Below are 53,602 nucleotides of genomic sequence, written 5' to 3'. Positions count from 1 at the left end.
TCTGTGGCTATATTTGTACTATCTTGTTCTCAGGAGGAATTTGTGGAGGATCCGTGGATGCGAAGTAACCCTTGGTTGGATGTGTGGAGGCGAAGTAACCCTTGATTGCCTTCACAGTTTGCAAGGACCTTGTCAGCTTACAAACCGCTCCCCACAGAGGTGATATCTCACTGTGCTTTTGATGGGCACTTCCCCAATCGTTAGTAATGTTGAGCATCTTTTCCTACGCCCATTCATCATCGTACACCTTCTTTGGAGAAATGTCTATTGAGGTCCTTTGCCCATTTTTGTGATTTCTATTTCTTGATTTTGTTCCTGCATTGTTTTCTTGATTCATTTCTAGATCTGCCTCTTTTGGGATGATAATTTTAAATTATTTGTCAGGCACATTATAGGTATCCCTTTCTTCGAGTTAGTCACTGGACCCTTACTTTCCCCTTGTTGGTGTCATGTCCGCCCAGTTGTCTGTGGTCCTCACAGCCTTGTGTGTCTATGCAGTTGAAAGAGCAAACACCCTCGTCATCTTTCATTTCGGCAGGTAAATACCTTCCTTCAATGTATCCCGGGCACTGGGGTTGCCTCTGGGATCCCTGAGTCAGAAACAGAGTCGGAGCTGGGGTGCATGGCTGTGGGAGGTCCACAGCAGCACTTGTTGATGTCAGACCTGTTCCTAAGGGCTGAAATGGGCACGGGTCCTGTCTACTCCTGGGTGGACAAGTCTGGCTTTAGGACGCTGTTCAGTAGGGCTGGGGCTGAGATGAAGGTCTGTTTCAGTGTCTGCATCTGAGTCTATATCTCTGGGGCCTGTCACCAGGTGTGTGGACAAGTACAGTTCCACTGAGAATCTGAGAGGGCTCGCGCTCGTCACTCTGAATCGTCAGGTGGGCAGGCTTGGCTACAAAGCATGGCTGCTAGGTTGAAACTGAATCACAGGTCTGCTTGAGGGGCACAAATACGTGTGCTTGCCACTAGGTTTCTGGGCCCGAGAGACCATGTCTACACAGAGGTGGAGCCTGGGTGTGCCGTCAGGTGGGGGTCAGCAGGCCTGCGCTGGGGCTTAGAGAAGAGCGTGTCCACCGGGTGGCTGGGTGGGCATGGCAGCAGGACCGCTGCCGAGTTCTGGAGCTGAGGCAGAGGCATTCTTCTGGGTGCTGAGCAGCATCCTGGGCCACTACCCACTGGAGGCCAGTAGTAGCCAGCCCCCGATTTGTGACAACCAACACGTCTCCTGAAATGGTCAAAGACCCCTGGGGGTAGAATGACCTCAGTGAAGGTGATGGAGTAGTTTCTCTATGAAGGAGGGAACGGTGGTGGCAACCTGAGGAGCTTCGGGCTGACCTGGCAGATGGAGGGTCACCGTGCTGCGAACAGCAGTGCCCGGGGCCACGTCCCTCCCTAGACATGGACCAGAGCCCCTGGGCTCCAGCACCCACAATGTCCCACCCCTCATGTGAGGCCAAAGACAGCATGCGGCCAAGAAGTAGAGACTGGCTGCCCAGGGTGGCACCCCCATCCCTCCCCCAGCACAGCCCCACCCCCACACACCCGCTTCCAATTGGGGCTCCCTGTTGTACAGAGTGGGGCCTCTGGGGCTTCAAGCAGAAGCAGCCAGCCTTGACCCCTGCCTAAGGCCAAGATAGTCTAGTCTTCAGTAAATACACAGATGGGCCCTGGGCTGAGCCGGCCCTCGGGTGAATATGTGGGAATGTGTAAGTGTGGGGGGGGGACAGGAAGGTGTGGGGGGCTTCAGAAGCTCAGAGGGCAGGTGTGAGGGAGGAGTCATTTCCAGGGGTGGAGCCGGAGGCAGGGTTTTCCCTGGATCCCTAGATCGTTCAGGTAGCAGGATGCTCGGCAAACATTTTTTCGATCCTTTTTTCCATATTCACATAGCCCCTTAGAATGATTTGGCCATATTTAGGGCTTTTCATCTTTTGCCCACTTTTCATCTTCCTAACTTCTTTCAAAAATGGCATCATTGGACATAATTCCCTATAACTTTCTTCACTGGGATGGTTGATAGGCATTTTGCTCTGTTTTAAGATTTTTTTTGTGGGGGGAGTAGAGGGAGGTGGTGAGGGGACTCGGCCATATATTCACCTATAAGGAAACTTCAGTGGTACCAAGTCTGTAAAATAGTCTCACTCCCACTGTGTCTCCCAGTCTTTTTGCCCAGGGACAAACATAATCATTTTCTTAATCTCTCCTTCCAGATACTGTGTGTGTATGTGCACGTGCCTCAGCTTTAATGTCAATAAAATAGCGACAAGGCCCTCCTGTGGCTTCCTTTTGGGTGTCGTGGGTATGAAAGCACGACAGACAAAGTCCCCTGCTCTCAGAGCATGGCAGGAATTTGGGCATCTTCCCTTCGGACACCTCCTCTATTCTGAGAAACCCGAAGCCTCCCATTTTAGTTTCTCCCCTGCCCTGGTCCACCAGGCACTGGCCGTAGCCTGTCCTCCTTCCAGGACACACTGTTTTTATCTGGAATCTGGGTGCCCGGGATGACCCAGGGGGCAGCCATGGCCCTGAGGCAGGAACCGGGGAGCCCCGACAGGTGGACGTGTGAGCGGCCGCTGGTTCTCACAGGGCGGCTCCCGGCTGGGACCGCGTCCTTGGCAGCAACGGCCGCTCCTGTGAGTGCTGGACATGCAGGTCACAGAAGGTGTGCCGTCGCCAGGTGTGACTGCAAGGACGCAGAGACTCCAGTTGGGAGAACTGGCGCCTTTGCGCGTTAATTCTGCCGTGAGGGCATTTGCCTTCCCCCATCCATCTGCTTTTCTGTTACTGGTTTCAGTATGGATTCGGGACCTTTTTTTTTTTGATACAAAGGGTTGAAACCCACTACTGTCTTTATTTAATGTGGCACTCACACCAGCCCAGACATGGCTAGGAGTCTCTGCGTCCTGCTTCGATGTCCCATGGATCTGTGTCTTTATTCTTGTGAGTGTCTTCCCGTTTTCTGGCACAGGCAAGTGTTCCAGATTCATCTCTCACCCTCCTTACCTCAGCCCTGGGGCATCAACCTTCTCTTCTGAGAACTGTGGCTCACTTTTCCATGGTCCGTATAAACCATGCCTCAGTGGTAGGTGTAAATATCAATACTGGGAGTCGTTTTTTTCTAGGTTTTATCCTAATAAAGTAGAAAATATATGTACGTGTGTGTATGTATGTACAGACACATGTATACTTAGCAATTTACATAAATAACGTATACAGAAGTATGTATATTCATATGTACACTACATGTGAAGACATGTCTACAGGTGCACAGATTTAAACATCTATATCTATCTATGCTTGACACGCATTTATATACACATATTTATGCTAAAACCATCCCTCGGTGCCTTCAGTTCCAATCTGACGCCATGGGCCACTCTCATCTCTCTGCTTTCCTTATATTCCATCCTCTTCTCCAACAGGGAGGTTCCTGGCCCATGTTCTCAATGTATTTATGATGCGTCTCATTTCCATAATCCAGAGAAAGTATTTTCCCGGAGGCACGGTGACTATCGACTTGCTGGTGCCGTCATACAGCTCAGCACGTCGGCTTCGGGTCTTTCTGGGATCACGTTATAGATGCAGAAGATGTTCTGAATTTCGCCAACCCTTTGAGAAGTTTGAGACTAGCTTTTTGTCGTAGTCCAAAGACAGATTTTAATACTATTCCACGTGGAAATTAAGAAATCTCCACAGGTTAGCTACAAGGTCTGTGTTATTGCTTTATGGGTCTATCTTTCTCTCCCCAACGCTCTCATCTCTAAGTCTCTTCCCGCTGAGTCACGTCTTTGGATTCTCTGCTAGTGAGTCAACTATGTCTGGGTCTCCTCTCCGCCAGTCTCTATATCTCTGAGTCTCTCCCTCTTGAATCTCATTTCTGTCTCTCCTCCCCAAGTCTATTTCTCTGAGTCTCTTAATTTCTGAGTATCTTCCCCCCAAATCTCTATAACTCTAAGTATATATCTGAGTCTCCCCTGTATCTCTGAGTCACCCTCACCAGAGTCTCTATACTTCTGAGCTCTCCCCACTCATCTTCCTTTGTCCCCCGGAGGTAGAGACTTGGAGAGAGACTCGCAGATACAGACACTCAAAGGAGGAGACTCAGATATAGAGATTGGGGGGAAGACTCAGAGATATAGACTCGGAGGGGGAGATTCAAAAGATGTAGAGACTCAGGAGGACCCACCCCCAGCCATTCTGATTTAATGGATCTGGATATGGGGCTAAGAGTGGTACAGCCCTCCGCCCACCGCCCCAGCTCCAGACCTGAGCAGAGAACTACCCCCTCACAGAGCACATTCTGGCGTCGGATCCTGCCCAGCTCTAAGCTCTCTATCTCTCTCTACCCTGCCTCCTCCCCCCGCTCCCCATCACAAGCAGAAGCCATATGCAAAGTGTCTCCAACTCCCCGGCTGGGTTCCCATCCCAGCCCTGGAACCCTCCCCAGCTGCCACCAGCCCTCTCCCTTGTTATCCCCTCCCCTAGTGGGTGGCCACCTCTCTGTCCTCAAGCTTCCATCCCTGGGTCCCATGCCCCCTCTGGGATGACGTCTCATCAGGTCTCTTTGCCCTGATTGGTCACCGAGAAGATGTGGGATGGGGACCAGGAAGAGGTGGGAGCTGCCGTGGATTGAAGTGTCCCCCGAAATTATGGGTGTCCACCTGGAACCTCGGAATGTGACCTTATTTAGCAATAGCATCTTTACAGATATAGTAGTTAAGATGATGTCATACTGTATGGGGGTGTGGCTGAGTCCAACGATTGGTGTCTTTATAAAAAGGAAATTTGGACACAGACACACGGGAAGAGGGCCTAGTGGAGATGAAGTGAGGCCATGACAAGTCAAGGAGCTCCCAGGAACAGTGCCAGCCGGAAGCCAGAAGAGGGTCCCCAAAGGGAACCGACCCTGTGGACACCTCCATCTTCCGAGAACTGTGAGAGAATAAATTCCTGTTGTTTTAGGCCACCCAGTTTGTGGTCTTTTGTCACAGCAGTTCTGAGAAATGGACACAAAGCGCAAGAGTAGGGTGTGACAAGAACACCCCAAACAGGCCACGAACAGAGCCGACCTCAGATTTCTGATGACTAAGGAGTTAGGGAACAGCTGGAGAAACTGGTCTGTGTGAGACCTAGTGAGAGATACCAAGGACCATCCGCCCCCCCAGTACACACACACACACACACACACACACAAAATTCACAGGAGTCCGGGTGTCCAAAAGTGGGGTGCCCCAGAAGCACGTGGGAGCTGGGAGGTTTGCATTGGGGATCCAGAGGCACACTCACTCGACCTCAGTTTCTTCATTCTGAAACGAGGAGTGACGTGTGTGGATGGAAGGCGTACCAGTACACACCTGATGCCAACCCCGAAAGAATATCAGAATATCGTGAGGCACAGTCCTGGGAGAGGGGAGGGTGGGGGAGGGAGGCGCTGGGAGGACTGAGTCAAGATTCATCCAGTGTTACTCCAGGACAGAGCTAAAATGAGCCTGCCGCTTCCTCAGCACCGCCCCCAGCCCATCTCTAAATGCCTGGCTGTTCCATTACTGCCTGTAGCATGTGGACGCTTCGTCGGTGGCATTTACTTTAAGGATTTTAATAAAAAGGGGATCTTAAAATGAGCTCCAACCGATATCCCAAAACAGAAGGCTCAGAGCAACGTGAGTTCATTTCTAAATTCCATAGGAAACAGTATCGAGTACGATCGTTGAAAATTCCATATTCCTGTCCTCCTGGAGGAGGCTTTCACGGGGAACACAATGGTTTATGCTTAAAACGAGGGCCACGAGATTAGAAAATTCCTACACAAGTGGTAGACAGCCCGTCTGTGTTTCTACAGATTTCATTGGCCCGTATTGATCACAGCAGAGGCATCAGTTATGAAGTGAATGCACAGGGACCGTATATGCACAGGGACCACTATGCACAGGGACCGTGCAGTGTGCTTCCTGCACATGACTAGTAATCCTCAATCTACAGCCCTGGGGGCGGGGGGAAGGCCCACCTGGGGCAGGCAGAATGGGGCCACCTCTGGTAGGCAGAACTTAAAACAAGAATAAATTCGATCACAAGTTGGACAGCTCTTTGTTATCGCCATGGGAACCATGCAAAATCCTCTTCCCCAAAATATCTTGCAGCTGTTCTAAGTTCTAAACAGTTGCCGTAGTGACTATGGAGTTTTCATAATATATACATTTGTATTACTTATCCTTTAATAAGCATTGTATTCAACACAGAAGTTCATCTGGAGAATGCTCAGCTACAGGTCCAGACCCAGCCACCCCTGTTGCTTTCGAAAGTAAATTCTTAGATGCTGAGCACCTTTGGCACTCCCTCTGGGTACAGTTTGAGCATCCGATGCTCCTTGGGTGCTTAGTGTCCCCAAGTGCAGACAGCAGAGTCAACATAGACAAGGAGGGACCGTGACGAAGACACAGAGCTGTCATTCTGTAGGCACACAAATCTCGGAATTCTAAATCATGTTTACAGGTTAGGGCAGTGACACAGCGGGACCTGCGAAGTGCATTATTTTTGTTTCGTAAGTGCAAATTCTAGTTCACACGTGAAACACTTTACTGATTTCAAATAACATCCTTAAAATTGAAACGTATGCTTCTCTTTTTAGTCATTAATCATTTGTTTTAACATGAAAGAACAAATCAAGAAGATAATGACGGTTCACAAACATCGAAGATCATTTCGTGGTAAAGGAGGCGCTAATGCAATTAGCGCCACTGATTTGTACACTTAAAAATGGTCAAAATGGTGTATTTTATGTGATATATATTTTCCCACAAAATTTTTAATAACGTAATATGCAAAAAAAAATATCGAATTGTACTTTCAGTGGGTGAAGTATATGGCATGTGAATTATATTTACAATAAAGCTCTTAAAAAATGATTCACTGTGGGTGTCATAGAAGCTCGATGTGTCACGGGGTGGTGTTATAGACAAGGAAACATAGGCTCAGAGAAGTGAAGTGACTTGCCGAAGGTCAACAGCTGCGAAGAGGCAGAATCTGGATTCCAGGGCAGGTCCGTGGATCCACGTTCACATGAGGTCCCCCTCTGCTCCGCCGTTCCGCAGCCTTCAGCACTTGCTGTGACCTTCTGCAGTGTTTGCTGTTTGGGGAAAGGAGGGGACAGACAGGAGACCTTCACAGCTGGGAGCTGATCAGAGCATCACTTCACAGTTTGCCTGGGGAAGAGAGTCAAACGTGTTGACTTAACGGAGAGGGAGGTCACCGTGCTGTCGACAGGGAGAGGGTGCGCACGTCCCGCCTGGACAAGGGGCCGGGCTCCCCAGTAGCTTAGAACTCAGAGGTGACTGACCCCAGCTACATCAGCCCCCTGGGGAGGACACAGCCAGAGCCCAAGGCATGGGGAACTCGGGAGACTCTTCGCACTTATGGACTCTTCGCACTATTCACGAATTCGGGTTCCAGTGAGGGACGGGAAGGCCATGGTAAACAGCAGTGATGCTGTGCTGATGCCGCCTTTGGAGTGCTAGCCACAGACCACTCTCGCTTCAGAGCCCAGTGTGATGCAGCCTGGCTTCCCAGCCCTGGGGAGAGTCCAGCCCTCATGACTGGCTCGGGCTGGCCAGAGTTAGAAATGGAGTTAATGAGAGACAGATAGACAGACGAAGAAGGGGACACACCACTGAGTCCAAAAATACTGTGCGCCCCCAGGGGACATTTGGCAACCTCTGGAGACATTTTGCGTCATCACGACTGGGGAGTGGGTGCTACTGGCATCTAATGGGTGGAGGCCAGGAATGCTGTTAAATATCCTACAATGTACGGGATGGTCCCCCACAGCAAAGAAGCATCCAGCCCAAATGTCAATATTGCTGAAGTCGAGACAGAGATAAGACAGTGCAGAAACAAAGTGACAGAGAGGCAAGGGCACAGGAACTGACATCATCTGGAGCAAACACAACCCGGAACTCTCGGGGTTGGGGGAGGAGGGAAGGAGGGGTGGGGAGGAGGGAGGAAAAGAACACAGTCAAAAGGCCCTATCTGATTCAAGTTCCAAATTCAACAGACTAACATTGTAAACATTTGAGTAATGATACAAATACCTGTGCTTCAAAAGACTATATTATCTGTATCCATCCCAAAGCCTGGCTGGCAGAGCTCTGCCTGGAGCCTGCAGGAGAAAGCAAGTGAACCAAATTCAGCCCCCGAGGTGGGACAGAGAAAAAATGACCCAGCAAGGGGTGGGTTTCAATCGCCCTTAGGAAAAAAATTTTTTAAATCATTTCTAATAAAGAAGCCGCTGGGTGTTGGAAGGGTGTATTCTGCTTCCAAAGGCTTTTGGAGCACGTTTCTGGACCCAGACTCAGTCCCAAGGCCTCCCCAGGAATCCATCTGCGTACCCCAACAGTCCTAGGGGCAGGGCCGAGCTCTTCGAGGCCCGAACTATCCCCAACGCCCTGCATAATTCCTGAGACAAAAGCAGTGCCCAAAAAAACAAGTGTGGAAAGCATCTATTGGCTAAACTTGGCCTCTTGATAAGGCCCAGGTCCTTCCAGCAGCCTCTGTCCCTCTCTGCCTTCACCTCTTCTGTCCACTCCCCTGCTCTGCTCCAGCCACACTGGCTTCCGCGCTGTCCTTCAAACCTCCCGAGCATGCTCCTGCCCCAGGGCCTTTGCACTGCTCATGCAGTCATGGCTCCCTCCCTCCTCCCCTTCAGGTCTCGTGCAAATGTCCTTTTGTAAAACTGCCACTTCCTCTCTTTCCCATTCTCTATTTTGTTTTTCCCTCTAGCACTTACATCCTTCCCACTTGCTAAATAATTCTCTTATTAATTTGTTTAATGTTTATCTCTAGATAGACTGCTGGCATAAAGGACCAGAATAAATATTTGCCGAATGAATGGTCTTTAAGCCTCGCAATGATCCTCTATAATTAGTCATGTCACTCACCCCATTTAAAGATGGGGAAACTGAGACACGCAGACCTGAAGCAGGTTAGTCACTCAAGATCGCACATCCGGCAAGTGGGGATGCCAGGATTTTAACTAGGTGCACCGATGACAAGCCCAAGCCCACCCATGCCCAGGCTGGGCAGGAATTGCAGGACAAGGGTCACCACAGGCCCTCGGAGGAAGGACCCCGGCATGGACAGCTGCCAGCCAACCCTTAGTGGACGCTCGCCGAAGTGGCAGGCACAGCGCTCAGCACCCTATACCCAGTCCCTCTTCTGATCCTGTGGAAGCTGGGGCACAGAGAGGTCATGTGCCTTGCTCAAGGTTGCACAGCTAGCGAGTTCCAGAATTCGATTCCAGTTCAGGCGGGCGGCTCCAAGTTCTTCCTTCTCAACCACGTGTCTGCGTAGCCTCCCAGGCAAAGCTTCTCCCCAGAGTCCTGCTCTGTACCCGGGTCCAGGGCATCTGGAGCAGGCTCCTTGTCCTCGGCCCGCTCCCCTCAAAAGGGGACCATCTGGACTCCTTCAAAGACCTTTCAAAGATTCTCACACTAAACATTCCATAAGATTCGTGTGCAGTTGGCAGCTCTCCCTTCACAATAGTAAATACTGAGCTCTAGAGAGACACGATGTGGAATATGAAAGTCAGTGACCCCGCTGGCCACACCGTTGCTGTGGGACCTCCTTTGACGAAGGTGGATGCTATGGCTTGAATTGGGGTCCGCTCCAAAACAGACGTTGAGCCCTAACTTCCAGGACCTCAGAATAAGACTGTATTTGGAAAAAGGGCCTTTATAGAGGTAGTCACGTTAAAATGAGGCCATTAGGGTGGGCCCCTAATCCAACATGATTGGTGTCCCTATAAAAAGGGGAAATCTGGACATTAAGACATGCACACCAGGGAAGCTCATGTAAAGACACAGGGAGAAGACGCCCCTCTATGGACAAGCCAAGGAATGCCCGAGGCTGCCAGAAGCTGGGCCAGAGGCATGGAACAGCTTCTCCCTCATGACCCTCAGAGGGAACTAGCCCTGCCAACAGCTTGATTTTGACCTTCTATCTATCCTCCAGCACTACGGGAAGAAATCTGTCTGTTTCGGCCATCCGATTTGTGGCACTTTGTTGCAGCAGCCTTAGCCAACGAGCACAGTGAATAACCAAATAAGTTTGGTTTCTGTGAAAAGTTGAGAAGGAGAGACGCGGCCACCAGGAGGGCTCACTGAATGCATCTGAGATCGTATCAGTGCCAACAGCCAACTCGACTCTTGATCCTTGAGGCAGGGTCCTTTTTCTTTCTGAACTTCAATTTTATTCTTGAATCCTGATCTGGATAAACATCTGTTCTCAGAAATGCTCTTGATTTTCATTCCTTGATTCATTCGTCTCCTCCCGAATCCCCATATTCCCCCAACAAGGCCCGGGACAAGGTGTCTAGTCACATGTGCCTTGTGGATCGTAACTTTCAGATTTATTTTTCATGCTTTAATAACCACAAAAACACTCTTCACAAATAGGGGTAGGTGCCTTATTCAGCAGAAGAAAAAGAATTCGGTACTTGTCTTTCAGGGAAGGGCAGCTAAAACTCTGATATGGATGACCGTAAAAAATAATAATCTTAAGACGTAAATCAAGAATAAGAGCAAGAATTAATACAAATGTCACTCCACACAGCTTAAATGTAAGAAAAACATGGTCATCTCAATAAATGAAGCTCGAGGTTCTCCTGGACCTCGGAACTCAAACTATATTTATAAATGTGTAATTCAGCTACTATTTGGCTTAAATGGGCCTGGTGGGCTAGCTTTGGGACATGTTATATTTTACTATTTTCTACAGAGATAATACTGTCCAATTTTCATATCAAACCACTCAATGGGCTTTTAAAATACAACCCAATTTTGTCAGATGGGTACAAGATTTATCGGAGTGATCACTTTCTAAGTTATATAAATGTCTAATCACTATGTCGTACACCTGAAACTAACATAACATTGTATGTCAACTGTAATTGAAATTTTGTTTTAATTTTTAAAAAAGAAAATAAAATATGACCCATTTTTAAGTTGGAGCTATCTGTACAGCAGTATTTCTGTGGTTCCACATAAATATTTTCCCTTTCCTGTAAAATGGAGTCAACATGTAAAATACTACTTGACGTCATCATAAAAATATTAGTACTTAGTTTTTTTTAATCGTATCAACGTAGAGTAGGATGGAGTGTTACCTTTCAAATGCTATATCTAACATTTTTTAACATTTTTGTGTTTTTAAACATTAAAGACTGACCATCTTGTTCTTCGTCTTCTCTTTTCTTTCATTCATCGATAATAAACCTTGTAACAATTTTCTTTCTTCAGGTTTACTGTCCTTGTTCTTTTTCTCTTAGGATTCCTTAGGAAAAAAGGTTTCTGTTCTTTAAACTGTCAATATTTTGCAGAATCAGAGAACTTGAGAGCTAAACAGGATCTTAGAAAATATTGAGTCAACACACATTAATTGGACACAGCAGATATCACTGAATAAATAGACCATCTATCCGTCACAAAGCACAAAGTTGGCCTTGGGCCACTGACTTCTGGTAAACATTCCAACATGTTTTTTTTCAAACAAAGAAAGCCAAGGAGAAGAATGCACCTAAAGTGTTTTGAAAGGCTGGATTTCAAGTGTGGAACAATTGAGCTATGTGTTTGTAAACATAGTTATTTAAAAGAATGTATGACTTATCTTCCAGTTAAAATACCACACAAATTTGTAAGGCTGAGCTCTGTCAGCTAAAACTAATAAACAGAACAATAGAGCTCAAATGAAATCATTCCTGGTTGAATTAGTTGTTTATAATGATACTATTTTCTGTTTTATAATTGTTTGGAACCAAAAAATAGCTAACAACACAATCTCAATAACTTTTCTTCGCAGGAAGACTGCCCCCTGGAATTCTCACTGGGGATGAGGGACAGTTATTATATTTAGATGCTAGAGAAGCTACTAAGAAAAAGCTGACATTTACTGAGTGTTTTTAACGTGCCAGTTATTGTAACATGGAAGTTGCACCCAATATCTCATTTAATCTTCCCAAGAAATCTATGAGGTTATGAATTTATTAGGACTAAATTCAATAACAAGTAACAGAGACCTAAAACGACAGTGGCCTATATAAGGTAGAAGTTTTCTTTTCTGCGACATGCAAATCTGACATAAAATGGCCCAGGGCTAGTGTGGCAACTCCCCGGTATCAGGGAAATGACTTCGTTCTGTCTCGTTTGTCTGTTATGCATGCCCCCGACTCTCCATTTCTAAAACAACCTCGTGTTCCAGATGGCTGCTCCATCTCCAGCCATTATGCCTGCAGTTCAGCCCAGGGACAGAAAGAGAGGGGAGGAGAAGGGAAACCCTCCAGAAGTTTCCCATACCACTTGTACCTATGCCCCCCTGGCCAGAACTTGGTCACGTGGCTACACATAGCTGCAAGGGAGGCTGAGAAATACCGTCATTATTTGGTATGGCCATATTGGCCCAGTTTTAAATCAGGAGAGAAAGTATTTGGGGAGGAATAATGAGCAGGCTTTGCCCAGGTAAGATACTATTGCCAATCTTCTTTTATAGATGAGAAAACTTAGAAGACGGTCATTCAACAAAAGTCACAGCATTCGTAAGTGATGAGCTAGGATTTACAAAATCTTATTTTGTGACTTTTTTTTTCTCATGCACCTTGCATCAGTAAGGTCTTCATTATTAACTTCTCTATGTTGCTCAGAAGAGAGAAATTATACAAAACTGGTGCAAAATTATACAAAATTTTACTCTCTTACACTCACATCACTGCTTATTTTATCAAACAGAAACTTTAAAAGAGCAGCTATCTCTGGGGCAGAGAATAGTGTGCAAACTAAGAATAAATGGGATTTCTTCCTTCTCCAGGGAATGTGGGCAAATGGGCCAGCCCTATTCATGCCCCAGAGGGTTTGTGAGCAGTAGATCTCCTTCCAACCAAGGTTCCCTGTGGCTATGGCTGTAGCATGTCACCCTATTGACAGACATTAACTCAAAATGGATCACAGACCTAAATGTAAAATATAAAATTATAAAACTCCTAGAATGTAGGAGAAACCTAGATAGTTAAATTTGGGCATAGTAATGACTTTGTAGGTACAACACCAAAGACACAATCCGTGAAAGAAATCACTGACAAGCTGGACTTCATTAAAATTAAACTTCTGCTCTATGAAAGACAATGTCAAGAGAATTAGAAGACAACCCACAGACTGTGAGAAAATATTTGTGAAAGACACACGCAGTGAAGGACTGTTATCTGAAATATACGAAGAACTCTTAAAAATTGACAATAAAGAAACAAACAACCTGACTAAAAATGGGCCAAAGACTTCTCACCGAAGATATACAGATGATAAATAAGCATATGAAATAGATGCTCCACATCACGTCATCAGAGAAATGCAAATTAAAACAACAGTGAGATACCAGTACACACCTGTCAGAATGGCCAAAATCTGGAACACTGACAACACTAAATGCTGATGAGGATGCAGAGCACCAAGAACTCACATTCGTTGCTGGTGGGAATGTAAAATGGAACAGCCTCTTTGGAAGACAATCTGGCAGTTTCTTACCAAACTAAACATACTCCTACCATACAATCCAGCAATCTCCCTCCTTGGTATTTACCCTTGGTATTTACTCTTGGTATTTACCTGAACACTATGTCCCCGCAAACACCTGCACATGGATGATTATAACTGCTTTAGTCATAAACTGCGGTACATTTAGACAATGGAGTATTGTTCGGCATTAAAACAAAAAAAATGAGCTATCGAGCCATGAAAAGACATGCAGGAATCTTAAAGGCATATTACTAAGTGAAAGAAGCCAGTCCGAAAGGCTGCATACATACTGTATGACTCCAGCTACGTGGCATTTTGAAAAAAAGCAGAAATTCGAAGACAGTAAAAACATCAATGGTCTCCAGGGATTGTGGCAGGGGTGGGAGAATGAATAGGCAGAACAGAGGATTTTCAGGACAGTGAAAATATTCTGTATGACACCATAGTGATGGATACATGTCATTATACATTTATCCAGACCCATAAAATAAACCCTGATGTAAACTATAGACTTCGAGTAACAATGATGTGTCAGTATAGGTTCATGAGTTGCAACAAATGTACAGCTATAATAAGGAATGTTGATAACAGGGGAGGCTGTGCATGTGGGCACGGGGCGGGGGAGCAGGAATATGAGAAATCTCTGTACCTCCTGCAATTTTGCCGTGAACTAAAGCTTCTCAAAAAAAAAACAGTTGTTAGCTGAAGATTCATTTGATGAATCCGATTTATGTATACATTTTTGTTACATCAGGATTAGAGACAAGTTCTGTTTAGAAATAACTCCAAGAACAGTTTTTATATTTTATTTTCACATTGAAAACCAGTCAGATTTGCTCCAGTCTCAAAGTATGTGTTACGTAAAAATTAAATTAACATTGGCAGCGAGCTGCACTTTTTTCTCCTAAATGGGAAATGGGTTAAAGTATAAAATATCACTGGTCTGGGTTGATAGCTCTCAAACGTCAACATGCACCAGAATCACCTGGGAAGTGTGGTAAAATTCTAGATGTTTAGCACTCCTGCTCCCCCAAGCAATATCTGATTCAGAGGAAGGGGGGAAATGGGTCCTGGATCTTTATTATTAAGTCTCCTGCCAGCTGTCACTGACTCAGGTTCAAGGACCACAATTTAAGAAACACTGCCCATAGGCTTCCTTGATCCACGCGAGAATCTTAATAAGGAATCTCGAAAGATATTTCTAGCACTGATGTTTTCGGAGGCGTCCAGGAAACAAACAGCCTCCCAGGGTACTCATGAGCAGTGATGAGAGGGTCCTGTCTGCCATGGGGCTGGAGCCCAATGTCAGGAGCTGCAAGGGACAGCTGCTCTGTGGGCCAGGAGCCTCTAGGTGGCAGTGCCCAGCCAGAAACAGAGCCAGCTAAAGGCCCAGGGAGGAAGAGGAGACAAGCCTGCAACCTTCCTCAACCCGCTCATACACCCTTGGGAAAACAGTCAACTGAGTGATGAATGAAGAAATGAACGAACGAATGATCATTTGAGGGTCTGAAATTCTCAATAATGATAGTAGTTGACATTGTTTGAAAACTTGCTGCCTGGCACTGTTCTAGCCAAATTAAGATCAGGTTGTTTATATTTCTCGTTATATTATGAATGCTTCTTCATTTCTTCAAATAGTCTTCAAGAGCATGCCTCATGAAGTCTTCATAGTTTTCTACCTAATTAAATTGATATATTTGATCAGTCCCTTATCGTAGGTTTTTATGTTACTTCTGTCTTCTACTCCCATTAATACTACATGGCATATTGTTGCATAAGAATATTTTCCACAACTCTGATTATTTTTTATTTTTAACTAGATTCAAATATCTTTATTGCTATCATTTACTTATGATAGATAATTGCATCCATAAATTACTCCTTTTTTTACATCTTTTTTTAAATTTCCATTATTAGCTTCAAGTATACAGTGCATTGGTTAGACATTTACGTAGTTTATAAAATGATACCAGTAATTGCTCTTTCTCTCCTCTGGCTCTCCACCTAGCCATTACATTACTGCTGACTGCATTCCCTATGCCGTGCTCCCCATCCCCGTGACCATCTATCAGCTACTAATTTGTACTTCTTTAGCCCTTCACCCCATTCTCCCAGCTCTGGCCATCACTAGATTGTCCCCTATATTTGCAAGTCTGTTTTTGATTAGTTTGTTCTTTTTGCTCCTTAGATTCCACACATATTTGAAATTATATGATATTTATCTTTCTCTATCTGACTTATTTCACTCAGCATAATAACCTCTAGGTCCATCCGCGTCTTTATGAATGGTAGATTTTTTTTTTTTAATGGCTGAGTAATACCCCATTGTATAAATGAACCATAACTTCTTTAGCCAATCAATCATCTGTTGATGGGCATTTAGGTTGCTTCCATATCTTGGCTATTGTAAATCGTGCTGCCATGAACATAGGGGTGCACAGATCTTTACAAATTATTGTTTTGGTTTTCTTTGGATAAATATCCAGAAGTGCAAGTGCTAGGTCAAAAGGTATGTCCATTTTTAATTTTTTGAGAAACCTCCAGACTGTTTTCCATAGTGGCTGTACCAATTTGCCATCCCATCAACAGAGCATGAGAGTTCCCTTTTATTCACATCCTCACCAACACTTGTTCTTCGATTTATCGATGACAACCATTCTGACAGGTATGAGGTGATATCTCATGTGGTTTTAATCTGCATTTCTCTGACCACTCAAATTATTCAATACCCTCTTGGTATTAACGTTTAGAAGTGAAAATACGGAATCAAAAGATAAGACCTTGATTTTTAAAGATCTTGGCATGTATGGATAACTTATTTTTCAAAATGTTCAACAGTTTACCCTCTCAGGAGCATCATCCCAGACTTCCCAAAGAAACACAATATCCACTTATCTTTTCAAAACTGCATTCGAAACACAGTATCGCTTTCTAAAATCTGAATTTTACAAAGGTTAAATTTTTTATTCATGCATTGATTGGTCATTTGTTTTTCTGCTTCTAAAATCTCCTTGTTCATCTCTTTTATTTTTTCTTTTTGGCATATTACTTTATTTACATATGTATCCTGTGTGTGTGAGTAGTAGATATTAAATTTGTTATACTCGTCATACTCCCTTTTTCAATTTTGTTTGATTTGAAGTTTAAATTTATACTCATAATCAAGCTTTTTTAAAAAAAAATTGTCTATTACCTTTATGCTTATAGAGATTCACGTATTATTTTCTTCCAGTTTTTAATTGTTTGTGTTTTACATTTAACTCTTTAATCTGTCAATATATCTGGGGACATGAAGTAATGCTCTAGCAATTTTTTTTTCCCCAAAGAGTCAGTTTTCCTGATACCACTTGTTGACTGAGCCATATAATTCCCCATCACACTGTGCTATTTCCTAGTGGAATACCAAGTTCCTGAAAGAAAAAACAAAAGAAAAAAACGGTACTTCCTGAAGAGTCCCTCCTGTTTTACTATTGGTGCTACTCCCTAACTTAAGTATTACTGTTTAAATTATTACTGTTTAATTAAGTTTTAATTTCTATCTTTTATTTTCAAAATTTCCTTTGCTATTCTCAGCCATGAATCCTTTCCGTTCCACTTAAATATTTCTGATCCGTTTCCAAAAATCCCTTTCAACTTTTATTAGAACTATAAATTCAACTTGAAGTTAACTTGGAAAGAATCGACACTCAAGTGTGGAGACGCAAAAACGGGTACTTGCAGACATTGTTGAAGGCTGTATCACCTTGGGGGAAATAACTGGATAGCGTCTATCAAACTTTTAAATGTATGTAAACTTTGACCCAGAATTTCTACTTCTTGGTATCCAGAAATCTCATACATACACACAAAAGATGTCCACTGCATCACTTTTTACAACGGATGACACAGAAATAAACTAAATGACATCGCGGAGACTGGCTAATAAATTATGATAGCCAAATTTGAAATCCTAGCAGCAGGCTGGTTGACTCGTAGCGAAGGAAGGAGGTTCTCAATTTAGTGTTAAATGAAGAAAACTAAATTGTTAAACAAATGCCTACAGCATGATTCTTTTTTTTTTTTTTTTTTTTAATTATATAAAATGGTCTCTAGAGCAAGGATGAGCAAATGCTTTCTGTTAAGGACCAGACAGTAAATATTTGGGGCTTTGTGAACCATAAGGTCTCTATCACTGTCAATACGTGAACAAAAGAGTGTAAATAAAACTTTATTCACAAAACCAGGCTGTAGTTTGCTGACTCCTGGTCCAGAAAGAAAATTCCCAAAATTATATCGGAGGTTGCTTCTGTGAAAGAACCAGAATTGAGGTTGGGGGAACAAAGGGGGCTTTTAGCTCTATCAGTTATGGATGAGGACCCTTCCATATTGTATTTATCTATCTTATCATTAAATAAACACTTTCATCGTGCTTACCATATGGCAAATGCTGTTCTAACTTTATAAATGTTCATTAAATTCATTTAAGCTGAAAATAGAAACTATCATTATCCACATATTACAAATGAAGAAACTAAGGCACAGAAAGGTTAAGTAGGTTTGCTCAAGGCCACACGACTCATCAGTGGTAGAGCTGGGATTCAAATCCAGCCGTCTACTCCTAAAGACTCTGTATCGGCATTACTTTTTTTAGTCCTGCTGTTTTTCTAATTCCTTTAAATAGTGTTTTAATATTCTAAACCAGCCACTTTAATAAAGAATACCGTTTTTATAGCAAAGAAAGCATGAGTGGAAAATGAAGTTATTTTCTCTCTTAATGCTGAGACCACGAACCACCACCATTTAACTGGAGTGAATAAAAAGCCAAGTTAAATACATAAATGATACCAAATGTCACACTTCCCACTGGGTCACAAGTTCCAGGAAAACAAGTATTGAGCCTTTATCAGGTAAGGGAAGTTATACACGAGAGTCCAGACTTTAAAAAAGCAAAATCCCAAGTTTGAGTCCCAGCTGGGCATCCCCAGACAAGTCACTCAACCTCTCTGAGCATCAGCCTCTCCACTGGCAAAACAGGCACATACACACGTCTTAGGGGTTGCCAGGGGTTGCCATAACCATGCAATGGGATTTGCATATAAAGCACCCAAGACAGTTGAGAAGTGGGGTTCTCAGGATGACTGTCCTCTGGTCTCCCTGTGGCATTACATAAATTCCTGCACTACTGGCAGACTTCCTGTTTGTCTCATGCAGAGAAACCAGAGCCTGCTTTGGCCACAGCCATGGTTTTGCCTTCTGCCAAAGGCTATGATTATTGCCACAACGGGGACCTAGGATGGGACTTCTGAGGCAAAACTCTGAAGGGTAGGCCTCAGACACCACCAGAACACCATCTGACACAGACCGGGAATGGAGGTCTGTGGGGCGGGGGTACAGGATCTAAACCCAAGTATCCATCAGCTACAGTTTACTGATTCCGGAGCATCCCAACCAAGGACCCCAAATCCAGGACTGGCAAGTGCCCATTTTAGAGGTGGGCAAGGTGAGGCCCAGAAAGCTGGCTGGCTGTTCCTGAAGGAGCCTGGAAAGGCCTGCACCCATTCTTCCAGGCGTTCTGACCCAAAGGATGCCAAAGCCAGCCCCATCCACAGTGTGCCTGATTGGGTCAAGAGGGTCTGTCTTTAACACACGTGAATTTAAGTATCCGTAAATAGATGTGTACTCTGCGATTCACTGTCATTTCAGGACTGCCCGCTTCAATCATGTATCTGACACCATCAGTATCCGACGAATAGATCTCAAGAGTTTTCACAGCCGGCCTGGGGTGTGACTGGGGTGTTACCCAGATTGATAAGAGAAACAAGTAAGGCCCCAGACCAGGCAACCTAAAAGTGCAGGTCCCTCCAAAATGGCCTGGGCTTGGGGGCTGGGGTGTCCCTTAGAGGAAAATAAGAGGGTTGCAGGGTCTAGCAGCAGAGTCCTTGAGTTCAAATCCTGACTCTGGATTTCTGGGTCCATTCATCAGCACCCCACTGGTTACCAGGGATCCCCCAGGACAAACCCTGTCCTGGGAGGACTGTCCCTTTAAGACCTCGGTGGGCAGGTCCAACCGTTTCCATGGAGCCCGGCTCTGACACATTTCTGTCTTCCAAATTCAGGCCCAAGCAGGAAGTGAGTCACCACAGGAGAATGCATGCCTCCCAACCTCAAGGGGATGCTCAAGGCCAACCATGGGGCCCCCTGCAGGGGTCAGGCCTTTGTGGGGTGCAGACTCTGTGGGTAAAAGAACAAGATTTCAGCATCTACTGGCATCACTGACTAGTGTGCAATTAGAAATCTCAAACTCACTCCAGATTCACCCCAGTTGACCAGGACAAGCAGGTCACATGGGTATCTTTCAGTCGCGGGCCAGGCCAGGCCCCCAAACAAGAGGTTGTTGAACACACTATGATCCAGCTAAATAATTGATGTGTTCACAACCCTATGAAGCTGTTACTCTACTTGACAGATGAGCAAACTGAGGCTGAGATTAAGGTAACCTGCCCAAGGTCCTACCGCCCCACGCTCCCCAATCCTCTTCAACTTGAAGCTAGACAGATCTGGGTTCAGAGCCCGGTTTGGCCAACCCAGTGCCTTTTCAGTGCCTCTGTCTTCTCATCTGTAAAATGGAGTTCCCACAACCCTTCAACGACTATTTGCTGGATGTTTACTCAGGGACAGGCACAGAGTAAACAAATACCACACCGGGCCTCCAGGAAAGGTCGACCAAAACAAAAGTAAACAAAATCACCACAAGACATAACGAAAAACAAGGGCAGAGAGAAGAATGCAGGAGGGGAGGGTCTAAGAGGACGACAAGGAAGACAAACCAAAAAGAGTAAGGAAGGGGACAGCTTTTTTAAAAAGTGGGCAGAAGGGGATCCCGGGGGGGGGGGGGCAGACATAAATCAAAAGAATTCCAATATCTGTAAAACTTGCAGGTGGAGTAAATGTTAATAAACAGCCTCTGGAGAACGTTCCAGTGGGGTAGACCCTGCTGGGTCATGCCTGGAAGGGAAATCCTCATTGCTGGCACGCACTGAGAATGCTAGCTGGGGTGACAGCAGACATGCCCCAGGCCCTGGTCCTCCTCAGCCTCAGACAGGGCCAGCTCCACACTCCGGGGCTGGAAATAACTGACCTTAAAAGGACCCTTCCATATTGTATTTATCTATCTTATCATTAAATAAACACTTTCATCGTGCTTACCATATGGCAAATGCTGTTCTAACTTTATAAATGTTCATTAAATTCATTTAAGCTGAAAATAGAAACTATCATTATCCACATATTACAAATGAAGAAACTAAGGCACAGAAAGGTTAAGTAGGTTTGCTCAAGGCCACACGACTCATCAGTGGTAGAGCTGGGATTCAAATCCAGCCGTCTACTCCTAAAGACTCTGTATCGGCATTACTTTTTTTAGTCCTGCTGTTTTTCTAATTCCTTTAAATAGTGTTTTAATATTCTAAACCAGCCACTTTAATAAAGAATACCGTTTTTATAGCAAAGAAAGCATGAGTGGAAAATGAAGTTATTTTCTCTCTTAATGCTGAGACCACGAACCACCACCATTTAACTGGAGTGAATAAAAAGCCAAGTTAAATACATAAATGATACCAAATGTCACACTTCCCACTGGGTCACAAGTTCCAGGAAAACAAGTATTGAGCCTTTATCAGGTAAAGGAAGTTATACACGAGAGTCCAGACTTTAAAAAAGCAAAATCCCAAGTTTGAGTCCCAGCTGGGCATCCCCAGACAAGTCACTCAACCTCTCTGAGCATCAGCCTCTCCACTGGCAAAACAGGCACATACACACGTCTTAGGGGTTGCCAGGGGTTGCCATAACCATGCAATGGGATTTGCATATAAAGCACCCAAGACAGTTGAGAAGTGGGGTTCTCAGGATGACTGTCCTCTGGTCTCCCTGTGGCATTACATAAATTCCTGCACTACTGGCAGACTTCCTGTTTGTCTCATGCAGAGAAACCAGAGCCTGCTTTGGCCACAGCCATGGTTTTGCCTTCTGCCAAAGGCTATGATTATTGCCACAACGGGGACCTAGGATGGGACTTCTGAGGCAAAACTCTGAAGGGTAGGCCTCAGACACCACCAGAACACCATCTGACACAGACCGGGAATGGAGGTCTGTGGGGCGGGGGTACAGGATCTAAACCCAAGTATCCATCAGCTACAGTTTACTGATTCCGGAGCATCCCAACCAAGGACCCCAAATCCAGGACTGGCAAGTGCCCATTTTAGAGGTGGGCAAGGTGAGGCCCAGAAAGCTGGCTGGCTGTTCCTGAAGGAGCCCGGAAAGGCCTGCACCCATTCTTCCAGGCGTTCTGACCCCAAGGAGGCCAAAGCCAGCCCCATCCACAGTGTGCCTGATTGGGTCAAGAGGGTCTGTCTTTAACACACGTGAATTTAAGTGTCCGTAAATAGATGTGTACTCTGCGATTCACTGTCATTTCAGGACTGCCCGCTTCAATCATGTATCTGACACCATCAGAATCTGACGAATAGATCTCAAGAGTTTTCACAGCCGGCCTGGGGTGTGACTGGGGTGTTACCCAGATTGATAAGAGAAACAAGTAAGGCCCCAGACCAGGCAACCTAAAAGTGCAGGTCCCTCCAAAATGGCCTGGGCTTGGGGGCTGGGGTGTCCCTTAGAGGAAAATAAGAGGGTTGCAGGGTCTAGCAGCAGAGTCCTTGAGTTCAAATCCTGACTCTGGATTTCTGGGTCCATTCATCAGCACCCCACTGGTTACCAGGGATCCCCCAGGACAAACCCTGTCCTGGGAGGACTGTCCCTTTAAGACCTCGGTGGGCAGGTCCAACCGTTTCCATGGAGCCCGGCTCTGACACATTTCTGTCTTCCAAATTCAGGCCCAAGCAGGAAGTGAGTCACCACAGGAGAATGCATGCCTCCCAACCTCAAGGGGATGCTCAAGGCCAACCATGGGGCCCCCTGCAGGGGTCAGGCCTTTGTGGGGTGCAGACTCTGTGGGTAAAAGAACAAGATTTCAGCATCTACTGGCATCACTGACTAGTGTGCAATTAGAAATCTCAAACTCACTCCAGATTCACCCCAGTTGACCAGGACAAGCAGGTCACATGGGTATCTTTCAGTCGTGGGCCAGGCCAGGCCCCCAAACAAGAGGTTGTTGAACACACTATGAGCCAGCTAAATAATTGATGTGTTCACAACCCTATGAAGCTGTTACTCTATTTGACAGATGAGCAAACTGAGGCTGAGATTAAGGTAACCTGCCCAAGGTCCTACCGCCCCACGCTCCCCAATCCTCTTCAACTTGAAGCTAGACAGATCTAGGTTCAGAGCCCGGTTTGGCCAACCCAGTGCCTTTTCAGTGCCTCTGTCTTCTCATCTGTAAAATGGAGTTCCCACAACCCTTCAACGACTATTTGCTGGATGTTTACTCAGGGACAGGCACAGAGTAAACAAATACCACACTGGGCCTCCAGGAAAGGTCGACCAAAACAAAAGTAAACAAAATCACCACAAGACATAACGAAAAACAAGGGCAGAGAGAAGAATGCAGGAGGGGAGGGTCTAAGAGGACGACAAGGAAGACAAACCAAAAAGAGTAAGGAAGGGGACAGCTTTTTTAAAAAGTGGGCAGAAGGGGATCCCGGTGGGGGGGGGGCAGACATAAATCAAAAGAATTCCAATATCTGTAAAACTTTGCAGGTGGAGTAAATGTTAATAAACAGCCTCTGGAGAACGTTCCAGTGGGGTAGACCCTGCTGGGTCATGCCTGGAAGGGAAATCCTCATTGCTGGCACGCACTGAGAATGCTAGCTGGGGTGACAGCAGACATGCCCCAGGCCCTGGTCCTCCTCAGCCTCAGACAGGGCCAGCTCCACACTCCGGGGCTGGAAATAACTGACCTTAAAGGGGCCTCGCCTGCTGCTGGGCTGTGAGCCTGTACAGGGGTATAAACAACTGCCTGGCCAGTGACTCAACCAGCCAGCTACCCATGCCTGGGGACATCTGTCACTGCTCTGGCTTCCACAGCCAGCAGGAAGTCCACGGCATGGTGGACGCAAGCAGAGCTGAGGCAGGAGCCAATTTAACACAGGATTTGACTGGGCTGCTTTCGTCTCGCCAATGGCAGGTCCTAGGCAGGTCCGCAAGGGCCCACCTCTTGCCCTTGTGCTGCACGTGGCCATGAACTGCCAGGAACAGACCACCGCTTCCCTTGGAGGTGGGTCCCTGCCAAACCCCGAAGTGAGCATCACGTAAGCCATTCTTGGTGACGTTCCCTGCACTAAACTGTCTGCTGACCTCAGCACACTCCTCCCCCAGAGCAACCTCTTCTCTCCCTCAGCCTGAGACAACTTGCCGACCACTTCAATTTCTCCTGTGGGAAGATGGAGTGCTGCTACCTTGTAGCCACGGTACCAGCTCACAGGGAGCCAGGCGCCCTCAGGTGTTAGCTCATTTCATCCTCATAAACCACCCTCTTTACAGAGAAACTGAGGCAGGGTGGCTAAAGAACTTGCCACAGTGGGGTTAGTGACCCTGCAACCACGAGGCCCTACGCCCTCTGGGCACTGCGGCCAGCACGGCCCGCGAGAGCCACAAGAGCCACCAGCGTGCCCGGCCCCGCACCGGTCCGCAGCCGCCAAGCCAGGCACCGAAGCCACAGTCTGGTCATCCGGTCAATGGAGACAACAGTGCCTGCCCGAAAGGGTGGATGCAGGACGAGCACTCAACTGTCAGCCCTTGCTCGTTACAATGTTCGTTACATAACACAAGATGCAAGTCTTTACAGGCCAGTAAGAGGAAGAGCTCCAACCTATTTTTCCCAAAAACAACAGTGCAGTTTGGCGTGTATGTGGCCCCTTTGTTCCTGTAAGTAGTTTAAGTGCACCCAATAACTCTGTACGAGGTAGGCAGACTTGGGGTCTGTAGGGACGTGGGTGGAACATGGAACTGCTCCTTCAACAGGATTCCAAGTTGAGTCTATGCAGCAGCCGCCACTCTCGAAGACCAAGGTTCTTCCCATTTTCTGTTGTGTCCATCAGCCTCAATGCTGCCCTCCCACCTTCCCAAGGAGCGACAGGCCACACAACTTTAGGCTCACATGCACCCAGGATGACATCCAGGAGGAGGCTCCTCAGAATACTTTTCACCTTGAAACTTTCTGTGCAATTCCCAAGTGCATGTGTTATCAAGGTAATTTTTAAAATGTGAACAGAACTGGTGATAGGACTTAGGATCCATTTTTTTATTCTTTAATTGGCCTTTTTAAAAAAGATACCCTGTGCCCACTTGGGTTCAGTGTATGTAGATGGGGAGTCCGGGAATCTGTATGTGAAACCTCCACCCTCCACCAGGGGAAGCAGGAGCCAGGATTTGCCACACCCTGGGGCCTTGTGGGTGTGAACTTCCTCCAGTGGAGCCCAGTAAAACACCCAGCCCAGGACCGCCTGGTCACACCCAGACTTCCTCAAAGCCTGGGGGCCTAAGATGGCCAAGCAGGCAGCTCGAGGGAAGCAACACAGGCCTCTGACTGTACCAACTGCCCTCTGCCTCAGGGCCGGCCCTGAGGAAGGCCAGGGCCACTGGTCCGTCACCTGCCCAGTAAACAATCTGGGCCCTCCTGTCGGCAGTCTGCAGAACACGCAGGAGGTCCACGGACAGTTCTCCGCCCGGAGGTGCTGAGAAGATGTTGGTGCCTGGTCCCACCCCAGAGTCCCTCCTAGTCTGCCTGGGCACAGCCTGACCACCACTGATTCTGTGCAGGCAGGTTGAGAACGACAGGCCCGGAGGGAATAGGAAAAGGGGAAAAGTGGCTAGTGTGGAAGCCTGGCAAGCTCCTCCCTCGCACTGAGAAGGGCGCTTATTCCAGCCAGATGGCCGATGGTGGTGACTGCATTTAAGGGCCGACATGTGTGTCTCACGTACCAGCTGTCATCCCAGGCAACTCCATCTCAGCGCAGACCTGAGGTAAGGCTCACCTACCCCTCACTAACCCCAAAGCTCTGCTCTTTACAACCTGCTTCTTGACAGACTGAGAAGGCCCGGGAAAAAAAATAGAAACTTTTCATGAAAACCTGGAAAATGTCTTCAAGCCACCTTTTATCTACTTACTCACTCCAGGTACGTCCAAGTACCTACCCTGCGCCAGGTGTTGACATCCAGAGAGCCGGGTTTTCAAACTAGTTGTACCACCAGTGCAACAGTTCCCATACAGGCTTTTGGCACCAGGGACTCCGTGTCCTATGAGAATCTATCTAATGCCTGATGATCTCAGGTGGAGCTGAGGCGGTGATGCTAGCACTGGGGAGCGGCTGCAGATACAGATGAGCTTTGCTTGCTTGCCCGCCCTCACCTCATACTGTGCAGCTGGTTCCTAACAGACCACGGACCAGTACCAGCCCTCAGCTCGGGAGTTGAGGACCCCTGCCATACAGCATATCATTCACTGCAATGGCAAGAAACTGTCAAGGGCAGTGCGCCAGACAGGTAGGTTAAGAACTGCTCTCTCAACTTGTCTTAGTCATGGCGGACGCGCTGTGTCTCCACTCCCGGTCTTGATAGAAGAGCTTACTTACTGTGGATCGGTCCATAATGTCTGAGAAGCACTGAGAGGGGCAAGAGACAAGCCTTACTATACAGAATGTAATCGTGTGAGCAAACACACTTTTGTATGTTTGTTAACCTAAGAAGCCTCAAACGAAAATAATCGAAACTACTTGGCAGTTACTAATTTCTTGACGCACCTTGAAAATCAGCACTGCCATTGTGGTTATGAGTCTTCTGGGGAGAAGAAATGGGGAAAAGCCACCAACCTCCTCCCACACCACTCAAGGACAGTTTGGGAGGTGTTCCTTCTCTCCCAAGGGATTCCAGTCCTGGCGCCACCATCCTTGAGGAATATCAGTCGTCCAAAAATCTTCCCCAATCTCGAAGTTGCAATGGCACGTACCTCGGTGGATTTATGGAAAAGATATCTGGATTATGAACCCACTGGGCCCCTAGGTGCTGAAAGCGGCCCAGGGAAACCAGGCTCCCTGAGTACCCCCAAACTCTTAGGCTGTAAAACTGTTCTCAGCCTCCTAAACCCTCCTCATCACTAAAGGTGGATGAAACCTAAGACTCCTGAAGCTCTCAAAGGCAGCTCCACAAACGAATGGAGCCCTGAACACTTCTGGCAGCTCAGAGAACATGCCCACCAGGCCTAAACGAAGGAATGCCACAGCCCTATCCAGGGCAGCTGTTATGACCGGGGGAGGCGGGGGTCTGCTCCAGATGCCCTTGCTGCACACAGCAAACGCGCCTCGAATTGGGTTCAAAAGGCGTGGCTCCCTGACCTGAAGATTAAGATTAAGTACTAATGAAGTGAGGCCAACTCTACTTGCCTGCCTGTGGCATCTCTTCGGCAGGCATTCAACCTGAGAAATAGATCTCACTCATATGCGAATAAGCCTTCACAGCAAGCACGTGTCACTGTGTTCGCTACCTACCCCCTCTGGTTTCAAACTGCTCCACGACAGGGTGAAATCAGCCCACTTTCAAGACTGGAGCTTCTAAGTTCCTGCCTCCCATAATGCCTTACATCACTGAAATGTATTATCCAGCACTAACTCCTAATTAAACCACCACCAATCAACCAGCATTTTTTAATGGCTATGCACATGAGACTTAAAAACGTATACAAAATTGTTTGGAAGGTTACTCTCCAAACTATTCCGTTTTTACCTTTGAGGAGGGTGGAGGAGAACAAGTTAAAAGGGTCTTTATACTAATGTCTGACATTTTAATTCACAGAAATGCATGTATGTTCATTTATTCAGTGGCATATTAAAAAAAAAAAAAAAACTACCAGCCATTCCAGAGTTGTCAGCGGTCCCACTAATAGCAGATTATAAATGTCGACTGAATTATCCAAGGAATTGAAGTCACTAAATTTCGTGTCATTTTTTTCTACTATATGTATTGCACGGATGATGAAACTGAGCAGAGGCAAACTTACTCAGGTTCCCACACATAGTAAGTGAAGTCAGCATTCAAATCCACTTGATTTCAAGCAAAGATTCTTCCTTCATGTGAGGGGCAAAAAGCAAATGAAAATGAGATCACTTCTGCCTGCCAGTAGTAGGTGCCCAACAGTGGCTAAGAGATAGGGGAAAAGGCACTCTTGTTACCACATTGATGGATTAACCGGTACCTTGCAGAAGGTACTTTGGTAGGACGTACCAATATTTTAAATGTGTGTTTCTTTGAACCACCAATTCCGCCTACAGAAATTTATCCTACAGAAACCTAAAGAAACTAGAATATTCACTCTTATGCTACTACTAATGAAAAACTGGGACCCCCCATAAAGGCTCACCCATACGATGGCATGCTATTTAGTCACGAGACATCACCACATTATGATCTGATGTAGAAAGACCAGCATTCATTATAAGCTGTTGTGCGGCTGGACTTTTGCAGTTACATGTTCTTTAAAGCATTAACAACACAAATAAAATGAGGGGCCATCAGAAACTTTCATAATTGATAAATTATGAAACTTCCGAGTTTTGCCAAGGGCCACAAAATGTGTGTTGGACCGTCAAAACTCTCTCCTGTCACAGGCTGCTGTCTGCTAAACTTGACAGAGAACGTGCAGGTCACATCAGGAAGTAAAACCCTGCAGGTCACCACGTCAAACGCATTATTACAACACAGGGAGTGATATCCAAAATACTGTCCCCCACCAAAACCTCACACACTTTAGAAACATTCATTCCCGTGTGGAGTCTGGAAGCTGGCCTTAGGAGGTGATATTATCTGAACTGATCGAATTTATAGCAGCTCTCAAGGTGGGGAGCAGGCACTATAAACCTAATCTGATCGGCACAACCTTCTTTAGTGAATCCTAAGTTTAACTTTATAAAATAAAGGTTTTTTTTCCCCCAAGTCACTCCATTCCAAGAGGACAGAATATATTTCTGAAGACTCCCAACCTCATAACTAGACACTTAAGTAACCAATCGAATGGACAAAGTGACAGTTGTATGAAGTAAAATGCAATGAAATTTACTAACATGATCACTAGACTTCTCAAAAAACCCAGGCAATAAATAAGTATGCCAAAAATTTAATGATTCATTCGTCATTTTCTAAAATTAATCGTGCTGCCCCTGTCCCCAACTAAAAGCCCCATTTCCAAATCATCGCTTGGCATCTTGCACCTTCACTGCACTCAGGTTGGCTCACTCTCGGTCAGACCTTGGCCATTCCCTCTTACCATACAGCAAACTAGTCCAGCTTTCACTTAAGGCCCAAAGCCATCATTACTCAAGTTTACTGACTTCCAACGGTCCCTAGGAAAAAAATGTAGAAGGCTACTTTATTTTTTAAAGCCTGGACTTCATTTGATTGCCTCAAAGAGTTATTCAGATGTGATGACCAAACAAAAGTGCAGACAAGCCCCATAGTTTTTTGGTTTTTTAAATTATTTATTTGTTGAATGATTTAAGCTGTGTACCACTACTCCAGTTGGGTAAACCACATTGAAGAATTTGACTGCAGGTCTTTAGATTCAGCCAAATGCTTTCCATTAATTTTGCTCTATAAAATACTAAACATTATAATTAAGTTTTTAATGCTTCAGCCATGCTCAGAACACTGCAGTATAAGGATGAATTCAATCCACTCATGCCAAGTTAGGGTGACGGGAACAGAACTAATGAGCTACCGATGTCTAAAAGAATCAGAGAATCTAGCCTACGATGAAAAGAGGTTCTGTTCCCCCAAAGTAAAGTGTTAAGTTTTAAAATTCGGCCTACAATGTTCTCAAGAGACTGAAAAAAAATCGTTATTTTAAAAGTCCCACACAAACACGCAATCTTCCATGATCTGTTTTGTATCTAAAATGGCACAAAGAAAGGCTTCAAAATCTAGCAGTGAGAACTCAATTTTCCTAAGAGAAATCGTTTCCCTTTCTACTCTCAGGTCTCAGGGTTAGTCTGTGCTCAAGTGGCACATGAGAGAGCGATGGGACAGAAAAGGAGGAAGGGATGGATTACAATTAGGTGACAAATAGCATTTGAGATTAAATGCAATGGAAAAAAGTAACGAATGCTGAAGTTTTTTAAAAGTTTAATGGAGCCAATAAGGCATATAAATTGTGTTCTGGCAGACATTAAGACCTGCTTTCTTCTCCAAAGAAAATGGCACATGTTTTATCAAAATTTGACAATCGAGAAGTAAAGGGTACTGAGATTAAGGATCAGAGCACCAACTAAAACAAAAACAACCCCAAAAAATTGTCACTCAACTTAGAAAGAGGAACTAGAACCAAGGCATAAGGGGGAGATTAAATATGTGTTCCTCCATCTAAAAATCCTTTCGGATTAGGAGTTCTGGCCACTTGTGAGCAATGCATCACACCACCAAACCCCAGGTCCAGAATCTAAATTTACAACCATAGAAAAACAAAGATAACTTCAAATGCATTTCTTGGTATATTCCAAAGGGAAGCTTGAAAGTATTCATAATACAGAGGCTTGTCCGTTTCAGGTAAAATGATAGATTGCTAGAATTATTCCTGCGATCATATTCAAGCAAAAATGACCCATACTTTTGCAAAAATTTAGAAATACCTCTTTCATTCCTAGTTGGAACTGACTTTTTTAAATAAGGGCTATATCTATAAAGAATACAGAACTTCAGTTCACACAACATTTCTAACAATCCATTCACATCCCACCCAGTCAATGAATATTATGGTTAACTTAGCAAAGTTTCTTCACATAAAGATATTAAATTGCTGAAGAAATTGCAAACTTTAACAAAGTGCTGTGAGTAAATTACTGGAAAAACCCTTACACTGATTTGCAATGGTATTTTAAGGATAAAAACAGGAAGTAACTGATACTGGACTACAAGTTTGCAAGGAAACATTTTTCACTGTCCTACTTGATATATATTATATAATATGATAGAATAAATTACAGTACCTGGCAGGCTGACATCAGTTCTTCATCTAAAAAAAGGCTATCATTCATTTCAAGATATTAAAAATGAAGATGAAACATGCTCTAAAACATTGTAGCTACAAGAGGTCTTATATTTACTCAAAAGAGGAATCTATCGAGAACTTTTATTTAGGTCTACCTAACATCTAGAGAACCTCCATGCGATTCCATCTTCTCCAGAATGAGATCCAAACTTTTTTTAGAAAGGGACTGGAGAGTTGGGTTTCACTATTTGTGATAACATTATCAGCAGATAAAAGACCTTTTTTATCTTCCACCCATTCCAATGAAAACCGCACAAAGTAGGGCACTCGTGAAAAATGTAAAAAGGGATAGAAAGACTGGAACACCTACCCTCCCACCATCCATCTCCCTTCACAAGTACTAAACCAAAAAGGAAGCCCATTCTCACAGTTCATGACCTCTCTACTTCGGGTCACCTTGAGTGTGCAGTCTACATGTTTACATTTACCTTAAGGATACTACCCTGCATGGGAAGTAGCACTTGTCTTAAAACTGAAGAGTTGAAGCCTACAGGGTGAATCTGGAGGAGAATTTAATAATATTGCTACATTCAGAGCACTAACACACACGAAGTGAATCCAATAGTTCTGTGTATTGGTTCAATATTAAGTATTAATTGCATGACCATCATAGCACCTCTGTACATCACACAATCACCAGAATTAGAAACTGCTTTAAAAACTAAAAACGGGGAACATTCCAATAATTAGAAGTTGCACACTGTTACTATATAGAAACGGTGCTGCTGCAGAATGGAAGCCTGCAGATTTGACAAGGAAGCCAAATCGTGTTTTCGACAATTTTGGGAACCTGGCAATATTTTTTAAGCAAAATACTCAACACAGCAGGAAATGGACCCAAAAAAAAAAAAAAAAAAAAAAAGGCATTCTATAACCAAATAAACATCTGGTATTTCCTTTCCCTTTGAGAATAAATACAGTTAAGGTCACTTTTAGCCTTGGAACGGATATATGTTTGCCTATGATGATCTTGCTAACGACTACACGATATCTGATGTCCTCTGCTAGGGTTATAAGTTTTAAGAAAGCCATAGTTACAAGAGGCATCTACTGTAAATACCTAGAACTTCCTTTTATGGCAACCACTATAGAATTCACTTGTCTGAAACAGTGAACAAGGGAAGATGGCCTCATGTTTCCTTTGCAATAGAGTATATGTTGAGGATCAAGTGGCTTTCAAGCAGCATGGTGGGTGTGAAAATGTTTGCGGTTTAGATCATTCTGTTGCGTTTATGGGTTGGTGAGTCTGTAATGACATCGCCACACTGGGCTGAGGTACGCTTTCTAGTTCCACCATTGTCCAAGTGGAGTGCCATTTCTTCTGATATGAAAGTGTTCAAATCGACATCATGGAGTCCATTTCTCCTTCGACTAGCATTCGATCCACTGCTTACATGCGTAGGAGAGCCTGGGGTACTCGAACGCACGCTTATACTAGCCATTGCACCACTAAGACCTAAAAAGAAGAAAAAAGGTTTTAAGAGTTGCTCAATTATTCGACCCTCTTGAAAGTAACCCACTTCACTTTCATTGTTGTCATAGTGTCAAAGGATGTCTGCCTATTCTCTTTCGTAAGGGGTCCCAGGGAACAGTTACGTTGTATTCTGGAAAAATGAATCCTCTGGTTTTGGTATTTTATTGGTACTACTACCAATATTTACAGTATCAGTAACTACCAACTATTTTTTAAAACTTATTGTGTGGCAAGCACCATGCCAGGTGAACAAACAAATATGAAATCCTCCCGTCTACAATACCTACTCAGGTAGGTACTGTATACGATTTACAGTAAGACAGGAGGCACGTGCTTTAAACCGGATATTTTGGTTATCAAAAGTCACCATTCCAACAGGTCCCTGATGTGGGTACGGGTGTGGGTGTATGTGCACACGCGCACGTAGGGGAACAAGCAATCTTATCCAGGCCTGAGTAGGTAAGGTGACTTTATAAATCACCATCCCGAACAGTACACTATCAACCCCCAAAAAGGGTCACTATTAAAAATTATGCTGGGACATCAAGTACAAAATGAGTCTGCCCTGGACAAATTGGGCTGCATGACCACCCAAGGTCTGGACTCTATTTGGTAGAAATCCCTTAGGACAGCCTAACTCAGAGGTCCTCAAACCCCAGGCTACATACATAGCAGGAGGTGAGCGGCGGGCGAGTGAGCAAAGCTTCCGCCCCTCAGCTCCACCCCAGATCAGGCATTAGATGCTCATAGAGGACCAGTCCCTGGTGCCAAAAAGGTTAGGGACCGCTGGAACTCATTATCACCCATAATCCTTTAGAAAAAGGGTAGGGAGGGCAAGGGTGGCATAAAAAAATCCTGTTGCTTTGCTTTCCCGGGTAAGTTATTAAATCCAGAGCAGACCCAGCACTCATTGCCAGACACTCATTCTTTAGACTCTTGAACAGTTAAGGAGGCAAACATTTCACTCCTAAATGATCAGGAATGAGTGAGGCAAGGAAACATAAACCACAGCACTGAATTTCAAAACCTAGCATCACTGACAGTGGATTTTCCTTCTTATAAATTTCCCCTTACACTCACTATCCTAGCCTTATACAGGGATTTTGTTATTGCTTGACTAAATTTATATAACATGATCTAGTATAACCAATGTTTCCAAAGAACAGGATTTAAAACAAGCTTAGAGGTTGGCTTCAAAGCAGCCCATTCTAATTTTATGCTCTGTAAATATGAGTTAAATTTGAACATTAACTTGAAAAAGAATTGTTTCCTACCACAGCAAATCTATTTCAGTTCCTTTAGACATTGTTCTCACTCTACAACTACTCTGTGAACATTCTCAAACCCACAGCATCAACCACCTTCCGTATGCTGGTGTTCTGCAGCCCACAGCCCCACTTCCAAAGACTGTAACCAACCAGTCCCTTCACTGCTCTCCCCGTGGAAGACGCATCCACCCTTCCTACTGGTGGCCAGAGGAAATCTGATCGTGTCCCTCTTTAAGCTCTAAACATCTTTCCAAGGCTAAAACCTATTTTTAAAAAATAATAGAATACAAGCACTAATATTGGAGTACTTCCTGTGTCCAGCATTTTCAATTTCCTCAAAACATAACCCTATATCTGCATTATCTCCATTTTGTAGAGAAAAAAACAAGATTAAGTAAGCCACCCAAAGTCACACAGCTAGTAAGCAAGAGCTGGGACTCAAACTCAAGCAGATTCTGTATTTTTATTCACTGTTATATTGCCCCCTCTTAAAGTCTAAATTACTTTAGCGTAAGTGGCTTTAGGGTCTAGTGCCTGACCTGCCTTAGGCCCCAGTTACTCTCCCTTCCTGCTGTCTTCACTTCCCAATAAGACAGAACCACGACTGCCCCTATCAGGTGATTTGCAGTTCCTTAAAATGGTCAGGCCTGCACCCCTGTCCTAACTCATGTGCTCCCTCTGGTTCCTCCAGCACCTCCTCCCTCTGAAGCTTTTTTCCTGGTTCTCCTACCTCTCCTTTTTAGTCTCTTGCTGGCTCCTCTTCCCTCCTGCTTGAAACTCTCCACTCCTTCCTCAGTGGCCTTTGTGGGTGTCTCTTCTGCCCCTGACAGGTTGGTGTCACCCAGGCTGACACCTTGACCCCTTCGCTTACCCATCGTTTCCCAAATCGGTGCCACAGGAACAGTCATTTCTCCTGAGCTTCAAAGACCCATTCATTTTCCTAGCTGCCTGCTGGACACCTCAAACATTTTTAAAAGAAACTACCCTCATTCTTCCCCAGCCCACACAGGTTTATTAAAAATTTAAAAAGGGAAAGTAGCATCTCGGGCTCATTTTATACAGCACAGTACAATCATTCGACTCTTCCTATGAAGTATTTTCTCATCTCTACCTAATGAACTTAACAGTGCTTAACAGAACTTAACATTCACTGATTTCGGGGGGGGGGGGCACGTTCAAAGTCCTACCCCTTATTTTGAAATCCACTCAATTCCAAAGCTGTTGATGTTTATTCACCTCTCCAACACCAGGAAATAAACTCGGGTGGCTCTCTTCACTTAAAGCTTTGCCATCAAGTTATAATGCAGTTATTTCCAAACTGCTGGCATTTTTTTAAAGTTCTTCACAAAGACTGTAAATTTCTGAGAGCTGTGCCTTTTTTCCTAATCTCAAAGTTCACATATACTACTAAAAAGTGTTCACGTACTTTGATAAATCTTCTATACTTGTTTCATAATGCAGGAGATTTTAAAGTAATTACACTGCAAAATTTGGGCCTTCAGCACTAAATTAGGCTACTTCAGTAACTAGCTTAGGATGTCCTTTATCAGTTGAAACCACAAAAAGAACTCAAGAAACCCCATCCCAATGCCCCTCCTTAAGGTAGAAGTTCTATGGCAGTGTTTAACACCTAAGGACAAATTACCTAAGGATCATAAGTCACTCCATCAGAAGTGAACAGGCACACCAACTGCCATTCTCCATGAAAGCAAACAGAAAGCAAACATAGATTTGATCGATTTGAAAATTCCCCAGTAACTTTCAGAAAATCATCTTTTTTCCATTGGGCATATGACTTGGGGTTTAGTTTAACAGCTAAATAAAATCATAATGTGCAACATTACCTATTACCTACTCTCAGCAGTGAAAATTCTTTTCAAAGTTTAACTGATCTTCCCCAAAAAAGACTTTTCACGAATGGCAAAAAAAAAATTAAGATTAACAACCAAAAAATATGTGTATTTTAAACAGCCCAAATTTTATTTTATAAACCAATGACAGCTACTAGAAGATGCTTTAGGAAACCTTAGCTAAGCCACATGAACAATCAGGCCTATACAAGTACAGAGAATCTAAACATGCTTCAGAACTAAAAAACGAAGTTGTACGGCCCAAAGGCATACAACTTAATTTCTACCAAAAACACACTTTTTCAAAAGGTCTCTGGGAATATCAATTGACAAAAGCAGTAGAACAAGTAGTATGATTAGACAGAAAAGTGTCAATTGCTTAATACAAGGTAAAACTTATCAGTTTCAAAGTTTCTGCATCCATTTTAAAATATTAGTGAAGGGGTAGGGTGGGGTGAGATTAGGATGATTTAATCATACTTTGAAAAGAAAGCTCCCACTGGAGGTAAAACAAAGTTACAAGTCCAGGTTAAAGGAATCTAGGTTACATGGTAAATTGTTAAAAGTAGCACATAACTATTATTTTCATACCAAGTTCATGCTTAGGGTAATAAGAAAATCCTGTTTTCAGAATTAATTACATGTGATTCCAGTTTACCAGCACATAGTTAGGTCACATATAGGCAGAGAAAGAGCAAATGCAGAACCAATCCACCTCCCTTCCTCCGCCCAGCAGCCCCTGGCCTGGAGGCCAGGCCTACACTCTCTACTTGCTTCCCACCCTCCCCTTCAGCCCAGAGCAGCTGGCAGGAGAGAAGGCAGACTGTTATTACTGTTGATCCACTCCGCACAGGTTCAGGACCCTCTGCAGATCTGCTCCACCAGTTTTCTCATCTCCAGTAGAAAAAGGGGATTTTAAATCCCCACAACTTGAACAAAGTGATTAACATCCTGACTGGGAACCCTAAGAAACTGGCATTCTTACATTTGAAATGAATTGCACTATTGAAACAGTTAGCACTCCCTCTGCACAAAATTGTGTTCTGAGGTTTTTTTAATCAAGAAGCACTCATGTGTAACCGTCCGTGGTGTTTTAAATGCACCAGGGGAGGAGTTCGACCATTAAAAAAGGAGTTCTACTAGGAAGATTTTGGTAATTTGAAGTAGATACCACTCCCCACCCCAATCTGTAAATCGTAATACTGAACGTTTATTGAAGCAAAGCACACTAAATCAAACCAATTACAAATATACATGTGTCACACCAAGAAAACATTTTCAGTTATGCTGACAGCCCAAAATGCTTTCAATTTTTCAAAGACAGTTTTAATGCCATGGGAAAAATGCTCACGACGTTAAAATGAAAAAGCAAGATACAGTACCATATATGCAGTATGATCTTGACTATGAAATAATTTTAATATTTATACATTGAGAAAAAGACTGGAAGAAAATGCACCAAACATTTAACTGCAGTTATCTCTGTATAGCTGGATAACAAGATACTGAACTTTTTTGGGGGGGAAATTTTCAAATTTTCCAAGAAATTAGTATTTATAAATCAGGAAACTAGTGAGAAAATTAAACTCAACTGTTAAACTGCTTCATAACTACCAATGGATTATTAAGTAAGGACTGAGTGAGTAAATGGCTTCGAGTTTGAGGCATGGCTAATATGGACTCCTTTTTCACCTCAATGAAAAAAATGTCCAACAAAATTTTAAAGTTCAAAACAACTTTGTATCATTGATGTTGGAAGCTTTAGTTAAGTGCTACACCCCCAGAAACTTCAGTAGCTAATACCTAATCCTAATATACAGAAAATGCCAACTTCCATCAAAAACTTTAATGCTATCTTAATTGCCTTAATTGTTCTTGTTCTCAAAGGCTGAACAAAGGGCACGATTTAGAAACTCCAGCCTTCAGAGGAATTTTAATTAAAGAAGATTCTTTGAAATAACCGATTTTAAACGAGATGAGATTGCTTTGGTGCATTAATCTCTTAACATCTTAAATTTCCAAATAAGTTTTTAAAACACTTTACTGTTAAGTAACTATTGACAGTTCTGTTATTTCAGGAAGATGCAGAACACAGCAAGCGTTTATCAAAAATCTACTTGCTCCACACACTGTGCTAGGAGTGTGGGCAAGAAGAGAAAAAAGGATTTTGAAAGGTGGTGTACAGAAATCCCCAACAGGTCAGTTCCAATTAGTCCTCTGCAACAGGAAATTGCAAGGAGTTTCTTTTATACTATACTATCAATTTAAAAACACTTAAACCTAGTTGTGTTAAGCTATCAAAATCTGTTTCCTAAATATTTAGCTTTATAAATTGAAGGGACAAAGAATGATAGGAAAAGGGGGGAGAAGGAGAACCAAGCACAATTACTTAAATTTCTTAAGTGTTCTGGATCTCAACTGTCTAGGAAATTTTGAGAGTTGTTCTCACCAAAATTTAGTGAAATTTAGTAATTTCTATTACCACTAGTGCACAAAGGCAGGTCAAAGAGTAACAAAATGACAAAATAACAAAAGCTACAAAAACCTGTGCTCAAAGGAGAAAGAAAATCCTATTGGTTCAGGCTGCCTAGAATCTCAGCTTTCCATAAACTCTAGAAGTTATCAATTTTATCAAGTAGATGAACTAAGAATTGTCCTTACATTTTTTTCTAGATAAAAATTCACATCTGACCTTATATCCCTGAATATGATTTCAAATGACTGCATTTTTCTTCTTAGGCCCAACACCCAGTCTCTCCACATCCAAGACTGTGTCTAGCAATTTAATCATTTAAGAGAACAAGGAAAGCCACACAACCAGGAGACTGTTAGACAAAAAAAGGAAAAGGCAGAAACGAAGCGTATTAACTCCTAAGGCGATGGCACTGCACCTCAATCTGATTGTCTGGGCTTATGTACTTCGAACTGTCTAATGTAATTCTATTAGCCTAGAACTTCCTTGAGATTATTTGATTCATCTTTGTATCATCTGCTCCTACCACTAAGTGCTTCTAATAATACAATGCATTGTATTTACTGTGTTCAGTAAATGTTGGGCAATAGGAAAGGCTAGAGAATGACAATACAGACTTTAATTTTAAAAGGCTACATCTTCCAGAGAAGGATTTTTATTACAGAAATCACAATTCATAACACTACAGCCACCAAAAAAAGTTTCCAAACCAAAAAGAATTCAGACTTCAACACTAAGGAGCCACTTAATGTCTTTCCTTAACTCACAAAGTTCTTTAAAAAAGAAAAAAAAAAAAAAACCCACTTTCCTTTTGTTTCTTTCCTCTTTTTTAAAGTTCTCCAGTGTCATATTAAAGGCTAGCCTGCCTGTTTCCCTAGGTGCCTTTCAGCACTTACACTAGTGAATGCAGTAGCCCACTGTCTTTTTTGAACTTGTTTTAAACATGAAGGAACCGATAACTGGGCAATGCCAATGACAGCCATGTGTGCTGATAGAGGCCTTTGAGTCGGAACTGATGAATTTTACAGAGGGTCAACCCAGGCCCAGTAGGGTTAGTGCCTAGTACGGCAGGTCAAGAAGAATGCTGTCAAAGTGACTTTTGGAAGTAAAACCAAATGTCTCCAATTTTCATGGAACAGTGTAAACCAGAGCCAGAAACCTACAAAGACCACTTATGAGATGATCTGAGTTGACAGCAAGGCTTTGAATAAAGTCATCAAATGAGTGAAGTCTAACTTGACATCCTGCTTCCTCTCCCATCCCCCTCCATGAAGACATACCCCATTCTTACTCTGGACCCTTTCACCTAATCCCCATAGTAACAAACGAACTCAGAATAAAGACACCAGATCTCAACCAATGGCTTTCCAAATACCCCTAGCTTGGGCAAGCCAACTCAGAATCTCTTTATCCAGTGGAAAGAGAACATCACCAACTGCATTGGTTTATTATCTACCTAAAACAAGCTCAAGATCTTAGGAAGTAATATAAGTGGCTAACAGTAAATTTTAAATTATCCCTCCCTGCGGAGCAATTTCTGCAATTTAAAAAGCCACCCTTACTGAAAATGGAGGGGAAAAGATAACCTCAAAGGCCACTGGAGCTCTAGGTCTATTTCTGCAGTAACACCATCCCGGGGCAAAGAGGGCACTCACAGGCCTTAAAACCAGAAATGCTCTCCTCTCAAGCAAAGAACATTTACAGTGCTGTGGAAGGGTAGGTACTTCACTTAGTTTCTCATTTAATATCTCACCTTATAAACAAAGTATATCACTTTTCACAAAGGAGAAGACTGCCTTGGAGAGGTTAACCATCTTGCCCAAGGTCATACTGGGAAATTAGCCTATATACAGAGCCTAAATACTCTTCCCACTAAAGTAAACCAGAAATATTGCAGGTCACAAGCCATTTATCTTCAAGAGTACTGATCCAGATTCACTTATGGGGAAAACCACCAGAAAGAGATACAAAACTCATGTATCTTCTGATGTCTTTAGGGAAAAAAAATAAGCCTGGAGACCTTTCCCAACCCACCCGCCAGCCCTACCAAGGGGTGGAGAAACCCCAAATGTACATATATAGAGGCACAGTGGTTAAAAGCAGGCATTTAGGAGCCAGACAAATCTAGAATATCTATTCTACTACTTAACTGATCTATCCCATTTTAACCAAACAAGCCTTTCTTCATGGATAAAATGGCAATGACCTAAGGATTAAACAAGACCCTCCTTGACAAGGTGCTGGCACCAAGTAAACACTAAAAGGATAGTTCTAACCACCCTCAGGCCACTCCAAGTCTTTTTTTTTCTAAATCTGAGTTTACTCTGTAGCACTCGTAAGGTATATCTGTTACATTCTACTCTTATTGTTGTTATCTGGGGCTCTGTATCCTCAACTCTAAAGGTTCTCTGCCCACTGTACTGCATCCATTCACTTAACAGACCTCTGAACCCACATTAAGCTCAGAACATATCTATACCAGCTTCTATTAAAGCCAGAAGTTGTAAAATAAGGGCCCTGCCTTAATGTAGCCCCAGTCTACTGGCATGGATAGCCATGGAAACAATTCAGACTGGGAGAGCATACAGTTCAGGGAAGGCTTGAGAGACTGGGGAAAACTAAAGGAAAACATCTTCACAGAAGACGTCAGTCTTGAAGGATGACCAGGCTGAGAGAAAAGCTTAGAAAAGAGTATGGAGGTATTCCACAGATTAAACAGTAAGACTAAGAAACCTGACCCAAGGTCAAGACCAAGTCATAGAGCCTTGCAATCCCATGCTGAGTTCTGTCTTCACCCTATAAGCCATAAAAATACAAAGGTGACTTTTCAGTAAGTGACAACATCAAAAGACTGCTCCAGTGGGCCCCCAAGGAAGATGGACCAGGCAAATAGGTCACTCAGGACTGGAAAACAAGCAGGAAGGAGATTATTCCAAGAGTCCAGGGCTCACCTCCTGCAGAAAGCCTCCTCTAAACCCACAGCCAAGTGGCACTATGAAATGTCCCTAATGCCCCCGTGATATTTACACATACCACAATCAAGACAGGAAAATAAATTATCCAAGTATGTGTTGGCCTCAATAGACAAGGAAGCACTCTACTCATTAAGATATTCCCAGACACTGCATAGAATTTGCCATGTACACATCTGCTGAATGGCTAAACGAGGAAAACCCATGTTTACTCTGGTCTGGGTTAGAATAAGTCTGGTTTGAAACCTTCTGTGAGCCAAATGCCTGTGGGATACCTGGTTATGTCCACCGAGGACAATGGCGCACACTTGTTTGGCAGTCAGGAGAGAGCATCTAAACTATAAGCAAAAATTTTATAAATTAAGACTAAGAAGGCTCTTAAAAGTGCTTTGCAAGTCTTAAAAGTGCTTGAAAGAGCCTGAGGAAAGGTCAGAGGTGGAAGTCACCTAAGAAAAAAAGGAAAATCTCTAGAACAAAAAGGATAACTAAAAGATAATAATGACAAAGGTGGAGAATCACAAAATGGTCCAATGATTTTGGTCTATCTGAATCTTTTACCAAAAAATAAGGTGCCAGGTATTAATTCAGTGCTAGTAAATTTCTTATGTTCTTATTTTAAGACGAAGATTAACAAGACAAGGACAGAAATCAATTTGACACATGCTTATGTGTTTCTTTGATTTCTCTGTGAGTTTAAATATCTAGATGACTAGAGGTGGTTCCACAGAGTAGTGGTTAGCATGTCTGCTTTACACGCAGAAGGTCCTGGGTTCCAGCTCCAGCACAGCCACGGCCCATACCCCGGGCGTGCCAGATCCTGGGTGGGTCAGGCCCCGGGGGGTGCATCGTGAGTGTGATGCCCCGCCTTCAGAGATCCAGTTCTTAAGGAGAGATGGTAACACCCGTAGATGGGGGGGGGGGGTTTAAAAAAAAAATACCTAGATGACTAGACCCCACAGTACACAGAAAATAAGGAACATAGGTTGCAGACAAGTCCCAAAGGAAAGCACTGGATTATATTCCTTAAGCCTCAGAAACCATTATTTGACAGTTTTGATTGAAACTGTACTTAAGTCTAAGGCTGATGAGGGTATTAAGCAAAAGATCTTACTCATTATCACATCCTCACTGTCTACATGAAATACCCTGCCAAGTATCTTACATTTTTGCCATTTTTCTTCAAATAAAGGACATATTTTAGGTATATTTGGGCACATCTGGTGCAGATGAGAATTAAGGAGCTGATAAAAGAAAAAATTTTAAGAGTAATTGTCCTGTCTTATAAAAATGGATAAGACATGAAGTTTGTGGAAAATAAACCAACATGACTGCCGCTTACGCTCATATTTGCTTTCATTAGAAACTTAAGTCTGCCTCAATATAGCAATTCTTTTCCTACGTCCCCCTCTTGCACTCCAAAACTTCATGACTTTACAATTCCTCCAATGAAGAAATCCATGAACTTCAATATGACCTCACATTTCGTAGTTTGGCCAAGCAAATTATATGCAAAACTAAATTCTGACAAGTATGTACCCAAATTAAGATGTTTCCAAATACATTTTAAAAGATCATCTGAAAATTTTCATTTCAATTTACAGACTATTCAATAAATCAGATCATTATAAAGTTAGTCATTAAGTTGCATTACAATTTAGTTAACAACGCCCTATCATTTAAAATCAAATTATTTTAAATACTCAAATCAGACTAGCATTATCTTCAATACAGTAACGTTCTCTAAAACCACTAGCACACAAAACTCAGTATATGTTTCTATATACTCTTTTTCAAGGGGGCCCTATTACTTCACCACAACATAGTTTTAACTACACTGATTCGATGTATGAACCCTGGGAATAAGAGTACTCTGAGTCTCCAATAATATATTGTGGATTGGCGCTACTTGGTAAATTTATTGACGGGAATTATTTTTCTACACAGCTTTATAATTCAACTTTTTAAACCCTCACAATGTAAACATAAACCAAAATTATAGAGAGTACCTTACTAAAACTATATCATTAAAACTCCCCAAGTTCCAGAAAATAAGAAATCACAAGTGGAACAGTTTCTATTTAAGAAAATGTAAGGGGAGTTGGAGGATAAAGCAGTTGTTTGGGAGGGGGACTGTTTGCCTTTTTTATAATGCATATAAATGCATTAAGATTATATAACGAGTGGCATTTATGTTTCTTAAAACTAACTCATATTGTATATCATAACACAGAAAAAAGAAATTTTAACGAGACGTACGGAATGAATCATAAAATCCACTTGGATAAAAAAGCAGAATACGTAAAGGATACTGCATTAAATACTACCACGCATTAAAATTAATTGGACAAACTATGTATACTTCCAATAAATTTTCCAAACTTAATGGTAAACGATGTGAAACTCTGTAATTCAATAGGAATAGAACGATTTGTTTTTTGCCTGGGTTTCAAAAGTTCTGATGGCATAACTATTCCAGCCAATTAGAAACAGAAAGCTGTCTTAAGTACTGCATCCATACATCGTGGACTTTCTTGCAATAAATGTTTTTGTCTTTAACTTCAGGGGTGGGGGGGACAACACTTTTTCCAACCCCAGGTTCTGACTGGGGTGTTAAGGTAAAAAAAAATCAAGATTTGCCAGAGAGAACAAGAATCTCTATAAGTATAAGCATTAAAGCTTCAAGGATATACAAAGCCTTTTGTACAAATCCCACTATTTTTATTACCAGGTTACTCTGTTTTAGTGCAGATGACTTGCACTATGACCCAGAAATGTTAATTTTTAAGAGGACTCTTGACCTAACTCACTTATCACTTCTATGTGCTTAGTCAATTGCACAACCCATGTTTTTATCTTGGCTTCAACCAAGTCTTACTATTTTGCTATTCTTACAGCAGTATTAAATGTTGTGTTATAGAAGTACCTCTCTCAGTTCTATCTGAAAGTCTGTATCAGAGAGCAAGAAGCAGTAACAGACTTATTGACTACACATCTCCCAGGTTTCTCCAGTAAACCCCTCAGCCAAGAATGCCTTTTTATGGCAGGTCTGGCCTGGGGAGATGGTAATGGACCTGTCCTCTGACAGTCCTGACTATCAAAGTAAGGACCCAAGGGACAACAGACATAACTCAATTACTCTTACCTCTCTCCCACTCCCACCTGGGTTTCAAGTCTCACCTTCTACAGGCACACTCAATAACTTATGGTGTCAAAGGGAGTTCCCATGAGAACTAGCCCAACAATTACCTGCCTTGCTTGCCTGTCATTGACCAAGCTCTCCAGGCAATTATTAATGTAGAAGTCTTAAAACACTGAACTTCCTCTTTGACTCAGAAGAGTAAGAAAACATGTACAATATAAGTGTAAAGAAATAACTTCTAATCAATGTTGAAAAAAAAATCTGTTTAACACCAATAAGCTCAAACTAATTCTCTAAAAAAAAAAAAAAAAATTTTAGGATGGGCTAGCTAACATTCAAAAGTTGCCCATATACGTTCTTAGCTTACATTCTATTTAAACATTTCTAGAGCAAGTAGTTACTATAACAGACAAAAACAGACAATATATCTGGGCCTAAACCTAATGTCAAAATGGGTCCACAGGCACACTCTTAACCATTTTTCCAAAGAAATATGTTTAAACGGCTTTACCATGCAGAGCTATGGCTTCCCGGAAGGGTTGCAAATCAGTCTCTACAGATGAGCTAGTTTCCGTTGAAGTAGCTCGGTTAGGGGACACTACAGTCAGTCTTGGGGGAGCTCTAGAGTTTCGTGGTGGAGGAACTTTTCCACACAGGAAGCTGATCAAATCTTCTCTACGAATAGTTCTTCTGCGCTTTTTAACCCAAGCCAACACATCCTTATTGCGTCGCTGATAGCCAATCTGAATTCCAATATCAAAACTTCGCTGATGGGTATCCACGCTTTCTGTTAGAAAAAAATAAGAGAAAAGATACATGATGATCAGGAGAGCCATGCTGCATTTTCTCCTGAAGAAAGCCATTTCACAAGTTAACCAAAATGATTATCATGCAGTATGGGGTTCTCTAAGTCTATCAGTAATCTATTAAACTGAACTGTATTTCATTCGTGTTTGAAACGTTATATGACAAAATCAGAATGATCTAAATTCAGTTTACAAATCACGGTCCTAGAGCTTCTACTTTGTTCTTTTTTTAAAAATTTTTAAAGCTACTTGTTAGCCAAATTACATTTTTAAAACGCTATGTTCTTAAAAAGCTTGCTATAATACTAAGGTAGGTAGCTTACTATAATGTTAACAATGGATAAATTATTAAATGTTTATTAGTACTATCTATATTTGGTTTCACCTGAGAAAAAAGGTAATACGAATACCTGAGGGCTGTTATACCCTCTTATTGCAAATAAGGAAACAGGTATTGAGCACTGAGAAACTCCACCACCGTCACAGAATAATATGTAAGGGCTGGGATTTTGCTCCAGAGACTGTGGTTCTCAAGCACCAAGCACTATTGCTCTAAGTAAAGAATGACTTCTCATGAATTCTAAATAGGAACAGCACATCATTCAACAGATGACTAAATATTGCAAATCACTGAGGCCAGGCTCACCAGCATTCACCAAGTCATTTCGGAGATGCACTCCTACTGACAGGTTCAGAACAAAGAATTGAGAACACACTGAAAGTAGCAGTAAACATTTTAGAAATAAGAAAAATTAAATGACTGACTACTCAACAAAACCTACAGTGGAAACAGAAAAGGCATCACTCATTTCCAGTTAAACAGTTTTCCTTAACTCATAACCATTCCACTCCCAAAAGACATTGCTTTAAAACTTCTCAGACTGGCCTGAATGTCTCCCTGTAGACATTCTCCCCGTATATACTGAAACCAAGTTGTCAATAAAAGGATCCCTGCCATTTAATGGTTTTATAGCTGAAAAAAAAATTTTGGAAATTTAAGTCACTGCAATTTATTTTTAGTTGAGCTGCTATACTAACAAACAATAACCAGCGTATCTTTAATGAAGTTAAAGATTATTACTTCATCTCTGCACCTTTTGTAAAAGCAATAATTTTTGTATAACACAGAGAGTCATTCATTTACTTTTCCTCGTCCTGATTTTTTAAAATTCCTTGTCTGCTATGTCAAAGGTAGACTCTGAAATGAAGAGCAATCGTGAATGAAGAGCTGTGTCCTGGAAATAAAGGCAAGAATCCAGATATCACAGAGGCTCCCAAGCTGCATGAATACACATTATTAAAAAAGATAGCAAGAGGGCAGCACAAACAGAACATTATTACAAGGTCTATCTTCTTACCAGATGATCAGTCCTTATTGCTAAAAAAAATTTAAAAAAAAATTTAAAAGATGAAAGTTGTCCATGGGAGCACTATTAAAATATTAAACTCCATGACAACTTTGAGAAAGATTATACTTTTACAGATATATAAACAAGCTCTGAATTTCTCCAGTGTCTCACTACCAGAATAATGGCCAAGCTCAACACGAATCAGTGTCTTCTGATTTCTCACTTCACATAAACAAAGGAAGCATGAACTCCATGTTAAAAGTAAGTCACATTTAAGAAGAGAACATAAATAGCTCTTTCCTAACTTTCAGTCTCAAAGACTTAGATGAAGCCAACCTAAGAGGAGTAGATAAACTCTTAAGATGACCTTGTCAAGCTGTAGCTAAATCTTAAGTGATCTGCAAGAGCTGGGAGAAATTTAACAAAAAGTAAGTAATTGAGGAAACTAAGTCCATCCCATGAGACCACAGAAGGGAGTAGAAACATAAAATGTGTGAACCTATAAGCGACCATGTTTCTACAAATCTACCCTACACCTGAAAAAATTGTTAATAATCAAGCTTATAACTGGAAGTTTGTTTCCAAACAGAATGACTAAGAAAGTTTTATTTTTGAAAAACCAAATGGAGGTAGGACCAGAACTGAAAGTACAGAGGTTAAAAAGTTGGAAATATGAAAGGCATATGACATACAAGCCTGAAGCAAGCTTGGATGGTGCAAAGTAAGATGAAGCAGGCATGTAAATATGTACACCTGGCAAACGAGACAGCAAAAAAAAGAGAAGCTAAACCTGACAAACTCCCAAAGCCAAAAGGGAAGGGGCCCCATGAGGTGGTCTTTAAAAACCCGACATTCCAAGGAAGAAAGAGCTTGGCAAAGTTTTGGTTTGTTTTGATTGAGGGCACAAGGAAGTCTCAAAAGTTACATCATCAAGGGACTGGTGATTTAATCACAGATTTGACCGAAGTTGGAAAACTCAATATTCACTGGTTTAGATGGAAGACAGTTATATTATAAATTGTGAACTTCTTTTAAATTTCATTCAAGCGACCACTCATTTCACCTCAAAAATTCTGCATGAGTCTCAACATTAGAACCAAGAGCACACTAAAAAGCTGGCATTTTGTAAACACTGAATTTTATACAAGGTACAGAAAGAGAAAAGCAAATATAACATTTAAGGTCTTCTGGTACACGCTTCTGCACTGCTTGGGCATAATTCGGTTTTATATCACTAACAGTATATCCTGAAAGCCAAGTCCAATACTTTACCACCCAGATTAATCCAATCTCAGTTATTTCCCCAAATAGAAAATCTCATGTCGACGCTAAAGCATTTAAAATAGTCTTTATGTTAGGACTTTAGTTACTTGGTTAAAAATAAAACCCTCATGTCCTACCTTGAACTAAGTACCTTACTAGAGATAAGACATGCTTATTGAAGAATCTTGGACATAACTAGACCAGATTTAATGTAACCATAGGTTTAGTGTCCAATTGGATAATAAGCACACAAGGATGGCATCCTGAAGGCTCTCAGCCAAAAACTACTTTGAATACATCTGACAACAGACACCCAAATTCTAAATTCTAGAAGTGCAGGGCACAGGAACAGTGGGGAGTTTTTGGTCCAACACTATCTTACTGAGACTAAAGCCACTGTGGAAAAGGGCCATAAGCTTGAAGGTTAGGTAAACCCCAAAGGTATCAAAATGTCAATCTGACCTTTAATCACAACACACTAACTTCCTCATTCAAGAAACAAACTGATTCATGGAAGTCACAGATGTCCCATATTTCCTATTTTTTAAAAAAACATTTTTATACAGCAGCTGAAATTTAATTATGAGATTTTGAGAAGTCTATAATCTTCCCACCACTGGTAGAGGGCAGTAAGCAAAGAATCATGATTTCTGAGGTGAAGACCAAATGCAAAACTTTCTTACATGATACTGACAAAATTAATCAGATTTCACTATTCATAGTTTTTCTGATACTCACAAACCTATGTGAGTCAGCCAGAGCAGATATACCAATCTCATAAACAAGGAACTGAAACTGAGGTTCAAAGGGCCTTGCCCAAAGTTAGGTAAGTGGCAGAGCTCCTTCTACAACGTATTTCTTCCTCATCAACACAGAAGTCATTTCCCATTCTGCTTAGGCTTAGAGGATCTACAAATCAGAAGAGCACAATACTAGATCAAAACACTTCCAAGGAATGCAAATGACTACAAAATATTTGAACTTAAAGAATTGAATCTGCACTAACCAAACCAGTCTGCATTTGGGGGGAAAAAAAATATTTAAAATGTTTCATTAGAAACAAAGATTGCAGTCACAGCCAAAATAAAACTTTCAATTATTTTGAGAAAATAACTCCTGTATATTTCCTAACAAAATAGTATTAAAAATAAGCACTAACTTCTAGCTCCTTAACATATTTAATCTTTGCTTACCACACAAATCAAAGGAGAGGAACCAAGGAAGAACCACTGCAGCAGCCACAGTTGCCTGGCAGCATCCAACCCTTCTCCCTTTCTTAAAGTTCCTCCAAGTTTTTGTTTGGATAGCTCTGAGGGAAACTTCAGCTACATTTGCTCAAGGGGTGGAACATGTGGTTTAATCCTAAATTAATCTGCACAACCCCAAATAGTGGCTATGAGAGATACTGGTACTGAGTAAGCATGTGACCCAATTCTGGCCAAGAGACTACAGAAGGCATTTGCTAGTAACTCTTAGGAAAGGAAGCTCCCCGGCTCTTTTAAGCTTCAATGAGTGGCCCTAAGATGCTTCAGTGAGTGAACTTAAAATGTGAGCTGCCAACATACTAAAATTAGCCTGAAGACAAAGCCACACGCCTGTACACACACACAAAGCAAAGCCAGGGAACCTGAGCCACTGAATTCAACAGACTCCACCCTCAACCTGCAAGTTAGAGAGGAGTCAATCCATGTCCATACCATTAAAGCCAGCCTGACTTGTATTTTTCTGGTATCTGCAGCCAAAACACGCTTTTAAAACAGAGAACATATAAGAAAATGACTTTCTATAAAAACCTGCAGACAGAATCTAAAAATCATATTAAGAATAAACGAGGCTACCGCTTCTTTTAAGACAAGACTTCTAATTGTGATCTATACTAATGTATTTTAAATAAAGCTCAGTAACAGGTTTTTGCAGCAAGGAGAGTCACAAATCAGCTCCAGAAAATCAAATTATAAGGAGCTGAAACTCCAGTTATCTGTCTCCAGGTAGCGTATGTTCTCTCTGACCATTTGTTTATACATCACTCACTCACCACTTGGCCCACAAATTTTCAGGATGTTCAGTTTATATATATTTCCAAATGTCCACGATCAAGTGAGACGACATATTATAAAGAGGATTTGGCAGAAAGATATCTCAAAAATAAGGACTTAAGGGCATTGTACTATTTTTCTCATCTGTCATTTCTATTTACATTTAGCCCTTTTAGGGAAAAAAGAAGGAAGTACACACCACAAAGCTTAACAAAGCTTATTCCAACACAAGGAAAAAAAGTGAAGACAAAAAAACAAACTAGAATGTCTTCCTTTCCTTTGAGCACTGACCATAGCCAAAAACATCTGTAAAATAGAACTTGACCACCAAAAGTCAACACTCACACTTGAATACTCACTATGTGCCAGCACTAAACAGAGCTTGTACTCTTTAAATTATGGGTACTTATTCCTACTTATAGTTGAGAGAATGAAAGAGCACAATGGGAAAATATCTTGCTCCATTATCTGTCTCCGGGATCTTACAGCTAAGTAGTACCAGTCTAAATTCCGAACTCAGACAATCTAGCAGTAGATTCCACAAGGCTGCTGGTCTTCTACAAGCACTGCTGAGTGCAGACATGCCTTGGGGCAAATGCTATTCAGGAAGAGACCAGAAACGTTTTTGCTATACACCATACCCCAAAAAAATATCTCGATGTTTGTGGTAAACTCAGTGTGCAATTAAAATTAAAGTTTCACAAAGTTTTAAAATGTAAAGATGTTTTAAAGAAACAAGCATGGCATGAAACAAGAATCAAAGAAAAACATCAGCAACCTGAAAGAACAGAGAAATGGCTCTACGGGGTGAGATCAAACACTGACTGACTCACAGGGGCTGCTGAAGAGCTAGGGCATCAGCACCCACCACAGGCTGGTCACGTAAGGCTCCTTAGGATGCCCTTGTCCTAGAAAGTTCAACCTCTCTACTGAGCAAGTAGTCCCAAGCAGAAGGAATTTGGATTAAGATAAGGAGAGTACGTACTTGCCTAATGCAGAGTCAGGAAACAGACTGAAACCAGTCACCCAAAGAAATGGGGGGGCTTAAGAAGGAAAAAGATGGGCTTGACCAAGTATTTCCCAGGTAAGCATCAATGCAGGTTAGATTAAGATGACCTCAGTAACTTTTCACTCTCTTATTGAACAAACATCACCCTCTCTAAAGATTTATCAAATCAGAGTAAACAAGAACAAGTGATCAGGAATTTTCTTCCCTTCCCAAAAAAAGGATGTCACTATCTGGCCCTACTTTGTGGAGAAGGAACCATGTCCATTTTGCTGAATTCTGTCCACATTGAGGTGACACCCCAACTCACTCGCCTCCAAATCCTCCTTCCAGTCACATTCCAACCAAACCAACTGAATGTTCAATTTTTCAAAAGCACACAGGCAATCAAAAGGGGCCTTCAGCTAGGCTTTTACCTCAATTCTGACCTCCCAATGTGTTCGTTTTAGGGGTTATGAAGAAGCTGGTTAAAGAACCTCTCCCCAGGCTGCAAAACGAACCATTTTTAGCATGCTGTAGATAAGTTCTTAGTCATACAAAATACAGGAGCACTGCTCACTTAAAGGGATCCCCAAAAATCTCCCCACCCCCGTAAATTAAATGTTTAACCACTACTTAATGCTACATACACTTGTGACACTATCTGGCTAATTTTATAGTTCTACTTAAGCATTCAACTATTCCTATAGTTGAACTGTTTCTCTTAACATCACTCTAAAAACAATGTGAGATCTGCTGAGTATTATCCACACTCTCCTTAAATCAGATAAAAAAATGCTGCAACACTACCAAATTCTTCAAATCACAGCTTACCTTTTCTATCAGGTAAAAAGGAATGCATCTGATTTAACAAAAATAGGATACAAAATAAGGCTAGTTCAATGTAGCAATTCGATATCTGCAATAATGCAAGAACCTTACATAACACCATTAAGTTTTCTGAACAAAGCAACAAACTAGTATATTACAAAAAGCATTCTCAAATCAAGTAATCAAATTAGAGATTACTCAAAGTTCAGCTTCTGAGCCCATCCTCTACATGAAAAGTTAGCATTAAAGAAAACTACCAACGTTAGTCCTAAAAGAATACATTCCAAGAGTGCATAACAACACACAAAAAATGAACAGAAAAGCAAAAGAATATTCATATTTCTGTATGGCCTAGGGAAACAGCCTGGAACATAGAAGGCACTAAAAATGTGGTGCCTTCCCCTTTAAGCAAAAATTGCAACAAGCAAATAGATAAACGTGGTACCCCTATACAACAGAATGCTACTCAGCGGGGGGGGGAAAAAAAGGCACTGAAATATTAATACAGGCAACGTGAACTCAATGGATCTACCTCTGAAACATTCTAGGAAGTGAAAGCCAGACACAAAAGGCTACATACTGTAAAGTTCCACTTACGACACTAGGGAAACGAAAAAACCGTATACAGCAATGGGATCAATGGTTCCTTGGAGCTGGGATAGGGAGAGAGAGTCTATTTAACAGTACATGTCTGTCAAACTCAAGCTATATACATCTTAAAAAAGTGACTTTACTGTAAGTTATTACTCCAAGAAATCTATTTTTAAATGAGTTTTAAGGATTACTTCAAAATTCCCTGTCTGGATGAAATCAAGAGCCATTCCAGAGAATGCTCAAGACCCGCAAGCACTGATGGAGATTAAAGCAAATTACTGGAGTCAAAATTTAAGGAACTCCACTGCATAAAATCAAAGACGACCCTTGGGGGCACCGTTTAATTATGTTTCTCTTTTCTTAGTAAGCCTGGAATATAAATTCCTCCATTCCTGAAATTAACATTCCACTCACCAGTTTACATTCTCAAACTACTGCCCCCAAAAACTGTAAATTCTACCCAAGAAATCTCAAAATAAGGGACATTTTTCCTATAGAATGCTACCATCATTGACATTCTTACACAAAAATAATCACAGAATCAAGTTGCTCCACAGCCTGTGCTTTAACCTATTTTGATAATTTTGAAGTGCACGAAATTCCGTTACTGTTACCAATTCCTTTTGAAAGTTACAAAGCATTTAATTACATTTTTACTAACATTAATCAAACTCAAATTCTTTTTCCATAGAAACCTTGCCAAAGATCAAACTCAAATTTCCAAAATCTTTAAAATCAGTCTCAGCCCACTGTCACTGAGAGCACAATGGGCAAGAATGTTTACTAAATATGTCTTCATGTCATCACAGAGGGAGAAAATTAACTCCAGAAAAGCACTATCATAAAACACTTTAGCTTACTCTGATCACAGATTTCCTGCCAACAACGGACAAGCAGATATAAGGTCGTTTTGAAGACAAATATTTGATGACGTTTCTATCGAAGAGCACCATGTTAACGTGGACTCAGATTATTCCAATTAACTAGTTTTCGATGCACTCCAATGCTATTTAACTGTCATTTTCTAAGGTGTCTACCTCAAGAAACTTTCCCACGAGGTGCTTACAAATCTCCCTCCAATCTCTCTGTGGCACAAAACCATAAACTTTTCCCTTGGGTGTTTTTTCAACGATAAGCCCTCACCTCGTCGTTCATCTCAGGGATTCTCAACCTCGGCATTACTGACATTTGGGGCAAGGGGATAGGAGGTGGGGGGACTGTCTTATGCACTGCAAAATATTCAGCCCCCCCACCCAGTGATGACATTCAAAAATGCCCTTAGACATCGTCAAATGTACCGGGGGCGGGGGGATGAGAGGGCCAAAGTCGCCCCCCGCTAAAATCGGTCTTCCAGCTAGAACACCACCGGAGTTTATACGTTGCAAAATATTCAGGATTAGTGGTTGGATTCAGAAGCAGAAAACTCCGAGTAAAAGTGGCCAATACACTTGGAACGCAGGACTTAAACCCTGACGCAGGCTGCCCTTCCCCCTTAATCGGCAATGCAGCAAGGTTATCTTTACCTTTGTAGAGATTGGTGACGGCGGTGGCTGCGTTTTGGAAGGGGACCCAGAGAGAAAGTCCTGGCTGCTGACACACTCGGTCTGAAAGAATGAAAAAAGAAAAAGAAACAAAGACAGAGAAATGTTATTTGGGCGTCAATCGCTCCGGAACGGCCATATTAGGTTTCGCCATTTTGTTCAAGGGTTTCGGGATCCCACAGTGAGTGGGAGGAATGCAGGAAGGGGGTCGCTGCGGGGTGGAAGGGGGAGCCGCGAGGCTCGGAGGCTCGGAGGCTCGGCCTGGGGCTGAGCCGCGGCGCAGGGAGGCGCTCCTTCTCAGTCCCCGCCCCGAGGCCCGCTCCGGGCACAATGGGGCAGGCCCCGCCGCCTCCCTTCGCCATTTTGTGACTGGGGGCTCCTCCCCTGCCCGGGGGCGCCCGGCTGCCGGCCCCGAGGAGCTGACGGGTCCCCCGGGCCGGCCCCCAGA

General features: G+C 42.7%; 1 protein-coding gene and 1 long non-coding RNA gene across 2 annotated transcripts; both read right to left on the bottom strand.

Annotated features, from left to right (window-relative positions):
* Positions 1–6,207: 6,207 nt before the first annotated feature.
* Positions 6,208–12,622, bottom strand: LOC111738559. The gene is made up of 2 exons (XR_002779875.1): positions 8,085–12,622; positions 6,208–7,199 (listed from the first exon to the last, which is right to left on the bottom strand). It is a non-coding gene; the product is annotated as an uncharacterized LOC111738559 (long non-coding RNA).
* A 16,365-nt stretch (positions 12,623–28,987) lies between these two features.
* On the bottom strand, positions 28,988–53,254 carry CUNH16orf72 (chromosome unknown C16orf72 homolog; the record flags this gene model as incomplete). Its single annotated transcript, XM_011358417.2, has 3 exons — positions 28,988–32,029; positions 44,261–44,536; positions 53,137–53,254. Coding segments are annotated over 3 exons (639 nt in total), but the record flags the coding sequence as incomplete, so codon positions are not given.
* Between the last annotated feature and the right edge of the window lie 348 nt (positions 53,255–53,602).

The sequence above is a fragment of the Pteropus vampyrus genome, unplaced genomic scaffold (genome assembly GCF_000151845.1).
Source record: "Pteropus vampyrus isolate Shadow unplaced genomic scaffold, Pvam_2.0 Scaffold40, whole genome shotgun sequence".
Taxonomy (NCBI): Eukaryota; Metazoa; Chordata; class Mammalia; order Chiroptera; family Pteropodidae; genus Pteropus; species Pteropus vampyrus.
This window is presented reverse-complemented; position numbering and strand designations above follow the sequence as displayed.